Here is a 70,898-nt window from a genome sequence, read left to right on the forward strand (position 1 = left end):
TGCAAGATGTATATGCTGAAAACTACAAAATACTGATGAAAGACATCAAAGAGGATCTAAATAAATGGAGAGACATGCCCTGTGTGTGGATTAGGAGACTCAACATACTACAGATGTCAGTTCTCCCCAAGCTGATACACAGGTTTAACACAATTGCTATCAAAATCTTAGCAAGTTTTTTTAAGATATAGATAAGATTATTCTCAAATTTACGTGGCAAGGAACAGGAACAAGAATAGCTAAGTCAATTTTGAAAAAGAAGAATTAAAACAGGAGGACTCTACCTGGCTCCAAGACTTATTATGTGACCACAGTGATCACGGCAGAGTGCTCGTGGTGAAGGGGTCGGTGGAACGGAACCCAGAACCCAGGGGCAGCCTCAAACAAGTACGGCCAACTGACTTCTGACAAAGTGCGAACGCAGTTAGATGGAGGGAGGGTAGTCTTCCCAACAAATGGTGCTAGAACAATTGGTCATTGGTAGGTGAAAAAAAGTCCTTGACCTAAATCATACACTACGCAAAAATTAACTCAAGGGGCAGTCCTGTGGCCGAGTGGTTAAGTTCACATGTTCGCTTTGGTGGCCCTGGGTTCCCTGGTTCGCATCCTGGACGTGGACCTGTGCACAACTCATCAGGCCGTGCTGTGGAGGCATCCCCCATGGAGGAACTAGAATGACTTACAACTAGGATATACAACTACGCATTGCGGCTTTGGGGAGACAAAAAAAGGGAAGATTAACACAGATATTAGCTCAGGGCCATTCTTCCTCACCAAAAAATAAAAACAAAAGTAAAATAAAATTAACTCAAGATGGATTATAAATTTAAGTGTGAAATGTCAAACTACAAAATTTTTAGAAGATAACATGAAAAAATCTTCAGGACCTAGTTCTTGGTGAAGATTTCTTAGACATGACACTAAAAGTACAATCCATTAAAAAAAACTGATAAATCGGACTTCATCAAAATTAAAAACTTTGACCCATGAAAGACCCTATTAAGATGAAAGGACAAATCATAGACTAGGAGCAAATATTTGTAAACCATATACTTGACAAAGGATTTATATCTAGAATATATAAAGTACTCTCAAAATTCAACAGTGAAAAATTCAGTTAGAAAATGGGCAAAAGACATGATGAGACACTTCACCAAAGATAGCCAATAAGCACATGAAAAGATGTTCAAGATCACTAGACAATAGGGAAATGCAAATGAAGAACATGATGAGACATCACTACATATCTATTAGAATAGCTAAAATAAAAAACAGTGACGATGCCAAACGATGATGAGGACACAGAGAAATTAGATGACACACGTCGCTGGTGGGAGTGTGAAATGGTATAGCCACTCTGGAAAATAGTTTCGCAGTTTCTTGTAAAACTAAACGTGTACTTACCACATGACCTAGAAATTGCACTCCTAGGCGTGTATCCCAGAGAAATGAAAGCTTATGTTCACACAAAAACCTGTACATGATTGTTCAAACCAGTTTTATTTATAATAGCCAAATATTGGAAACAACCAAGCTGTCCCTCGGTAGGTGAATGGTTAAAGAAACCATGGTATTCCACGCCATGGAATTGACTATTTTACACAAAACAACCTGGATGGATCTCCAGGGAATTATGCTGAGCAAAAAAAACCAATCTCATCCACTGTGTGATTCCATTTACATAACATCCTCAAAATGTCAAAATTCTAGAGATTATATTGGTTTCCTAGGGCTGCCGTAACAAATTACCGCAAACTTGATGATGACAAAACGACAGACGTCTATTCTCTCAGTTCTGGAGGACAGAATCTGAAAGGAGGGCGTCGGCGGAGCTGGTTCCTCCTGAAAGCTCTGAGGGAGAATCTGCTCCCTGCCTTTCTCTTCGCTTCTGGGGGCTGTCAGCAATCTCTGGCGTTCTCTGGCTTCTAGATGCCTCACTCCAATCTCTGCCCCTTCTTGACATTGCCTTATCCTCTGTGTGTCTCTGTGTCTCAATCGTCTCTCTCTGACTTTCTCTTATAAGGACACCTGCTGTTGGATTTAGGGCTGACCTGAACTCCAGGATGATCTCATCTTGAGATCCTTAATTACAGTTGCAAAGGCCTTTTTCCCAGATAAGCTAACAGTCACAGATTCTGGGCGTCAGGATTTGGACACATGATTTGGAGGCCAGACTTCAGCTCCCTGTAGAGATGGGAACAGATTAGTGGTTGCCAGAGGTTAGGTATGTGGCGAGAGGGTGGTGGGCATGCCTGTAAAGCAGAGGCTCTAGAGCGAGGCCCTCGTGGGCATGGCTGAGTTCTGGGTCTTGACTGTGGTAGTGGTTACACAGATACGTACACGTGATAAAATGGCGCACATTGCACCAATGCTAATTTTCCTGGTTTTGATATTGAACTGTGGTTAGGTAAGATGTCATCACCGGAAGAATCTGGGTGATGGGTACAAGGGGACCTCTCTGTTCTATCCTCACAACTTCCTGTGATTAATTGTTTCAAAATAAAAAGTTAAAAAACCCTACCCACATACACACACACACACACACACACACACACACACACAAGTACACACACAAGCAAAGTCTGAAGGCAAATGATAAACTGGCAAGAATATTTCTAACTAATTTCACAAAGGGATAATCTACCTGAGGTAGATATAGAGGGATAGTCTTGAAAGATGGCTGCCAGCAGCTCTTTCCTTCCTTGTGCCCCAAAACATTTCTCGCGTCCAGAGCTAGAGTGTGTGTTTCCCGTCCATTGAATCTGGCTTGGCCTGTGACTTTCTATGACCAATAGAATGCGGAAATGATGTTCTGTGACTTCTGAGTCCTGGTCTTAAGAGGTCTGGCAGATTCTCTTTGCTCCCTCTTAAAAGGCAGCCACCATGAGAAGGCTGACCTCGTGAGATGACCGTACCGTGAAGAAGCCCAAGCTGGCCACATGAGGAGGCCACTGAGGCGGCACTGAGGCACTGCACGAGTGAGTAAAGGCTGGGACTGCCCAGCTCAGTCCAGCTGCCAGCAGAAGGCAGCTGAGTAAGCCCAGCTTGTGGCAACTGGAGAAGAACCACCCAGCTGAGCCCACTCAACCCACAGAATCCTGAGGAATAATAAATCATTGTTGTTTTAAGCCACTCAGTTTTGGAGTGGTTTGTCACATGGTAAAGAGTTCTGATCACCAATTCCAACATGGTTTTTTTTCTCACATCACCGAGCAAGCAATTCTCTGACACCAGCCGGGTGTCCTACAACCCAACTCGATTCTGACCCTATCTACCTGGAGGTAGTGTCAGATCCCGCAGGTGAAAGGCTGAGTCCCACAGGACTGCCCTGCGTGCCACCTCCCAGCTCAGACACCAATCACAACTCCAGTTTGTCACCTATGCTTCTGATTGATTGGCTACAAATTGGAGGGTCCCATAACTCTTCCACGGGTTCGATTAATTTGCTAGAGTGGCTCATAGTACTCAGAGAAATATTTTGCTTTCTAGATTACCGGTTTATGATAAAAGGATGGAACTCAGAAACAGCCAGATGGAAGAGATGCATAGGGCAAGGCATGGGGAAAGGGCCTGCAGCTTCCATGCTCTCTCCAAGCGCCACTCTCTCAGCACCTCCAGGAGGTCACCAACCTGGCAGCTCTCTGGACCCAATCTTTCTGGGTTTTTATGGAGGCTTCAGCACATATCATGATTGATTAAATCATTGAACACTGGAGATTGATTCAATCTCCCGCCCCCGCCCTTCCCACAGAGGTCAGGGGGTGGGACAGAAAGTTCCAACATTTTAGTCACTTGGTGGGGTCCCCTGGCAACCAGCCCTCATCCTTTAGGTGCTTCTCATTAACATAACAAAAGACCCCTTTGTCACTCTCAGCACTTAGGAAATTCCAAGGATTTTAGGAGCTCTGTGCCAGAAATGGGGACAAAAGCCAAATATATATATTTCTTCTTATAAATCTTAATATCACACATAGAAATAGATAATTTAAATAGAGCTTTTTCTTTTGTTTGAAAACAACCAAGAACTCAATGAAAAATGGGCAAAAGAAAGAAATGGTTCCTAGAGAGAGACAGACAAATGGTCCTTAAATATCACGAGATGCTCAATCTCACTCATGGGAGAAATGCAAATTAAACAGCACTTGGGCACCATTTCTCACAAATCAGATTGGCAAGAATCCAAAATTTGAAAGGGCGTAGTTGGTGTGGCTGGAAGGAAGCAGCTTTGGTGGTGGCAATGCAAAGTTGCACAGCCCTCTAAAGAGCAGTGGGCATTTCTTATAAAAAACTCCAATGCATTTATCCTTTGACCCAGCAATCCCAACTCTGAGAATCTATCCTGCAGATAGCCATGCATGGGCGCCACATGGCCGGGGAAGCAGACTATACTCTACGGCATTGTTCATTACGACAAAGGACTGGAGAGAAGTCCAGGGTCTGTGAAGAGGGAACTGCTTAAATAAAAATGAACCACCGCTGGAAGAAAGAAAGAGGATGTACTACAGGCTATAGTAAGTAAAAAAGGAAGGCGCAGAATCGCGTGTAAATTATGTTATCTTTCTGTAAGAAAAGGATGGAAAATAGGAATAAATGTATTTGCATTTCTTTGTATTTGCATAAGGAAATGCAGAAAAAATACACAGAAAACTAAGGAAAATGCTTACCTACAGGAGTTAGAATTCTCTGTATATTTTTTTTTTTTCATTTTTTTTTTTTTTTTTTTATTAATGTTATGATAGATTACAACCTTGTGAGATTTCAGTTGTACATTTTTGTTAGTCATGTTGTGGGTACACCACTTCCCCCTCCGTACCCTCCCCCCACCCCCCCTTTTCCCTGGTAACCACCAATCAGATCTCCTTCTCAATATACTAATTTCCACCTATGAGTGGAGTCATATAGAGTTCGTCTTTCTCTGACTGACTTATTTCGCTTAACATAATACCCTCGAGGTCCATCCACATTGTTGTGAATGGGCCAATTTCGTCTTTTTTTATGGCTGAGTAGTATTCCATGGTGTATATATACCACATCTTCTTTATCCAATCATTAGTTTCTGGGCATGTAGGCTGGTTCCACGTCTTGGCTATTGTAAATAATGCTGCAATGAACATAGGGGTGCAACGGACTCTTGAGATATCTGATATCAGGTTCTTAGGATAGATACCCAGTAATGGGATGGCTGGGTCATAGGGTATTTCTATTTTTAACTTTTTGAGAAATCTCCATACTGTTTTCCATAGTGGCTGTACCAGTTTGCATTCCCACCAACAGTGTATGAGGGTTCCTCTTTCTCCACAACCTCTCCAACATTTGTCGTTCTTGGTTTTGGATGTTTTTGCCAATCTAACGGGGGTAAGGTGATATCTTAGTGTAGTTTTGATTTGCATTTCCCTGATGATTAGCGATGATGAACATCTTTTCATGTGTCTATTGGCCATATTCATATCTTCTTTTGAGAAATGTCTGTTCATGTCCTCTGCCCATTTTTTGATCGGGTTGTTTGTTTTTTTGTTGTTAAGCTGTGTGAGTTCTTTGTATATTATGGAGATTAACCCTTTGTCGGATAAGTGGCTTGTAAATATTTTTTCCCAATTAGTGAGCTGTTTTTTTGTTTCAATCCTGTTTTCCCTTGCCTTGAAGAAGCTCTTTAGTCTGATGAAGTCCCATTTGTTTATTCTTTCTATTGTTTCCCTCAACTGAGGAGTTGCAGTGTCCGAAAAGATTCTTTTGAAACTGATGTCAAAGAGTGTACTGCCTATATTCTCTTCCAAAAGACTTATTGTCTCAGGCCTAATCTTTAGGTCTTTGATCCATTTTGAGTTTATTTTGGTGTGTGGTGAAAAAGAATGGTCAATTTTCAATCTTTTGCATGTGGCTGTCCAGTTTTCCCAGCACCATTTGTTGAAGAGACTTTCTTTTCTCCGTTGTAGGCCCTCTGCTCCTTTGTCGAAGATTAGCTGTCCATAGATGTGTGGTTTTATCTCTGGGCTTTCAATTCTGTTCCATTGATCTGTGGACCTGTTTTTGTACCAGTACCATGCTGTTTTGATCACTGTAGCTTTGTAGTATGTTTTGAAATCGGGGATTGTGATTCCGCCGGCTTTGTTTTTCTTGCTCAGGATTGCTTTAGCAATTCGCGGTCTTTTGTTGCCCCATATGAATTTTAGGATTGTTTGTTCAATTTCTGTGAAAAATGTTCTTGGGATTCTGATTGGGATAGCATTGAATCTGTATATTGCTTTAGGTAGTATGGACATTTTAACTATGTTTATTCTTCCAATCCATGTGCAAGGGATGTCTTTCCATCTCTTTATGTCATCGCCTATTTCTTTCAAGAAAGTCTTGTAGTTTTCATTGTATAGATCCTTCACTTCCTTGGTTAAGTTTATCCCAAGGTATTTTATTCTTTTCGTTGCGATTGTGAATGGGATAGAGTTCTTGAGTTCTTTTTCTGTTAGTTTATTGTTAGTGTATAGAAATGCTACTGATTTATGCACGTTAATTTTATACCCTGCTACTTTGCTGTAGTTGTTGATTATTTCTAATAGTTTTTCTGTGGATTCTTTGGGGTTTTCTATGTATAAGATCATGTCGTCTGCAAACAACGAGAGTTTTACTTCTTCGTTACCTATTTGGATTCCTTTTATTTCTTTTTCCTGCCGAATTGCTCTGGCCAGCACCTCCAGAACTATGTTGAATAGGAGTGGTGAAAGTGGGCACCCTTGTCTTGTTCCTGTCCTCAGAGGGATGGCTTTCAGCTTTTGTCCATTGAGTATGATGTTGGCTGTGGGTCTATCATATATGGCCTTTATTATGTTGAGGTACTTTCCTTCTATACCCATTTTACTGAGGGTTTTTATCATAAATGGGTGTTGGATCTTGTCGAATGCTTTCTCTGCATCTATTGAGATGATCATGTGGTTTTTGGTTTTCATTTTGTTAATGTAGTGTATCACGTTGATTGACTTGCGGATGTTGAACCATCCCTGTGTCCCTGGTATAAATCCCACTTGATCATGGTGTATAATCTTTTTGATGTATTGCTGTAATCGGTTTGCCAAAATTTTGTTGAGGATTTTTGCATCTATGTTCATCAGTGATATCGGCCTGTAGTTCTCCTTCTTTGTGTTGTCCTTGTCAGGTTTGGGGATCAGAGTGATGTTGGCTTCATAGAATGTGTTAGGGAGTTCTCCATCTTTCTCAATTTTCTGGAACAGTTTGAGGAGAATAGGTATTAAGTCTTCTTTGAATGTTTGGTAGAATTCTCCGGAGAAGCCGTCTGGTCCTGGACTCTTGTTTTTGGGGAGGTTTTTGATTACCGTTTCTATTTCCTTACTTGTGATTGGTCTATTCAGATTCTCCATTTCTTCCTGATTCAGTTTGGGGAGATTGTAGGAGTCTAGGAATTTGTCCATTTCTTCCAGGTTGTTCAATTTGTTGGCATATAGTTTTTCATAGTATTCTCTTATGATCTCTTGTATTTCATTGGTATCTGTTGTGATTTCTCCTCTGTCATTCCTGATTTTATTAATTTGCGATTTCTCTCTTCTTTTCTTGGTGAGTCTGGCTAGGGGTTTGTCAATTTTGTTAATTCTTTCGAAGAACCAACTCTTTGTTTCATTGATCCTTTCTATTGTCTTTTTTGTTTCAATATCGTTTATTTCTGCTCTTATTTTTATTATTTCCCTCCTTCTACTGACTCTGGGCCTTGTTTGTTCTTCTTTTTCTAGTTCTGTTAGGTGTCGTTTGAGGTTGCTTACGTGAGCTTTTTCTTGTTTAGTGAGGTGAGCCTGTATTGCGATGAATTTCCCTCTTAGGACTGCTTTTGCTGCATCCCAAATGATTTGGTATGTCGTGTTCTCATTTTCATTTGTCTCCAGATAATATTTGATTTCTTCTTTAATTTCTTCAATGATCCATTGTTTGTTGAGAAGCGTGTTGTTTAGTCTCCACATTTTTGCACCTTTCTCTGCTTTTTTCTTGTAGTTGATTTCTAGTTTAATAGCGTTATGATCAGAAAAGATGCTTGATATTATTTCAACTCTCTTGTATTTATTGATGTTTGCTTTGGTTCCCAAAATATGGTCAATCCTTGAGAATGTTCCATGTGCACTTGAGAAGAATGTGTAACCTGCTGTTTTTGGATGAAGTGTTCTATATATATCTATTAAGTCCATCTGGTCTAATTTTTCATTTAATTCTATTATTTCCTTGTTGATTTTCTGTCTGGATGTTCTGTCCATTGGTGTTAATGGTGTGTTGAGGTCCCCTACTATTATTGTATTGTTGTTGATGTCTTCTTTTAGTTCTATTAAGAGTTGCTTTACAAATTTTGGTGCTCCTGTGTTGGGTGCGTATATATTTATAAGTGTTATGTCTTCTTGGTGGAGAGTCCCTTTTATCATTATATACTGTCCCTCTTTGTCTTTCTTTATCTGTTTTGCTTTGAAATCTACCTTGTCTGATATTAGTATAGCGACACCTGCTTTCTTTTGTTCATTATTAGCTTGGAGTATTGTTCTCCATCCCTTCACTCTGAGTCTGTGTTTGTCTTTGGGGCTGAGGTGTGTTTCCTGGAGGCAGCATATTGTTGGATCTTGTTCTTTGATCCATCCTGCCACTCTGTGTCTTTTGATTGGGGAGTTCAATCCGTTTACATTTAGAGTGATTATTGAGACGTGGGGGCCTACCACTACCATTTTGTGTCTTGTTTTCCGGTTTTCTTCAGTTTCCTTTGTTTCTCGTCCCATGGTTTAATCTGTTCTGATGTAGAGCTGCTACTCTCTGTTGTTGTCCTTCTACTTATCTCCTCTGCTCTTGGTTTTGTAGCCCCTTTCCTTTTTTGGATTTTTCAGGAATGAGGGTTTTCCTGAGGATTTCCTGAAGAGGAGGTTTTGTGGCAATGAACTCCCTTAATTTTTGTTTATCTGGGAAAGTTTTTATTTCTCCATCGTATTTGAAGGATATTTTCGCTGGGTAGAGAATTCTCGGCTGTAGGTTTTTGTCCTTCAGATTTTTGAATATATCATTCCACTCTCTTCTAGCCTGTAAAGTTTCTGCTGAGAAATCTGCTGATAGCCTGATGGGGGTTCCTTTGTAGGTTAGTTTCTTTTGCCTGGCTGTCCTTAATATTTTCTCCTTGTCGTTGACTTTTGCTAGCTTCACTACTATATGCCGTGGAGTTGGTCTTCTTGCATTGATAAAGTTTGGAGATCTATTGGCTTCTGTCACCTGAAGATCCATCTCCCTCACCAGATTTGGGAAGTTCTCAGCCATTATTTCTTTGAATAGGTTTTCTGCCCCTTTCTCCTTCTCTTCTCCCTCTGGTATACCTATAATCCTTACGTTGCATCTCCTAATTGTGTCTGATAATTCTCGGAGAGTTTCTTCATTTCTTTTAAGTCTTGCTTCTCTCTCCTCCTCTGCCTGCAACAATTCTATATTGCCATCTTCCAAATTGCTAATTCTTTCCTCCATATTATCGGCCCTACTGTTCAGAGCATCTAGATTTTTCTTAATCTCCTCTATTGTGTTCTTCATTTCCAGTATTTCTGTTTGGTTCTTCTTTATCGTATCAAACTCTTTTGTGACATAGCTCCTGAACTCGTTGAGTTGTCGGTCAGAATTCTCTCTTAACTCAGTGAGTATTTTAATGATGGCTGTTTTGAAGTCATCATCATTTAGGTTATATATCTCATTTTCTTTGGGATTGATTTCTGTGTATTTGTTACTTTCTTTCTGTTCTGGAGATTTAATGTATTTTTTCATATTGCTTGATGATGTTGATTTGTGCCTCCGCATGGAGATAGAGTTTAGTTGCTCCTTTCACTTGTTTCAGCTGCTGCGGTGGGGGGAGCAGCTGTTTATACTTCACCAACCAGGAACCCTGTCCGTAGTTGCTAACTGGGCCTGGGCCCCTCTTCGTAGCCACAGTGGCCCTTTGGATTCCCTCCTCTGCCGTGGGGGACGTCACGGGGGGCTTCAGGCTGCAGGTGCCTACTGTTGTTGCCCACCTAGATGCGCTCTCTCCTTGGGGTCTGCAACGGTGTTATGGGCTTTTCCAGCGGCCAGGGGTGGGATCACTTTTATTTGTCGCTCGGTTGCTGTCGGCACCCACCAAATCTCACTTGTCCTCTATGGGTCGCAGGAGAGCTATTGGCATCTTCTACAGTCTGTGGTTAGTACACCTAGCTATGCTGCTTTTGCCCTGGGGTCTTCCAGCCTTGTGGCTGGCGGCTGGGTGCCTTCTACTGATGCTGTGCAGAGGCTTTCCCTAAGGCTTCTGTGAGCCTGTAGGGTTTCCCCCTAGGCTACTAAGCTGGGTCTCTGGAACTCTCTCCAGCCCCAGTCCTCTCCGAGATCTCCGGCAATCCCTAGCCTCACCGGGTGGGCAACGGCAGCTGGGGGTCGCCCCGCCCTCTGGGCTTCTCTCCGGGCCTCTGCCGGGAGCTCTGAATGCTCAGCGTGGCCCCTCTGCTACCGGCAGACAGAGAGTTTTGTCTGCTGCCTGGCGGAGCTCCGGCGCTTCCCCTCCGGGTCGCCGGACCCGCCTTTGGAAGTTCCCCCGCCCCGGTCCTCTCCGAGATCTCCGGCAATCCCTAGTCCCACGGGGCGGGCAACGGCAGCTGGGGGACGCCCCGCCCTCTGGGCTTCTGTCCGAGCCTCTGCCGGGTGCCCTGAATGCTGGGCGTGGCCCCTCTGCTACCGGCAGACAGAGAGTTTTGTCTGCTGCCTGGCGGAGCTCCGGCGCTTCCCCTCCGGGTCGCCGGACCCGCCTTTGAAAGTTCCCCCGCCCCGGTCCTCTCCGAGATCTCCGGCAATCCCTAGTCCCCCGGGGCGGGCGTCTCTCTGGGACCCTCCGGGCGCCCCGAGCACCAGGCCGGGTCTCCCCGCCAATGGCGGTGAGAGACTCTCCCCGCGGGCTCAGGTGTGCAACTCCAAAGTTTCCCTCTGCGTTTAGGAGTAATTGCGGGGGGTTTAAGTAGGGTTCTGGTCACCTGTTTCCACCGTCGCTCCTCTGTTGTGTTCTCGCTCCTGCCCTAGATGTGTGTGGATCCTCTGGGGGCGTCCGTTGGAAGAAAGCCACTTGCGGGTACTAGGCTGCCCGTCGGGGTCGGAGAGTTTTCACCTATTTCCACATCCTCCCGGAGGAAAGTCCGTCCGCCTTCCGATGTATAGTCGCGTGGGTGTCTCAGACGTCCTGAGATGCTGTCTGGATATCCTTTGTCAAGCGATAAGTGTCCAAATAATTGTAGACTCGAAGGGCGAGAGACAAAGAGGACTACTCACGGCGCCATCTTGGAATTCCCCCTTCTCTGTATATTTTTATACCTATTTTATACCTCTTAGTGTCGTTTCGACTTTTGAACCAATGTGAACATATAGCATGTTAAAACCAGTTCAGGAGGTGAGGGGGTGTGGGGACGGAGAATGACTGTTGACTGTGGATGGGGTTTCTCTTAAGGAGGCTGAAAATGTTCTAAAATTAGATGGTGGCTATGGTTGCACAACTCTGTGAATATGCTCAAAGCCACTGAACCGTACACTTTAAATGGTGAATTGTGTGGTATGAAATATATCTCGAATGTTGATTGACCATCAGCAAGTCTAGCAGTGAATTCGCCACACCACCAGGCAGAGGGAGGAAACAGTAGATGATATTCTCAATAGATGCAGAAAAATAATTTGATAAAATTCAAAAACAGTTCATGACTGGAAAATAAAACCAACCAAACTCTTGGCAAATTAGGAACAGAAGAGGGTGTACACTGACGGCCTATGGCGAATGGTACACTGGAGGGTCAAAGGCTAGAGGTAGCCCTTGGCCAATCAGCAATAAGATCAGACGCCCAGTGTGCTGTTTCCACCCACTATTGTCCCCGAGGTTCCACACAGCTCAAAGAAGAAAAAGAAATACAGTGTATAAGGATTAGAAAAAAAGGAAAGCAAATTTTAAGTACTGTCTGATGATACGATTATACAAATGGAAACCACCTCTGCCCAAATTTACAGACAGATGAACGGAATTAATTAGGTAGTTTAGTAAGTTGCTGGATATATAATCAATAAACAAAAATCAATTGCCTTTCTATGCTCCAAAAAAATAATGAAAACAAATCAATTTACGAAAGCAAGAAAAAATATGAGATTCTTAACAATTAAGCCAACAAATGTTTTGCAAGGGACTTGTAAATGTCATGATTTCAACAGCCTTGTGTTCAATGCAAACATGACAATGGAGGAGAGAGGAGACCGAGCCTGGGCTGGCGCCTCAGACCTACTGCATAGCCTTCTGCTGTGGGTCTCTGTATCAGCCTCCATGACAGAGTCAGAGTGTCTTGAGTTAAAGAGAATATTAAGTAGAGGGTATAGGAATCTCCCCACCAGGGACCTCCCTAGAAACTGGGCTTCTTCATCCTGCCTTCCCTGAGTTGTAGCTGGTGATGCTGACCTAGCCAGAGTGTCTCCAACCACACCTGGACAGGTCACCCTCACCAGCATGCCTGCTGGGTCCCAGGGCCATAACAGGTGTTGGCAGCCAGCTTAGGATGTTCCCACCTCACACTTCCACATATTTTTTTTTTGGTGAGGAAGATTGGCCCTGAGCTAACATCCATTGCCAATCTTCCTCTTTTTGCTTGAAGAAGATTGTTCCTAAATGAACATCCATGGCAATCTTCCCTTATTTTGTATGTGGGACTCTGCCACAGTGTGGCTTGATGAGCAGTGTCTATGTCCTCACCTGGGATCCAAAGCTGTGAACCCTGGACCGCCAAAGCAGAGCATGCAAACTGAACCACTATGCCACTGGCCTGCCCTCCTCCCCCACATATTTTTAGGATGAATTTTATTTTGTGAATAGCTAATAAATTTGTACTGTTAACTAAACAAAACAAAGCAAAACAAAAACCTTGGTGGCAGGTGATGACGGGACCCAAAGCACGGAGTAGGAAGCAGCATGCTTGGACTGAGGGTCACCGGTGTCTCAGGCCCCGTCCCAGCGTCCCTCTCTTTTGTGGTTATCTCCTGCCCCATCTTGGGCCTGCCCTCACTCCCCTCTTTGTCCTTTGACTCTGTCTCCTACAAAACCTCTGTTCTCTGGCAACCTCCTAGAGGCAGGAAAAAGAACAAAGACAGCATTTTTTTGAACAGCCTCGCCACCTGAAGACCACCTCAGCTCCTTGTGTCCTCTGGGCCGTATGGGGACAAGAGGCCTGTGGTGGGTCTTCCTAACCTCCAGGGAGGTTTTCCCCTTGCCTGCCATCCTGAGGCTCAGCCCTACCCCGTGAACCAACAGTGTCCTCCCTCCACGTGGGACCGCAATGGCAGACCTAGTCTGTCAGGGCTGTCTGCACCAGGGGACCCCAGAGAGGAGGGTGGGGTGCAGGGGAGAGGAGGCACTGAGAAGGGTGCAGTCCTGTTCCGGGGCAGATAGGGAGGAGTATTCTGGTCTAACAGCAGCGCCTGCAGAGGCATATTTGGGGCCCACATTTCAGACACATCCTTCAAAGCCACCATTCTCAGGAACGCATGGTCCGGCTCTGCAGATGGCACAGCCCTATGGCACTCACAGAGCATTTTGCCCGCCATGGGCGCTCTCTCCTGGGGGCCTGTGAGGCACGCGGAAGGGCTTTGAGCGCTTCCTCTTGTTTGGGTGGCTGAAAGCTCAGGGTCCTGGGATGGGGATGCCTGGCAGCAGAGATCTGGCAGCAAGCCAGGAGCCTCACCACTCGTCCCAGGCTGTTGGGTCCTGTTCAGGGACCCTTGGACCTTGGTAGAGATGGTGGCTAGTTGCTACCGTGGGCTTGGGGCCAAGCCTGGAGCAGGGCTGGAGGCTCTGCTCACCCAGCCTCCTGTCATGTGGTCCAGTGCGTATCTGAACTATATGCTATGCAGATGCCAGCTGGCCAGAGCAGCATCCCAAATTGTCCAGAGCAAAAAGGTGGCTTACTGTCATCGCAGCTCAAATTTCAGGCGTGGGCAGTGGGCTTGGGTTGATGACAGGGACAGGGAGAGGGGCTCTTCCTCTGTGGGCTGGTGGATTAGTGACAGCACTTAGGAGCTGGGGTGTCCTTGCCCTTCAGATCAAGCACCGTCATAGAATTTAGCATTTTCATCCTGATTGGAATTTGTGGCTTATTTCTGCTACCAGCACCATCCCGGCCAGGGCGGCTCAAATGTCAAGATCTATTTTTCAGGTGCATAAGACACCAAAGATCACAGCCGTCTGGAAGAGTGAATTTTAATTAGCAAAGGGATCCCATGAAAGCTCCCCAGCCCTGAGGAGACAGCCCTCCAGGCTTTGTTCAGCCCTGGGTGTCCATTACCGACTCAGATGGCTGGCGATAGCGTCCAACGGGCCTCAGGACTGCATTAGTGGGAACTGGGTTTAACTTTCAAACCTTATCTGTTAAGTCCCAAATGCCAAATACCTCTGGAGAAAGGAGGAGGCCCAGAGAAAGGCCCTTTCTGAATAGCTGGTAGTGTAGTGTTGCACCAGAGCCTTGCATGCACTGTGCTTCCTTAGTACCTAATTACACAGTCTAGGACGAATTTGTCACCCCATAGGAGGGCTTGGGGGCCCTTACCAGTTCTTACCTCCCTTTCTCTCATGCCTGCTTTCTCTGCTCCCACTTTTTGCCTCCTAGGCGCTGCCAGGGAAAGCCGAGGACGCTCCTTCTTTGTCACCAGCAAAGACTCATTCAGTTCAGTGACAGCCCAGCCAGTCCTACCCTGGTGGCTGGACACTCAGAGGTGAGCGGGGAGGTCTGGACCTTTGAAGAGCTCACAGCCTCCTGACATGTAAGCAAGCTGGCTGTGACGTGGAATGACAAGGTGATCTCTTACAGCATGACTGAGGGAGGCAGCGAACACAGACGAACACCTGAGGAAGGTGTGTGAGCGTGTGTCTTGGGAAGGTGGTGAGCTCATTAAGTAATAGGTGGATTTTAGAAGATGAGTAAGACTTTACCAGGCAAAAGAAGGGGTATTACTATCTACATTACAGAAGTGAAAGAGATTATAAAGGAATACTACGAATACCTGTTTGCAAATAAATTAGATAGTTTAGGTGAAATGAACAAATTTCTAGGAGACAAACTGCTGAAACTGACTCAAGAGGAAACAGAAAATCTGAGTAGACCTAAAGCTCATAAGCCGACTGAAACCAAGAGCACAGGCAGCAGAAGGAAAAATAGATAAATTGGACTTTGTCAAAATTAAGAACTTTTGTGTTGTGAAGGGCACCATCAAAAATGTAAACATATTTGCGTATCTGATAAGGGATTCGTAGTTAGAATATTTAAAGAACTCAGATCTCATTAAGAAAAGACAAATAATTAAAAAATGGGCAAATGATTGACATACACATTTTTTCAAAGAAGATATACAATTGGCTAATAAATACATAAAAAGATGTTCAACACCATTAGCTATCATGGAAATGTAAATTAAAACCACAACAAGAACCCCCTGGCGCTCAGTAGCATGGCTAGAATAAAAAAGTCAGGTAACAAGTGTTGGTGAGCACGTGGAGGAACTGGAACCCCCATCCACAGCTGCTGGGAGCGTGAACACGGCAGCCACTGGGAAGACAGTCTGGCAGGGCATCAAAAGGTTAAACACGGAGTTACCATCGGACCCAGCAGGTCCACTCCTGGGTTTATATCCCCCAGATAAAAACATACATTCATACAAAAACTTACACGAGTGCTCATAGCGGTGTTATTTGTAACGGCCCGGAAGTGGGAACAACTCCCACATCCATCAACTGACAAACGGAACAAAATGTGGCACATTCACGTGATAGAATATTTAGCAATGCAAAGGCATCGAGTGCCGATACACGGGGCAGCATGGACAAACCTTGGAAACATGGTGGTGAGTGAAAGAACTCAGTCATAAAAGACCAGTTATATGATTCCATTTACATGAAATGACCAGAAGAGGCAAATTTATAGAGACAAAAAGTAGACTAGTGGTTGCCTAGGGCTGGGGGGAAAGGAAGTGAAGGCTAATGGGTGTGGGGTTTTAGGGGAGGTAATGAAAATATCCTAAAATTGATTGTGGTGATGGTTGTACAACTCTGTGAATATACTAAAAGCTATTGAATTGTACACTTTAAGAAGGTGAATTTTATAGTACGTGAATTATATCTCAATAAAGTCGTTGTTAAAAAGAATTCACTAGGCAGTGGGAAGGGCAAGCTGGCTATGGAACAGCGATGTAAACGGGTGTGTTTGAAAACTTGGAATTTTTAGTGTGAGGGTGGCAGTGGCAGGGTGTGGAGGGGCACGGCGTGCAGAGACGAGAGCAGAGGGCCTGGCCTGGAGTGCACAGGCTGTGGGGCCTGGGTTTTCTTTGAAGGCTCTGGTGAGCCAGTGAAAAGCATGAACCAGAGCGCAGCAAGCAGAAGAAAGATCGCTCCAGGCCTGAGAGCGTGTGCTGAAGCCAGGGCTGAACCGTGGCAGGAGATGCTGGGCATGGGGAAGAAGTGGATTTAAGAGCCATATAGAAGCTCTGCTCAATGTTGGCGCCTGGGGAGAAGGGCCAAGGAAAGACCCTGGGGACCCTGGGGAAGGAGGAGGTCCTGCACCACCGCCCCATCCACCCCCGTTGCTATTTACCTAACCAATGAACGCAACCAGTGCGGCCTGAGCGTCCAACACAGCAGGGCCTCAGGCCTGGTGCTGGGGATGCAGAAACAAGGCTGGACTCCCACCACAGCCTTGAGCAGGGGCGGGCGGGGCACCCGGGAGGGACTGGTGAGCTCAAGGGTGGTGGGAGGGAAACTAGAGAGGGAGTAGGCGCTAATCCTTTCACAGATATCTTACTGTCTCATCGCAGTCCTCGCTGCTTCCGTGGCTGCTTTTCCCACTCCTTCGAGGGCTATGGCTCCAGTCGTGGTCAAGCTACTGACCTGGATGCTCTGTGTCGTCATTTGCAAACATACCTACATCAGGGCGACAGCAAACGTTACAGGTGGGACAGAGGAGGGCCGAGTGAGACCAGCCTGAGGTCCTGCCTTGCCCACACAAGTGGCTACTTCTTCCATGCTGGGGAGGATGAGGTAGGTCTGATCTGAGTCCTTCACTGGGTGTCACCTGTGCTTTGCATATGTGTGTGTGTATGTGACTGTTTGTTGGTACCTTGAGGAGCCTTTTTTTTTTTTTAGTGAGAAGATGCACAAAAGGGATTATGTGCTTTAAGCTTTATTTATTTACTTGTCCTTACTTTTGTCTCCCTGCACTGTCATAGAAAAGTGATGTGAACGGAAGGCTTTAATTAACGTGTCTATTATTCTCTATAACTTCTGGAATTTTTGCTTTATGAAAACTGACGCCGTTATTTGTTATATAGACATCAATATCTATGTTGAGAATTGCACCTTTGACTGGAACAAAGGGCCATTCTTCGTACTAACTAATGTTTTTTGCTGTGAGCCCAGCCTCCTCTACATTCTTTTCACTGCGCTTCCCTGATGCGCTTGTTCATGCCTCTCTGTTGCATCTTCCTAGGTCGCTCTGTTTCAACTGTACCCCTTGCACGGGGCGCGAGGGGGATGTTGCTTTTTGAAACAGTTTTGATTGCATTCATTCATGTACTAGCCCACATGACAGGGGTATTTTGTCTTAATTCTGTCATATAATTTAGTTTTTGGGGCTATAAAAAATTCCCTGTATGATCTGTTTTATTCATTTTGTCTTTTCATGTGTATTTCTTCTGATAATTAGAAAAAATTTTCATTGTTATTTTTATTGAGCTATAACTGACGTATCAGATTGTATGAGTTCTGGATGTACAACATGATGATTGCTATATGTGCTACTGAGTCTTGATATCATTTGGAGGCCACGTCCTGTTCAATCGTGCTGACGTGTCATCTGTTCTTCAGTAAATCTTGTGTGGTGAGCTGAAGATGCCGCTAATTTTGCAAACATGCTCTTGGCATCTCATGTTCAGTCCTTGCTTTAGTCAGGACGCTTTGTTTGCAAGTGACAGAGGTGACTCAAGGAGCTGACGGGGTGGCTCCCTGGGCCTCCTGGGGAAGGGCCGTGCCCAGCAGCTCTGTGTGTGTGTGTGTTTGTACACAAGTGTGCAGATTTCATTGTGCCCTTGCCAGCACCCAGCACTGTCATTTTACTTTCCTATTCTTTGCTTAATTCATGGGTACAAAACGGAACTTCAATGTTGCTTTAATTTTAATAACAAAGGGTGAGGATGTCCATGGATGTGTTTGGAGCAGGCTGTTTCCCCCTTGGCCATGACTGTTTATTCCTTAGCTCCCTGCCCACGGGGCTGCTTCCAGACTCTGCCGGAGAACGGGGACACAGGACCTGGCCTCCATGCGGTCTTCCCATTTCTCAAGTTCACACAGAGCACATCTCCAACCGTGCAGCAGAGGCCAGTGTGTTCTGTTCCCGCCCACAGGCCGGCTCTGTTTTTGCAGGCTGTGCAAGAGGGGCCGAGGAAATGATAAGTGAAAATCCATCACAGCTTCTGGACTCAACTCAAAGGACACACGAGGCTGCTGGAACACCAGCAGGACTCAGCCCGACTCGGCGATGTTGTCAGGAGAATGATTCCGTTTCATGCTGAAGCGGCCTGGCAGGGCAGGTCTTTGGAGGATAGCTTGCAAAGAGCCTAAGAACCATCTGAAAGGTATTTGTGTGGGAGGAGAAAAGGAGAAGGGAATTTGGGTTTTGCCTGAATCCAGTGTCCTTTGTTGCCTCTCTTTTGTGGGGTGTTCATGCAGTTTTCCACCCCCAATTGCTTATTTTCCTCTGGTGGACAGAGCTGTGAGACAGCACGGCAGGCGGTCCCTGGTGTGGAGGAGTACAAATCGGCGAGCTTCACTCTGGTTTACCTGGTGTCTTACACAAGGTCGTGTGTGTCCTATACATTGCTTTACTCCAGTAAAAGCCTTTGGATTTCAGGAATTCCCGATTTTGCCTCAGTTTCTAAAATCTTTGCAAACGGAGGATAGTTTAAAAGATGAATAGAAAATTTTGCCTGATCAGTAATATTTTTCCTCATTAGAATGTTGGGTTTCACCTCTGAGAGTCCTTCCCAGCGTCCCTGTGCAGGCACACGCCCCAGGGCTCGGGGACGCTTGGTGTCAGGGACTCCTTTGCAAGACGCACCAAGGAGGTTTGGTGGGAAAAATAAATTCTCCCCCCAAAACGAAACTTCCTCTGCTCTGGTTTCTCTCATACATTGGATCTTATCTGCTTTCTGTTTTCAAAAAATTCCTCAAAATATATGGTCCACCAAGAGCATCCTTCTTGTTTCTCCACACTGTTGGGAGGACTCACACACTTGAAAATGCTGTTTTCTCCTGCCATCTCTTGCTCTGTTGGGAGAAGGGGCTATGCTGTGAATACGGCTCGTCATCTTGAGCTGGACATCTCCGTTTGAACCATCGAGCTTCAGAAACGGCATCTATCAGAACTTCATTTTAGGGAAAGGCGTGCGCCTGACCTGGCATTAATGTTTGTTCATAGTATTTTTAGCTGATCAACTTTCCAGTTGTCTCAATGCCTTTTCTTTTTCTTTTTTTTTGATTGGCACCTGAGCTAACAACGGTTGCCAATCTTTTTTTAATTTCATTTTTCTCCCCAAAGCCCCCAGTACACAGTTGTGGATTCTAGCTGTGAGTGCCTCTGGTTATGCTATGTGGGACGCCACCTCAGCATGGCCTGATGAGCAGTGCCATGTTCATGTCCAGGATCCAAACCGGCGAAACCCCAGGCCGCCAAAGTGGAGCACGTAAACTTAACCACTTGGCTACGGGGCCGGCTCCTGGACATTTCTTGACCTGTGGAGGCATCGCTCCAATCTCTGCCTCCATTGTCATAGTGTTCTCCCTACATGTCTGTCTCTTGTCCTCTTCTTACAAGGACATCAGTTGTTTTAGATTAAGGACCCACCCTACTCTAGTATGACCTCATATTATCTAATGATAGCTGCAATGACCCTGTCTCCAAATAAAGTTATATTCGGAAGTATCAGGACAGACACGAATTTTTGGGGGATACTGTCAAACCCAGTAGAACATCTCTAAAGTTTGTATCAATATTATGTTCAAGAACAATGTATGTCTATTTATTCAAATCTTATTTTGTATCATTTAGTAGAATTTTATAATTTTTTCATATAGTTTATTCATAGTTAAATTTTTTTGTCCTTTTCTGAATGATATAGTTTCTTTTGTTACATAATCTAGCTGGTTTCTAGTTCCTGTAATAATTTATAGGAAATCAATTTTGTTTTGGATATAAATTTTATAACTCACTGAAATTACCTCATCATTTTTAATAACTTGCAGTCAGTTCTCTTGAGTTTTCCAGCTTTGTAATTGTATCATATACAAATGATGATACTACTGCAAACTCTTTTCGAATATTTGAAGTTTTAATTTTGTTCTCATGTCTAATTCCGTGGTCTGGTAGTTCCAGAACGATGTTATACAGTGGTGGTGATGGTGACCATCCTTGTTAGTCCCGACCTAACGGTTTCTGGTTTTAGGCGCTGGTGGAGAGTGGGGTCAGGATGACATGTAGGAAGCTGTACTGCAAATGAGGCTAGATTCTGGCGAAAGGGGATATTGTGACATCTTGGCCTTCCCACATGACTTCTCACCTGCAGGGAGTCTGGGGTGCCGAGAGGACGGCTCAGCTTTTCTGGGCGAGGCAGGCTGCTCTTCAGATCAACCACTGTCAGTGTTGGGATCAACCAGCCTGCCTGGGAGCCCCTTCTGCACCCTGGGCAGGCAGGCACCCTACAGTGGACAGCTGTTCACGCCTGCCCTGCGTCTGTGGCCCCTACTTTGGTAACAGACCTCATTCCTTCTCCACCCAAGTCCGTGCAGTTCAGGCCAAATCCAGCACTCCAGGCCTGGTCAGTCACTGGGAATGGCGGCTCGTTCAGAGTGGCGTGGGTGTGGGGCAATTTGCACCTGATTCAAGCCAGGCTCAGCAAACTAACTTTGGGACTCTTTTTAGGAGACTCTGTGCCTTGTGGACTTGGGGTATGGAGGGAGTTGGCCCGAAGCTGCTAGGGTCAGACATGGGGAACACCTGCCTGAGCTCAAGCCAGCAGTAACGAGACCAAGTCGTGACAGCATCCTCTTCTCATCTGGGTCCAGACATGCCTGCAGCTGGTTACTCTGGGATTTTTCAGTTACATAAACCAACAAAGACTGTTTGTTGTTAAGCCATCTTGAGTTAAGTTTGCCACTTTCGACTAGAGGACGCTTGAGACATAACCTACCGTGTTAATCTCCATCGCAAGTCAAGCTTGGCAAGCAGAACTGTCCTCACCTGGTGTTCATAAAAAAGGTGGTCCTGGGGCGCCACGTGTTTACTCATTCAAATACTAGGTGTGATATTGAATACTATGGGCAAGTGCTACTTAAGCACCCAGGGATCAAATCAGACTGTGACCCCTGCCCTCAAGGAGCTCCCATCTTGGGGACCAAGGCCGGTAAGGAACATGAAGCATGATTGATGAGTAAATTATCAAATGTGCTGGAATAAGCTCAGTGCTGCTGAAAGACAAAGAGGAGCAGGGCAGGGGAGGGCGAGGTAGGTTTTGGCATTAAAAAGGGTGGTCAGGTCAGGCCTCGTTGAAAGGGTAAATTTTGGGTGGGGTAGGTGGGGCGTGAGATCCACTCCCGGAACACTCCCACCACTCGGGGCAGGGGGCAGGTGCTGGAGGTGGGAGAAACAGGTGGGTTTGCTGGGGACCATTAGGAGCTGAGCTAGCAGGCCTGCATGTGGCAGGACTCCAGGGGCGAGGGGTGGGGGGTGGTTCTGAGCAGATCCCTGGTCTGGACACTTGTCAGATGGAAAAGGATGCAGCAGAAAACCCGTGTCCTGGGGCAAGAGCCAAGTGTGTTGAGTTGTGGGGTCTTGGAGACGTCCTGGAGATCTGGACAGCCCTGTCCCCCGTGGGACTGGCCCCATGGCCTGGGCCTTGGTGGTCCTTTCCCAGCCCCTTGGCTGCTGGCTGTGGCTGGCCAGCATCCATCTATATGGGGGTCACTCAAGCTGCCAGAGGTGGCCTGCACAACTGTGGGCCTCTCCTCCAGCGTGTGCAGCCCCTAGTGCCCTCCCACCCTCCTACCCTCCCTGCCTGCTTTTACCCTAGCAGTCCTCTGTGTCCCGCTGCAAGTCAGGCCAGGCCCAGCTGGTACTCTTGCGTCTGGCCTGGATGGGGCCTTGGGGCCTCAGTCTCCTTCTTGGGTGGCCTGGGCAGGCAAATCCAGAACGCTTGCGCTGAGAGAGCCCAGGGGCAGTGCTGGGCGTCTCCCTGGCCTCCTCTCTCTCCTCTCTCAGCTGGTACCTACGTAGTCTGTGCTCCTGTTCATGTTTGTTGTTCACGTCTCCCTGATGGATTTATTTGCCCTCATTTGCATAAGAAATACCACGCTCCCCATCCTAATGAGCAGGCCCATCTGGCAGTGCAGGCCTTCTCTCGGCTGAGAGCTGCATGGCCAGGAGCTGTTATAATTAGGCTGTTCCCTTCCAGGATCAAGGAAGGACTGTCCGAGCAGGCTCTCGACACAGCCCCTGCACCAGAGCTCTCCACAGCGGGCCACAGCCGGCTCCCTGGGCAACTGGCCGTCTCGTCTCTGCGTCCATCTGTGTGTGCCGTCTGGGTCGGCCCTGCCTCTCCTGGATTGTCCTCGGCCAGGCCAGGGCTTGGCCACCACTAAAGAAGGCATTTCATAGTAACACTGCAAAATCAAGCTGGGAGCAGCCTCATGGCCACTTGGTTGAGCTTGTCCCAGGCTGGAAGGACTCAAATCCTGTAACATGGTGTCATGGAAGGTGTCCTCTGGAATCTCAGCTCTGGGCAGTGCTTAGCTAGGCTACATCCAAAGTAACACCCCAGAGAATATGCCCTAAACTCTCAGTTGTCACTCTGAAGACCCCTATACTAACCCCTCACCCACCCACTGCTTCAACCCACTGTGGTTACTGCCCACTTCTCTGTGCCACGCAGCCTCCTGGGGGTGGGCTGTGGCACACAGGTGCTCCCACATGCTGATGTGGCAGCTAGAATAGGGCAGGTGTGGAGGGAGCCTAGCTGGAAGAGCATCTGTGCTGACACGAGTGGGTCCTGCCTAGGCCAGCACCGGGGCCTGTCCCCAGGTCCCCACCTGTGTGCGGAGCACCAATCAACGCTGCTCTGCCCCAGGCCACCTTTGGGCTTGGCTTAATCATGGCTGCCCCGGCTCCATTCTGACCCCCATGCTTACCCCAAGAGTAGTTCCTGTGTGCTTAGCGAGCACTTCTAGCCTCGAGAAGCCTTGTTTCTGGGAGGATCCTTTCAGGAGAGTGGAGGGGAACAGGGGAGAGCAGTGGCTGGGGAAGGAGGCAGCAGGCGGCACCCTGGAGTGCATTTTCCCTGCTGTTTGCTCTGCTGCGGGAAGGCTCAGGAGGAATAGTAAGTCAAAGCGAGAGCTAGAGGAGTCCTGCGCTGACAGCTGCAGAGACTGAAGGTGGTATGACTGTGGCAGGCTGCATCAAGGCCACGCTGCCCTGAGGCCAGACGGGCATGGAACGGTGCCTGGACTCTGGCCTGGAGTCTGGGAGTGAGGAGGAGGATGCTGTTGCCGGGAAGAGCACGAGGGGCCTGAGTGGGGACCAGTGAGAGGTTGTGAGCTCCTTTGTCGTTGTGTTTTTTCCAATAGAATTCTACATTTGTATTTTTTAAAAATGGAGGCATCACATAACAAAGTGTGTAAAGCGTGCTGATATGAAGCCAATCTTTACCGTGTGTCTTTGCACACGGATAGAGAAGCTTATCAGCACTCTGTGGCTCCTGCATTAGCCAGGTGTTTTATCTTCTGTATTTGTGATGCTTTGACGTCTTCTGAGGTTCTGCTGGCTGGGGAGAGACTGCCCCTGCAAGTGTGCCTTTCATATGCAAACCAGCGATCCAGAGCCCACCCCCTCACCGCCTCCTGCGTGGGACTCTCACACAGCAAGCCGGGCGTCCTCCAGCCCTGCATCACTCCAGGGCTGGGGACCAGACAACTGGAGACCACCTTGTCGCCAGAGCTTTCCGAAATTATTGAAATTAGCCGATCCTAAACTTGTTCAAACTTGTCTCCCCGCCTCCTCTGTTCCCACCCTTGGAAACAGCAGTATGGGCCCTGGCCACGTGTCCTTCTGCCTCCTGACTGACGCTGGTGCTTCCCCATGTGGCCCTGCATCAGGAATTCTAAGTAGTAAACTTTTCTCTCAAAGTCTCTGTGCCTGTCACCTTACCATATCTGATCAAAACAAAATCCCATTTCAAGAAGGCCTGTCTGTCCCTTGCTGGTCTACACACTCCTCCATCCCAGGAGGTAGCCGTTGTTGTGATTTCTATCATAACAGAGTGTCGCCTTGTTCTTTAAATAAATGGAGTCTTTCAGTATTTTCCCTTTCGTGTCTGGCTTCTTTCACGCAGCGTAATGAGATTCCCCCACGTTGCTGAGAACATCGTGCTCTCTCTCACTCTTCTTCTCTCTTGGGGGCAGTGAATATTCCATTATATGCACAGGCCACAATTTATTTGCCCCCTTATTTGTTGATGGGTGTTCAGGTTTTTGGCTATGTCACTGCTCAGCTGGTTTCTCCTTCTCCGTAGCTTTCTCTTGTGGTTGTGCATCTCATTGTCATTAGACTCTTTTGCATCTATGAAGCACGTTGCAGGTATCATACAAGTCACAACTGTGTGCGTCTTGTGGCTCTGTCTCTAGATCTCGTGTCCAGCATCAGGTGGTCCCCATCTATTTAGCAGATGGTTCTTGAGCCCTTACCATAGCCAAGGTGCTGTCCTGCTGCTGGACTGCCTCCCACAAGGGGCTGCATTCTGGTGGCGATGATGTTGTGGGCAAGGACAGAGTAAATAAGTAGGAAAAGAAATCATATAATTCCGAGAAATGATACACATGAGGGAGAAAATAAAGCAGAGTGACAGCATACAGTGTATGTGTGGGGTGGTTGCTGCAGGCCAGCTAGGCAGGGCAGGATCTCTGGGGAGGGGCTTTTTAAAATAGATGACTGACTGCAGTGGAGGAGGAAGCCCTCGGGGGAAAAAGCATTCCAGGCAGAAGGGAACAGCATGTGCAAAGGCTCTGAGGCAGAAACATACTCTCTTAAGGGACAGCAAGAAATGCAAAGGGACTGGAGAAGTAGGAGTGAGGGGGAGAGCAGGAGGGGTGTGATCATTTGGTTCTGGGCTAGTTATTTATCCACCTAAGTCTCAGTTTTCCCATCTGTAAAGTAGGAGCTGATAACAGCTCCTACCTAGATTGTAAAGTGGATTACAGGTCACAGTTATGTGTAGATCCCCTGGCATCTGTGAGTTCTCAGGAAAAGGAAGCTGTCATTCTCAGGCCCTTCTAGCTCTCTGTTCCCGTGGTCCTTTCGGGTCCATTAGGTAGGCATTGGTTGTAATTATTTCTGAGTCTGGCTTTCCCTATAGACCAGAAGTTGCAAACTGACACCCAGAGGCTGAATCCAGCCTGTGGATATTTTGTTTAGCTCCAAAAGGTCTTTTTTTTTTCCTAAAGAAAATTAGTTGCCACTTTTAAAATTTGGGAAGTTCTGTAGAAGAATCATCTGGGTTTCTGGCTTTTCTTGATGAATTAGAAGATCCGGCCATGCTGGGTCTGAATGTCCACATAGCCATCACTGGCTGCCCAGATTTAAGTCTGTGCTCTCCATTCTGACAGCCACTTCTCCCACTTCTGAGCTTCTTGGTCCCTGAAGGCATCTAAGGTTTCGAACACCCGTGAAGACCATGAACTCCTAGAGGGCGAAGACCGCGTCTTATTCCCTGTGCCTTCGTATTCCCAGAAGGTCTTTCTCTAACACTTACAGGGCCTGGGGCGAGGGGGGAGGGGGAGGCCGGCCTCCAGTGGTGCAGAAACAGCACTTCAGGTGTGGTCTCTGGGCCCCCGGGGTCTTGTGACCCCTTCAGAGGGTCTGTGACACTGAAGCTGTTTTCCTGTTAATAATAAGACATGATTTGCCTTTTTCATCCTGTTGGCATTTGCCCTGATGGTATGAAGCGATGGTGGGTGAAACTGCTGCCCCCATTCAGAGCAAGGTGGTGGCTCCCAGCGTACCAGCCGTCACTGTGTTCTCTGCTGCTCGACGCTCCCAGTTAAAAACAGAGTCACTTTCGCTTAAGAATGTCCTTGATGAAGCAGTAAAAATTATTAATTTTATTAATTTTTGACCTTTTGAATATGTCTTATTTACTTATTTTTATTATTTTTTATTGAAATATATTTAACATATAACATTGTGTGAACTTAAAGTGTAGGACATGTGTATTTGATATGGTTCTATGTGGTGACATGATTGCCCTTGTAGCAATAGTTCGCACCTCTATCATATCACGTAATTATAATTTCTTTTTTGTGTTGGGAATTATTAAGATCCAGCCTCTTAGCAAGTTTGATGATTCTAACACAGCCTTGCTGTCTATAATCACTACGCTGTGCACCAGATTTCCAGGACTTACTTGTTTCCTCATTGCAAGTTTGTACCTTTAAACGACATCCCTCCTGTTCCGAGTGTGGCTGTTTGGCATTCTGTGTCATGAAGGGGGAGGTACGCACACAGCACCGCCGCTGCACGCCGAAGCATCACAATCGTCTCGAGGAAAAACACTCGTGCAGTTGTTTGAGTTGTAAGTTGAACTAACCCTGCCCTCTTTTGTTCACAGAATACAATTTTTACTTAAAAGATCAACTGACAGATGAACTATGGTTATTCAGACTTGAGTATTTGGAAGAAATTCTATTGAAAATGAACAAAGTGTGCCCGTCTCGTCAAGGAAAACACCTGATAGTATTTGTGGCCAATGATAAGATTTGAACTTTTAAGAGAAAATTAGAATTTTGGAAAACGTGTAGTCCCCACTGTGAGGTTAATAGCTTCTGAATACTTGAAGACTTCTGATGCGATTAATGATGATATTAATGAATGTGACTTTTAAGTGTTGTTTAAAGAAATCTGTCGACATTTGGGAGATTTGTATGACTCCGTGAATCAATATTTTCCAAATGACCATGCACCACGTTTCTGTTGGGAAAGACAATCCTCCTCTGTGGCTCCCTCCCCTTCCTGCAGGTCTTGCTGAGTGTACTAAGAATGCAAGGCCCTGACTCTCTTTTTATCCAAGCTATTTTTTGGAAGTGTTTGTAGTGAGCAGCTTTGATGGATGAGGTTCTGTCTCCCTCTAGGACAAAGAGCAGGCTTGCTTACTGTGTGCTATAAAGGCGATGGATCCCCAAGCTCAGGGTCCTTCAGTTGCAAAACAAACCCACAGTGCATGGAGCATCTCTAGATCCCTCTGCATCATCTCTGTGGGACTTAGGGGGCAAAGCCAAGCGATGCAAACAGGCTGATGCTCACGTTGCTGCAATGGAAGCATGCTGTGAGTAATAAACTCCTTTGTCTCTGACACAGGAATCTCGTGTCTTTTGCCAGCATCCATGGAAAGTGACAAGTTAATTTATTAGATCGTAAGTAGGGTAAAATCCAATCCCAGTCCTGACGGTTACGGAGTCGCACATGGGCAAAGACCCATTCACCTTACATGACAGATGAATGGATTTTAATGGAATAGAGTACAAAAAGTTTGTCACTTTGGTTTCAGGTTTCAGTCTGCCACCAGCAGGGCTGGTGTTAGGTGAAGGGAATGAAGTGCAGGCCCCTCACCCCCTGAGAATGTGAGTGCCCCCTTGAGGGCCTTACTCACCCTAGATCCGGCCCTGGCAACTACTCTTCAAGAACCTACTGCTTGTTGAGTTCTGGTGTAGTATCAAGTAAGGTTATCTAAAATTCTCTGAAAAGGCTGTTAAAATACTCCTCCTTTTTCTAATTGCATCTCTGCAGGAGTCCAGAGTTTCTTCTGATGCTTTATCTGAACAACACGTCAGAGCAGACTGAAGGCAGGAACAGCAATGAGAACCCAGCTGTGTCTCTTAATCCAGGCAGTAAAGGAGCATGCAAAACTACCGAAGAATGGTGTGCTCTGCACTGCATTTTTTGCTTTGTCTTGGAAAATATAGTTAGTGTTTACAAAAAATGTGTTATTTATATAAGCATGCAATGGGCTTATTGTTGTTATTTATTCATTAATTTGTTTATTTTTTGGTGAGGAAGCTTGTCCCTGAGCTAAAGTCTGTTGCCAATCTTCCTCTGTTTTGTATGTGGAATGCTGCCACAGCATGGCTGCCGACAAGAGGTGAAAGTCTAAGCCTGGGAACTGAAGCAGAGCATGCGGACTTAACCACTATGCCACTGGGCTGGCCCCTTTACTGTTATTTTTAAAACAAGTCAATGAATGTTTTAAAAACGTCTCAGTTGAAAATTTTAATACGGTAAACATTGATGGATATAACTCACGCAAACAAAATCTCTTTGGGGGGGCCGGCCCGGTGGCGCAGCAGCTAAGTGCACACGTTCCGCTTCTCAGCAACCTGGGGTTAGCAGGTTCGGATCCCGGTTGCGGACATGGCACCGCTTGGCACACCATGCTGTGGTAGGCGTCCCACATATAAAGTAGAGGAAGATGGGCACGGATGTTAGCTCAGGGCCAGGCTTCCTCAGCAAAAAAGAGGAGGACTGGCAGTAGTTAACTCAGGGCTAATCCTCCTCAAAAAAACCCCCAAAAACTCTTTGGGGTTCTCAGTAGTTTTTGAGAGTGTAAAGGGGTTTTGAAATCAAAAGGTCTGAGAACTGCTGGTCCAAATATTTAACAGTTATAAATCAAGCTGACAAATTGGTAAAAATCACATGGTCTGGTTTCAACCTTGAAAAATATATCTTTAAAATGTCCTGGAAAGCGAGGTTCAAATTTAGAATTGTGGGCTCCTCAGTCCTGTGCTGGAACGTGGTGGTGAAGGGAGTCATGGCCAGGCGCCACCTCTGTCCTCCCCTGGGCACACCTGAAACAGGCTCCGAGGCCTCCCCTCAGGCCTATTGGTTGTGTGGTCCACCCTCTAGGATAGATCCATGCAAGAGGCCTGCCTTGAGTCCTGAAAGTGAGCTTGGGCGGTATGGGCAGGGACCTGGGCGTCTGGGGGACCCAGAGCATGGCTTAGAGAGTGAGAGAGTGGGCTCTGGGTGGGCTCCTCCCCTTGCCCCTGTGGACACCCCGTCCCATGAAGAGGGGCATGGCTGGAAGCAGGTCTGAGAGGAGGGCGCGGGGTACGGTTTATCCGTCACGGCATCCGCACGCAGCGTAAAGGCTTGCTGACTGAAGGGGAGGGTCCAGGTCGGCACTGGAGCCTCTGTTCCCTCCATCTGCTGGCAAGCCCCTCGGCGACTCTGGGTAGGTCACTCCCCTTCTCTTGGGCTCCATTTTCTTGAGGGTTAAGATGAGGAGATTCGATAGGAGTGCTCTCCTGGAGGTCACATTTGTTCCAAGAGTCTGTGATTTCTGAATTGTTGAGAACCTGACAACCTACATGCTGCATGGATTGAACTGATTGGTTAGAGAAAAAGTGCTTTTTCTTTTTTTGGAAAAATGAATAGAAATATTTGTGAAAATCTCTTTCTTAAACTATGTTGCTATCTATTTAGCACAGGAGCCAAGGGAGATAGATTCATACCAAATAGGAAAATAGGACTTTTCTCTCCTGCTTAAACATCTTCGATTAATGGTCAAAGATTTTATATATGTATATACATATATACAGGTTTTTAATCAGTTACATTTTCAAAGTAAAGGGTACGATTGTCTTACAGCAGCTTTCAGAAAATAGCTTGTAAATATAATTTTGGGGGGATGGCCATTCAAAATTACTCCTACTGATTTTCCCATATTTTCATAAGAATGTTACATGGTACATGTAGGATCTGAGGGCAATGTCCTGACACAGTCTGTTACAGTTAAGAAACACTTCGTGAAGCCTATTTTGTGGAATTCACTGTGGGTGAAAACAAGGAAGTGAAATGCACAGCCCTATCCTCAGAAAGCTTACTCTTTCCTAAGGGAAATCCATCTGTTTATCCATCCATCCATCCGTCCATCAATCTATCTAAATATCTATCCCAACCATCCAATTACCCATCCACTCGTCTCTCCATTCATCCACAGTCCATCCACTCATCTATTTGCTCATCCATCCATCCATCCAGCCAGCAGGCATTTGGACGTCGGCCCCTGAGAGGAGCCCAGCCTTACAGAGGTTTGTGGAGACAAGGGTGGTGGAGTGATTGGAGATGGGACCAGGGGTTGGGGGGACTGGCTCTGCCCTGGCTCCCTGCAGTGATCCTTAAGTGAAGAAATTCACTGCAGCCTAACACAGTAGGAGGAGGTATGTCAGCTCCCTTAGCTAAAGGAGCAATGTGGCTATTAGTTCACCAGGGAAAAAAAGTCAGAATCACACGACTAAGAGCAATATTAATTTCTCATTTGGATCTGATAGTGGAGAATGAATCTTCACCTTGCAACAAGCCTTCTCTTTGGATATTTTTGAAGTGAGCAATCTGCATCCCAGAGAGGAAGACCCTGTGACTCTTACCCTTTCTCCTGCCAACAGGCTCAGAACGACCCGCAACCCCGGAGCCAGCAGACCATGAGGCAAACACTTCTCTTTGTCTGCAGGTCGGCTGTGCCTCAGGGTTGCTGAGCTTGGGTCTCTGCCTCTCACAGGAGGGGGAGGGTTGACTGTAAGGGAGTGGGGTACACAAATGGGCCAAGCTTGAGACACGGCCCACCCTTTGGGCCAGGGTGGTGGGTTCTGTCCCCCCCAGATTCAAAGGCTTAAGGAGAATCCTTGTGGAATGGTAGAGTGGCCATGCAAAACGAAGGGAAGCTGGAGAGGACAGCACCTCTTCACTCCCTGGGCACTCACAGGCAGGGGTCCTATCAGCAGGACCACCATCTGGGAATCCATCCTTGGACCCAGCCCCACCTCCAGGACTCCCTGCTCCCTCCCAATTGCTAACAGGCAGACACAGCTCATTTTACCTGTTGGGTGGATTTTTGTACCAGCTGTCACCTCCCTACTTAGGTCACACTCCAGAAGCCTGGCTGTCTACCCTGTGCTGGGCCACCTCATGCAGCTGGAGAGAAGCCGTGGCTCGCTCCTCCTGTCCCAGCGGGCAGGGGTCCTGTCAGACCCTCTGTCCCCTCATCCCGGCAGCACCTTGGCCTTGGGAGGGAGGTGCGATCAGTAGGTGCAGAGCGCTGGCTGCAGTTCTCTTAGACTGGAGCTCGCACGGCTGTCCCTGGCTGCTTAGTATTTACTGAGTAAAAGTCATTGCCTTGGAGACGCAGGGTTTATTGACTGTGAGAGATGAACGCTGTCTGGACTGTGGGTCTGCAGAGAAAGCCTTCTGTGTTTCTGCAGAGTCTCAGGGAGAAGGCATCTGCAGGGGCCTAGAGGTTGGCAAAGGGGACTGGGCCCCACCCTGGCCTGGAGGGGCCCCTGGGGATGGCCGGGATGGCCTGAGCATGGAAGCAGGTGGTGCAGCATTCAAGCCCTGATGGACCAGCATCTGGGATGTGCGCCGTGACGCTGCGTGCCCTGGGTGGCTGGTCCCGGCATCAGGGGCTGTCTTCCTCCCGTTTCCCTTCCATCCGAGGCCAGCCCTGCCCTGGTTCCTTTCCCGTCACCTGTGTCAAGCTCAGCCCTAGCTCCTGGGAGTGAGGGTGTAGGGATGCCCTGGCCCCATTCCTGAGGTCTTTGCAGTCAGTATCGCTTTAGACCCGGGTGACTGGGGCTCGGCCCTGGGTCCTCTGGGCTCTCCACACTTTGGAGTGCCTTCCTTGGAATTGTCCAAGTCCCCCTTCAGTGCTTGGGACTAGCCAGGGCTGGCAGTGGTGGGGCTCTCCCAGCCTGGACAGGGACTCATGTGGGTCCTGGTCCCTTGTTTCTCTCCATTGGGCCCTGTCTGGCCCTGCACCCAGTGTGTGGAGTGGACTACACACCTCCAGGAGCTCTGGGACTCAGGCATGTTTGGTATCCCTGGACCCTGTGGCTGGGCCCTGGTTCCAGGAAGGCGGCCTAACGAGCAGGTGGTTCCCCCGGGCCAGTGTGGTCTTCCTTTCGTGGGATCTTGTGATGTTGGGCTGCCAGAATGATGCTGACATGCTGATTTTGGGTGACCCAAATAGTTGACATAGATGAAAGCCCCACAAAAGCTATTTTCCAAGGGCCTACACACCCCAGGGGTGGCCTCTTCTGCAGCGACCCGTGAGCTGTCTACTTGGTAGACGCTGACAACCCCTCTCCTTCCCCCGATACCCACCCCCTCCTCTCCAGCACATCCCCTGGGCAGACTGTTGGCTGCTTGCTCACCAGAGATTTCTCCCTCCCCGAACCTACTTCTTGCTGCCATCACCCAGATTTTGATCAGAGGAATCCTGGTGGGTTCCAGAAGGTTCACTTCGCCTGACATCCACTCCCCTGGGACACTTTCCCTGGCTGCTCTCTGCTCTTCCCTGCGTTGTGCCCAGCACAGAAGGACTGAGCTTGTCTGCCCATGTCCCTGGGTGTCTGCACCCGCTGCCTCCCTGGCCCTGGCTGCATCCTTGGAGCAGCTGCTGGGTCTGACTGTTCCCTGTCCCCATGGCCAGCCTGCCCCAGACACTGGGTGTTGTTTGTGAGGACAGGTTCCCTGTGCGCAGGGCCACAGAGTGAAAGTTTCCCAATGGTGATGGATGCTTCCTCCCAGACAGCAGCTAAAGGTCGCTCCTAAATTCCAGAGTGAAAGCATCCACTTATCTGGAAAACGTCAGAAAGAAGAACGGCTGCCCTTTGTCAGATTGAGCCCGGCAGGGTTTGACAGGGAACCGAGGAGAGCAAGACGCCTGCAACATGCGACTCAGGGGAGCCCACTCAAAGCTCATGGAAGGGAGGACAATGGAAGGCCCCCCCACGGGCCTTCCCTGAGGCCCGAGATCCTCTGGGCCTGGGCTGGGGAGGAGATGTTAGAGAAGTTGACAGTGTGGTGGGAAGAGCAGAGCTCAGGCCAGACTGAGCCCAAAGAACTGACATCACCCACGGTGATAAACTGCTAATGTCACATCAAAGCCTAGATGTTCAGAGAGCTGCCCTGGGCCAACGTCCTCCTGCTTTGTGCAGGCGCCGGGAAGAGAGGCCCTTTGGAGGGCCTGGCATGCTCCAGGTGCCCATGGCCCTGGGCCAGCCTGCCTCCCTCCCTGCTGGCTTGCCTGGCCCCAGTGGGCATCCTGGCTGGGGCCCAGTACTCAGCTGTCAGCCCTCCACTGGGCCAGGTGGGCTCCAGGGTGGCCCACCCCGTCCTCACCTCCTCGCCATTCTCTCTGGATGGCTCTCTTTCTGGACCCTCTGTTTTTTCCTCGCTGCTACCATCCTCACCATTTAACACAGCTCTGCTTGCTTCCCAGGCTGTGGGGGGTTCTTTCTTGCCCCATTGCAAGCTCCCTCTGGCATTTCTTTGTCTATGCATCCTGTCCCTGAGTCGGATTGTGCTGGAAGCTTCACCCCTTTGAGGGTCTCCCACATTGCAGCAGAATCAGGAAAACCTAAAGTGCCAAGCAGCCTCCTTCCTGCCCGCTGGGCTGAGCAGGCATTGCCCCGGGCAGCAGAGGCTCCTGAGCAGCCCCTCGGCCCAGGCGCGCCTTCCTCACAGCCCTCCCTGGAGGGTGCTGGAGCCCCCAGCCCCAGCTCTAGGAGGGCTGGGCCTGCCTGCTGTGTAAGCCCCATGCCTGGAGGAGTGTCATGGACAGCCAGGTGCCCAGCAAATGTTTGTGGGGGAACTGCCACAGAGTTCGAGGGCTGACGTCAGTCTGTTCGGGCCGGAGGCTTAAGCACTGGAAACTATTTTCTTTAGTTCTGGAGGCTGGAAGTCCAACACCAAGGTTCCTACTGAGGCCTCTCTCCTCAGCTTGCACGTGGCCGTCTTCTCCCTGTGTCTTCCCGTGGTTTTCCCTCTGTGTGTGTCCGTGTCTGACTCTCCTCTTCATGGGACACTAATGCTAGTGGATTAGGACCCACCCGTGTGACCTCATTTTATCTTAGTTACCTCTTTAAAGGCTCTCTCTCCAAACAGCGCGCATGCTGAGCTTAGGGCTTCACCATATGAATTTGGCGGGGACACAATCAACCCAGAACAGTTACTGAAAGCCAGCACTGGGGCCGCGTCATCACTTCACTTTGCAGATGAGGACGTAGAGGCTGAGAGAGGCACTCAGCTCGGCCTGGGGACGACGCACGGCGTGGATGGAGGCAAGCAGGCCACCCAAGCAGTCCTTCCTCACGCTCATCTCTGGGGTCAAGCTTTGCTGTGGACAGGGTGGCTGACCCTGAGCCCCAGCATTGGTGCTAAGTGACCCCTCCAGGCGTCTCCAAGCACGGAGCCTCGGCCCACAGCTGGGGCACGGATGTGGGGCCTGGGCGCTCATAGCAACTCTAGCACCCACCATGCCTGGAGGATTCATGGTGTCCCTGGAGCTTGCTGGAGCAGAGACCAGCGGCCATGCCGATGGGGCTGTCACATGTGGCCAGCAGCCACCACACCTGGGCTACGGTGACAGCCTAGCCGACAGACCACAGGTCTGGTAGAGATGTGCTGGGTGATTGGGGTGGACAGCTGGCTTGTTCCTGAATCCCCCATTCCCTCCGGGGAAGCTTGCTAGGGACTGGAGACGCTGCCTGAGCAGGTGGGGGCCGCCAGCATGGCCGCTGAGCTCAACTTGCTCACCAGCTCTACCAATGACCTCGCTTTGCTGAGGTCTGGACACGCCCATCAGCATTCCTGACGTGTGATTTGGCCGTACCTTATGGCTCCATCATTTGCATTTCAAAACCCATGGACCTGTGAGGACATTTGTGGAGAAAACATTAGACTCTGTTCTCTTGGAATTTTAAGTGAACATGTAGCTCTTTCTCGAGAAAGACGTATTTTTGCCATCACACAAATTAACATGTTTATGGACACATTTCACTCAGGAAGATTCGGAATGTTGAGCTGACGTGCATTCAGTGCTGGCCCGAGACGCCGCCTGTGCGCTATTTTCCTGAACGCTCAGAGCACCGGCGTGAGGCAGCTGCGTATCTATCCCATTTTACAGACAAGCCAGCCTGGCAGAGTCAGGCACCTTCCCGAGGCCACCTGCGTAAACAGTGCCCTGGCAGGCCTCAGCAGCCACGCTGTCCTCTGAAGGACGACAAGGACCAATGAGAGAGGCTGGGAGGGGGAGTGGCCATCGGAGCCACAATTCGTAGCCACCGTTCGGGACTTCATGGCGGAGCTTCCTCTGAGATGTCTCAGGGCAGATCCTGGCCCTGGACTCTCATTTCAGGCTCCCGCAGGCTCTGCTTGCGCGCTGGCCGTCATGCCAAAGTTCAAGCCGGCAGACAGAGTTGATTAGATTTGACTTATCCCTTGCTTTGAATTATTCATACCTCTCCCCTAATTTCCCCAGGAATAATTTAATAATGCACAGCAGCAGGAGGGCGCCTGGATGGGTGGTGGACGTGCAGCCCAGGCCTCCTGTGCTGTCTGCTGGGCAGAGGCTGCCCCCAGCCATCTCTCCATTAAAGCAAAGCCCCCTCTGAACACTCAGGACTTGGGAACCTTACCTGGGCTCCCCAGAGCTCCAGGAACCCCACCCTCCCACATCCCAGGCCTCGCAGCTTCTGTCCCCGAGCCCCGTGTCTTGTCTCCCACGTCATACTCCTGGACTCTGGGACTGTTTCTGTTGTTTCCTATCCAGGCCACACTCCCCACTGCCCCAGTGGGATGAACTCCTCCAGCCACAGTGCTCTCCTGTTCCAGACCCTTCCGGAGTGACCTACCTATTTCTCTTGGTCAAAGGTCCAAGTTTGTTAGCTTGGTTTGAGCCTGGTGCCCTGGCCTGCGGGGTCAGCCATGTTCCCTCCTGCTCCCCACTGTGTGACGCTGCCTGAAGGGCTAGACTAGTGCTCCCCTCCCTGTATGGGCTCCCCAGCCCGGCACGTGCTGCCCTCCCGTGGGGAAGATGGGCCCAGCACACGTGGCCCCTGGTCCCAGCTCAGTGTGGGAAGGCGTTGGGTGCCACGCTCCTGGCTCCTTGGTTGGCCACTCTGTCCTGCCAGAGTGCAGTGGGAAGGCCCAGAGGCCCCAGCCCCTGCAAACACGTGCTCTGTGTCATCCACTGGGGCTTTAGCCATGTCCCCTCCTTGGGAGGAGCACGGAGCCTGGCTGGGGCTGCTGGCCCTGATGACACAGCTGACCCCTGGCTTGGGCCAAGGAGCAGGGGGTGAGCTGGCCCAGGAACCTGCAGGACCCACCGCCTCAGGCCAGGTGAGATGCTGCCCCCGGGCCCCAGCAGCCAGGCTTCTCCTTCTCCTAGGGTTCACCTTACTGGGCCATGTGTCCCACTAGCTTGGGAACAGATGGAGGGCCAGAGCTGGATTTAATGCTTTTCTGCGGCCCTCAGAGGGAGCAGAGAAAGGCTCACGGAGTGAAGGGGACAGCAAGAGGATCAAAGATAGCGTCTTCAGAGATTCCCATTTTTTGGCAACTGTGGTGAAGGCTGTCCGTGGATTATCCCAATGACTTGACAACCTATGAGGTGGGTACTGCTACCACGCCGTTTTACAGAGGGGGAAACTGAGGCACAGAGTGGTTAAGTGACTCTCCCAGAGTCACACAGCAATGCAGCTAGAACTGTGGTGTCTCTGATTTCAAAACCCATTCTCTTGGTTGTTACCTAGAGGTGGGGCCAGGAAGGAGAGATGACTTCAGTGTTCTCACGGAAATGAAGAAGTGAAATTAGACCAAGGCTGGGCTACATGGTTTCATTCATTCCATCCATCCTTCCATCCATCTGTCCATCCATCCACTGTTCCTTCCTTCTTTCCTTCCTTCCGTCCTTCCTTCCTCTCTCTCTCCCTCTTTCCTTCTATCAACCTTTCCTTCATCCATCCATCCCTCGCATTACTGAGTGTTTACCACATGCCAGGTCCCACGATGTGTATTGGGAGCTCAGACATGAATGGGGCCCAGCCTCTGCCTGTGGGACTCTCAGGATGGGCAGACAGAGAGAACAGAGCCCCCTCAGAGCTGAGGAGTCCCGAAGGAGCGCCTGGCTCATGCTGGGCACAGTCTCTTGGAGGAGGTGCGAGAGCAGGGCTGGGTCTGATCCTTCACTCAGGGAGGCGCCCTGGCAGTGAGTGCTGGCCTGGCAGGGCCTGGCACATTGTCTTTCCTGCTGTTCAGTCCTCCTTGCTCACCCCACATGCACTCCTGTCCCTGGGTTTGTTGACGGGATGAGGTCTGCATCGGGGACACTGGTCTCTTGTCTCTTTGTTTTTCATGGCTATGTAGAGGTTCTCTAACAAGACCCCTGCCTTTCCTTCCCATGGGAACTGCCACTTGAGGTCACCCACTGTCCATCCTGGGGGCTCATTTGGAGGTGGTGCATGCTGGGCTCAGTCAAGCTCATGTCACCAGGTCACCAAGACTCCCTGGGTCAGAATGAGCTCCCTAGATGCTCTGACTGCCCTTTTGGGTCCTTGACTGCGTGGGCCGGGCCTAGTGGCTGTGGAACAGTCCAGAAGGTTTGGGGGCCCCACACGAGCCCAGAGATGCTAAGGGTCATGCCAGAGCCTTGGCACTGGGAACGGCAAGTGGTACGAAGCTCTTTGTTTTCAGGAGTCCTGGGTAAAGGGTCTGGGGACCATGGTGGCCTCCCTCATTGAGATGGCCAATGTGCCATGGCGTTCACTCTGCCAGCCTCTCTCCAACCCAGGGTGACTCCATGGGTGCCCACACCAGGCCCAGCTCCTGGGCGCTGGCAAAGGAGCTCAGTAGCTTGCAGAGGTTGGCCTGTGAGGTACCTGGAAGCCGAGCTGGCTGATGGAGAGCGTTACTGGATGATGGGTGTGGCACACAGAGCTCTCTCGAGTGGAGGAGGGTGCCTGGTGATGAGAAGCTCAAGCGGGTCACGAGGGGATCCAGGTTAGTGAGAGGTCAGCACAGGATGGGGTGGCTGCAGGGCCACGGGCCATCTGACATGGGGAAGACTGTCAGTCTTTGTAGGATGGGCTTGTCCCAGGCTGCATAAAAATGGGCACTGACAGGTGCCCTGGCATGAGGTCGGGAAGGGGATGTCAGGAACAGTGCTCCCTAAAGGGACAGGACTGGGGAGTGGTGGGGACGTCAGGGACAGACCGAAGACAGAGGCTCGGGGTGACCTTGGAGGCTGAATAATGGCCCCTCCCCAAGATGTCCATGTCCTGCTCCCTGGAACCTTTGAGTGTCACCTTATATGGCAAAGAAAGCCTTTGCAGATGGGACTGAATTAGGCACTGGGGAGGGGAGAGCATCCTGACTGTCCAGAGGGGCCCCAAGGGGAGCGGTCAAGCGCCCTTACAGGAGGGGCCGGGGGAGATGCGACCACAGGAGGAGATGTGGCGGTGGAGGCAGAGGCTGGAGGGGTGCCCTTGGAAGGTGGGGGGAGCCAAGGTGGCGTTAGAAGCTGAACAGGAAGGGAAACAGATCTTCCCTTAGGGTCTCTGGAAGGACCCAGTCTGCCCACACTTTGACTTTCGCCCAGTGAGAACGATTTCGGACTTCTGACCTCCAGAACTGTAAGAGAGAAACTTGTGTTGCTTTAAGCCACTGAATTTGTAGCAAGTTGTTACACTCGCAATAGGAAACAAGTACAGTGACCACGCTCAGGGTAAGCCACAGTGTGGCAAGGTCACGTTGTGAGAGGCAGAGAGCCAGTGGAGGGGAGGATTCTCCTCCAGGCACTCCACCGGGACCTCAGCGTTTAGGCGTCAGTTCTGGACTCCACACTCTGAGAGGGACCGAGGCAGACTGGAGGCGGATGGCCACTTTTTCAGGCCACCTTTTCAGGGTGTTTGTCGGGCCCACCTCCTCTGAGAACTGCTCTCTCTCCCTCCCAAGGATGGGCTGTGACAGCTAAGTTTACGCCACGTGGTCCTGTTGCCTTGGCCACATTCGCTGGCTCGGCCAAGTGGTGCTCTCTCCTGGGAGTCTGTAACTGATGCAGATTCTTGTTTAGTCTGTGCTGGTTGACGAACTGAGGTGAAGTGGCCGCAGGCCCCTGGGCAACTGTCCAGCCTTACACATTCCGAGAGGGGCAGAAAGAAGGGGCTGAAGGTCATGTATGGTGGGGGGCCCGTGGCCTTCAAATGGATTGGCATAAACTTATTCGTGATAATCTCTTATCTTTTTTTTTGTGCAATATTTTTAATGAGACAAAATTTGTGTAACATAAAATTCATTGTTTTAAAGCATACAATTCAGCGGTTATTAGTATATTCACAATTTTGTGCAATCATCACCACTATCTAATTCCAGAACGTTTTCATCACCCCCACAAAGAATCCCCATGCCCGTTAGCAACCACTCTGCATTTCCACCCCCTCCCCCTAGCAACCACTCTTTTACTTTCTGTCTTTACAGATTTGCCTGTTCTGACATTTTATGTGAATGGAGTCACGTAGTACGTGGGCTTTTGTGTCTGGCTTCTTGCACTCAGCATGACGTTTCCAGGTTCGCTCGCGCCGTAGCGGGTGTCAGTGCTTCACTTCTTTTTACGGCCAAATAATGTTCCACTGCATGGATGGACCACGTTTGGTTGATCCATTCGTCTGTTGGTGGACATGTGGGTTGTTTCTCCTTTTTGACCCTTGTGAATAGTGCTGCTGTGAACATCCGTGTGCAGGTTTTCTCCTGGAGGTGTTTTCCGTTCTCTTGGGTTTGTCCCTCAGAGTGGAATTGCCGGGTCCTATGGTAACTCTAGGTTTAACTTTTTGTCCTCTTCTCTTTAAATGTCTGTCAGATCCAGAGCACTAGCTCCTTTTAAATTTCTGACGTTATTTTCTTGTGGTTTCTCCATTTTTTTCTTTCTCAAGCTCTGCAGGGTTTATCAATTTTATTTTGCTTTTCAAAGAACCAACTTTTGGCTTAGCTGATCCCCTTTATTGAATGCCTTAAAAATTTAATAAACTTATGCTTCCCACCTCATGGAACTGTCACAGTGTCACTCAGGCCCCAGCTGCCTTCTGGGGAAGCAGCAGATGTATTTGTTTTCTAGGCTGTGTAACAAACTAGCACCAGTTTAGTGGCTTACAACGGTGCCTGTTTGTTAGCTCCCAGATGCGTGGGTCACAGGTCAGGCACATGGGACTGGGTTCTCCGCCCAGGATCTCACCAGGCTGGAATCCGGGTGCTGGCCAGTCTGCATCTCACCTGGAGCTCAGTGTTGGCTTTTGGGCTCATTCAGGTGGTTGGCAGAATTCATTTCCTTGCATTTGTAGGACTGAGGTCCCTGTTTCCTAGCTGGCTGTCAGCCAGGGGCCACCCTCAGCTTCTTGAGGCTGCCTGCCTTTCTTGCCATAGGTCCCTCTCCATCTTACAAGCCAGCAACAGAGAAGCTCCCCCATGCTGAATCTCTCTCACACTTTGAGTCTCCTTTGCCCAGAAGAACCTTGTCCCTTTTAAGGGCTCACCTGATTAGGTCAGGCCCACCAAGGATAATCTCCCTATCATAAGGTGAGATGATTTGGGACCTTAATCACATTTGCAAAATCTTTTCATAGAAGTGCCTAGATGCACATCTGGTTGAAGAACCTGAAGCAGGTGTGCGTACACCGGGGGCGGGGATCTTGGAGTTGACCTAGATTCTGGCTACTGCATTGTCCCAAACCCTGGCTTGGCCTCCTGGCCTTCCATCCTTCTTCAGATGCTGGCACAGGAATTCTTCATTGTCTTGTTAGCTTTCCAATGCATTCTAATAGATTTTTGGCCCAGTTTTTCTGCTTTTCCTCAGTGGGAAGTTTGGTTCAAATTATATACTGCCCATTATTGGAAGTAGAATCTCCTTTATTCCTGATTTAAAAAAACAAAAAACTAACCTAAACTCTTGGGAATAAAAGAAAACTTCCTTAACTTGATAAAGGACATCTGCCAGAAATCTAAAGCAAATATCACATTTAAAGGTGAAATATTAGGCTGATTCTTATTAGAAGTCAGGATTGAGATAAGTTCAAGTTCTCTGCCACCGGTTCTAGCTAAAAACTGGAATCTTGGCAATAAGAAAGTTAAAATTGCAAAGGAAGAGAAACAAATGTCATTATTTGTAGGTAGATATGATCGGCTACCTAGAAAATCCAAGAGACTCAACCACCTCTCAATTACTGGAGTTAATTAGAGAGCCCAGAAAGATGGCAAAATGCAAGATTACATAAAATCGAGAGCATTCCTAACTGCAGAAATAACTAAAACATAACAGAACAAGGTGACATTACGACAGCCACGGGATCCAGGAAATGCCCGGGAATGAATGTGATGAGACATGGAAGGATGCAAACGTTGGGAATCATACAACCTCACTGAAGAACGTCAAGGGAAATCTCAATCAAAGCGAAATACCACATTCAATGAAGGAGATGCCCAACATTGTGGGGAGCGCATTCTCCTTAGATTAATATAAGTTCAAAGAAAGCTCAATCAAAATCTCAGTAGGGAGGATTTTTCATAAAACTCATCAAAGTGACCTCAGAATTCATATGAAGACAACATGGGAAAGAAGAGCGGAATGGTTTTGAAAAAGAATAGCAGTGGGGCTCTGCCGGGCGTCTCTTGAATGCTGGGCTCTCCAGAACGTGAAGTGGCGCGCTGCGGGCCCCGGAAGCAGCAGCGCTGGGTGAGCAGAGGGGCTGGAACGAACCTGCACTGACGGGAACTTAGTGCAAGATAGAGGTGCCCATTTCCGACCAGTGGGCAGAACTTTTTCCTTTCCTTTTTGAATAAATAAGGTAGGACGATTGGCTCTTTGTATCAGTCAGGGCATACCCAGGGAAAGAGCGGAGTATTTAAAGCAGAGGGGACGAACGTGGAGAACTGATTACATAGGTGACGGAGAGCTGAGAAGCCAGCAGGGGCAGGAGAGGCAGCCAGGCCCAGGTGGGAGGACAAAGCAGGTTGGGGTCAGCTGGCAGGGGCTGGGCGCAGAGTGGGCTCCCCGGGGGATAGCTGGAGCATGGAGCAGGCGAGGCTCTTTCCAGAGAGGCCACCTGGGCAGAGCAGAAGGGGCAGAAAAACCCTGGTCGTCCTTTCCTTCCACCCTCCAATCTCCTGCTGATGCCCCCGCTGGCTGAGTCCAGCTAGGAGCCAGGCGGCCCAGCGGCTGGGGAATGCAGCCTGCACGGTCAGCTCCCCACGGGGCAGGCCAAGCCAGGGAGGGGCCGTGCCGGAGTCGGAGGCAAACAGGCCAGGCCTGGCGAGCTGTCCTCTCAGACAACAGAAAGTGAGATCCCTGTTTCATGGCTTTCAACAAATAAATTCCAGATCAAGCAAAGACCTAAACGTAAGAAACAAAAGAATTACAGTGTTAAAGGAAGTATAGGAGAATACAGTTGTAACTTGGGAGGACATAGTGCTTTAAGAACATACAAGTGAAAAATAAGCCATAAAAGAGAGGATTGATACAGTTTGTAACACGAAACTGAGAATCTTCTTTATGACAAAGGATGCCATAAACAAATGAGGAAAATGACAGACAAGGAGAAAATATTTGCAACATATAAAAAAAGATAAAGGATTAACACTAGAATATGTTATATATGTTTTATAAGCAATTCTACAAATTGATTATAAAAAGACAAACCAACCCAAAAGGAAAACTGGCAATTCCAAATGAGAAAATTCAGGAAATTCTAAGCTGGGAAACTATAAACAGACAATACAAATGAAATGATAGCCAACTTCACTAGTTAATGGGAAAATGCAAATGAAAACACCAGCGAGATACCGTTTTCAGGAAACAGAAAGGATCAAGTAGTAATTGCCGGCCGGGGTGTGTGATGGAGGCCGAAACAGATGTCCGTTGCCCTTGTCTCTTTAGTCACTAGTGACCAGACCCCGCATGTTCAGCTGGGCACAGGGCTGCCGAGAATAAAGTTGCATTTCACAGTCTCCTTTGCAACTAGGTGAGACCGTGTGACTAGGTGTGGGCAATGACATGTGAGGAGAAGGGTAGAGGGGCAATTTCTGGAATCTTCTTGGAAAGAGAGCCAGTGGGTGCCTTTGCCCCTTCTTCTTTGTCCTTTTCTCCTTCCTAATGCTGGGAATGCAGCTGTGAGGGCTGGAACTGGAGCATCAATCGGGAAACACAAGGAAGGGAGGCTAGGTGTGGTGGAACCACAAGCCGGGCCCCTGGGAGCTTTGGGGAGCAGAGCTGCGTGGCAGCCCTGCCTGCCCACCTTTGGGCTTTAATGTGAGAGAGGCCTCCATTCCATCTTGTTTGTTTTCTGTTCCTCTTACTCATAGCCATTGATTCCTTGGCAGGGCAGAGAGGAGCAAGGGCACAGTTAGGGGCTGACTTGTGTGCCCCCGAATTCGCACTTTGAAGTCTTAACCCCCAGCACCTCAGAACGGGACTATCCAGTAAACAAGGTCATCCAAGTGGGCCTTAATCCACTCTGACCCGTGTCCTTACGGGAGGACACAGACGTGCAGAGAAGGGAGACCACGTGAGGACACAGCGGGAAGTCGGCCGTCTACAAGCAGGGAGAGAGGCCTCAGGAGGAACCCCCTGACTCAAGTGGACCTGGAGCTTTATCTGTAGTGTTTCAAATGTTTTGAACATCAAATAACTAAGCAGACTGAGACCTCTCTCTTGCCACTCAGGAGCAGCCGCCTCGCCTGTGGGCAGTGGCACAGCCCAGCCTGTCTGCGGCTCGCACTTTCCCCTGACGTCCTGAGCTGAGTTTGCAGCTCTGGCTGCTCGGCCAGGACTCAGGCGCCAGTTCTCCGTTGGGTCCACATGCTTCAAAGGGCCGGGTGCCTTCTGATTGGTGCCCAGAGCGGGGAGTTGGATCCTCAGGGCACGGGCAGTTGGTTTGCCCACTGTACTGGCCAGGGAGCTGCCACCCTGCTTTGCTGCTTGTATGCCCCGTTGGCCCCATCATCCCCAGGTCTGGCCTCTTTATTGGCCTGCTTGCCTCTCCCAGTCGTGGAGTCTGTTCCTCCTGGCTTCTGTCAGACTCTTCCATTCTGCGCTTGGTGGGCCTGTCTCTGAGCCACCTGCCTGCCCCTCTGGCCTGGAGCAGCTGGGTTTTTGCCCAGTGACATAGATGTATGTCTCCTAAAGTCCATGGCTGGATTCCGGCCCAGAGAGGGCAGCAGCAACATCACAGCAGCCCGCTGAGGTCCAAGGGCCAAGCTGCAGCTGCAAGGAGGGGCCGGGGCCGCACACGGGGCTTCAAAGGGGCTTTCTCAAGCCCCAAGTCTTCCCTACGCACACTGGTGCCAACCTTCAGGAGTCCGTGGCAAATGCTCGCTCAGATTCAAACTCTGAAGATGAGAATTAGAGCAGACAGATCACTTCCCAGGCCTAGTCCCGCCATGGTTCAGGGGACTGTGCCCATGGACGCCCCTGCCAGCTACAGGGCAAATGAGTGGGGCGGGAGGGAATGTTCCCCGTGCGGATGGGGTTGGTGCTCCCAGTGTGGACAGCTGGTGAGGACAGGTGCCTGTCACAGGCAGGGTGTTGCCGCCGTCTCTGCCTGGCTTACTTCAGCGGGAACTTAAATTACTCTCAGCAACTCACTCACACCAAGAAAGTGGAAACAACCCCGAATCCCCCGCCAGCCACGAAAAAGAAATTAAGTAGAAAACAACAAATGGAGCCATCATTTCCTTCTCCTGCAGGCCTAGGGGTCTGGAGGACGCGAAGGGAAGTGAACTGCTGGCTCCCTTTGTCCAGAAGTCCCTTTTGTCTGGGAGCCCCGTCTGCCCCTCAAGCCCCAAAGCCGCAGGGAAGGAGAGAAGCCATTGGCTCAAGGGCCGCTGTGCTCCGCTCTCCCCTCGAGCGTGAAGGCACGGCCAGCCTCTGCTCTTTTCCCCAGAACCCCTGGGGTCCCCCAGGACCTGGGCTGCCACCAGCCTGAGGGCGAGGGTGTCAGCTGGCAGAGCAGCCCCAGCTGTGTGGGGGGCTGAACCCTGTGTGTCTGTGATGCCAGCATCCTGGCCACCCCAGATGGGCAGGGAGCTTGGCCCAGCCCATGGGCTCTGTCCACACGACCGCCTGCCACCTTGGTCACTCATGTTCTGATGGCCTGTGGTTTATGCGATGCCGTGCTCGCTCGACCGGCCCTCCTCTGATGAGTCACCAGGGCACCTCCCAGCCCTGATGGTCCCCCACCGGTCCCACAGCCTCCTCAGATCAAGCCAATGACTCCGTTTTGTCTGAGACACTGGGCCAGGGGCTCCTCCCCTCACTAGCCCGAGCAGCCCTTTTGGCCGGATCCTGTGTGGCTGCCCCCTCTCATCCCCGCCAGCTGGAAGGGGCTGCACCTGGGCACATGCCCTTCAGCCCAGGTGAGCTCTCATGGAGGGGTGTGGGGCCAGGCACTGGCCAGTGGTAGCCCAGCTCTGGCTTGCAGCCTCCTTGCATCCAGACAAGGCTGGGAGTGGGGGCGCTGCCCTCCATGGGGTGAGAGGGGCAGCAGCCCGCAGGCTCGGAAGAGCGCTGGTCCCACACATGGTGAGGTGAGGGCCAGGGCCCTGGTGGGCCAAGCCGAGGACCAGTGGCTGAAGCTGGATCCCTGTGCTGACCGGGGGGGCCCAGAAAGGCTCGGGGGTCTGGGAAGGCCAGGCGCGCTGGGCCGCACTTCTGATGGGTGCCCCGGGATCTGAGTTGGGGGCTGTGCACAGATGGCCTGCCGTAGCCAGGGAGGCGGCCTGGGTTTCCCCAGCCTCTCCTGTCCCGCCTGCTGCAAGCACGGTAACATTCAACTCAAGCTGGTGCCAGACTTCAGTAAACTAAGGGCTGTAAGGTGCCCAGCAGGTCCTGGGAGAGCAGAGAAGGCGGGCGGAGGGCAGGGAATGGGTGGGGGATGAACTCCTCACAAGGACACTCGGGTAGCACTCAGGCAGGTCCGTCCTGTCGTCTCCGCCTCCCGGTGAGAAACACTAGCTGTGTGCAGCATGGGTGCCCTGCAGGGCACCTACCCACAGCATCTCAGCCACTCCTCTTTGCCCTGAGAAGCGGGCTGGGGCGCTCTCCCTTAAAGGATGAGGCCCGACCCCCTGCCCTGATCGCGCCCCGGGAACGTGGAGGCCGGCCCAGCCCCCAGCTCACAGCAAGGGTACTACGGCCTGGCAGCCCGGGAAGAGCCCCCCGGCGGGGCTGGGCTCCACCCCAGTCCTGGGGGAGAGGGGAGGGGGAGGGAACGCACGTCTGCCTGCAAGCCCTGCAGAGAGGCCCCTGCTGGGGCTCCAGAGGTAACACGTGCGCTGTTCTGAAACGTCTCTCCTCTCAGGGTCCTCCGAGAGGCTCAGGGACTGAAAGTGACTTTTTTCCCTTGAGACTACTACTGGAAGATTCAGTGATTCGGGGTCATAGGAATGCTAGAGTTGCTGGGAACAGAGTCCCGGCGACCCTCCTCTCCCTGCTTGGCTCTTGTCTGGAGACTGCACGGGGAACCCTTCCCACTTCCCTTGAGGGCCGCTACCTTCCCGAGCCAGGGCAGGGGGCTGACTCAGGGGAGCCCCACATCGGGGGTACCAGGTGCCCAGTGGGGACTGGTGCCCACGAGGAGGCCAGAGTCCTGTTGGGGGAGCAGGGCGGGCTTGCGAATAAAAGGGCAGACAGGAAAGTCCTGCCTCTGCTCTGCCCGGCCCTGATAAAGGGGTCCTGCTGGGGTTCCCGATGGGCACACACGCAGCAGCTCTCAGGTCTCCCTCTCTCTCCAGCTTCCTCCATCACAGGTAACTACTCTGTACGCTGATTTAACGTGCCCTGGAAGTCTTCCCAGGTCAGTACTTAGAACGCGTCCTCGTCCTTTTTATAAACAGCCGCTGTGTCAGTCAGGGGCCTGGCAGGAAGCAGATGGCTCACTCAAAGTGGGCAAGTTGAGGAGCGTTTACCAAAAGGGACTCTTTGCAGAGCTGTGGGCAGGCCGGAAGTCATGAGGGGTGGCCGGCATCCTTATCGCTGGAGGCTTGAAGGGTCAGGGGAGACGAGTAGAGACGGGCCAACAGGGCTGCCTGGCAGGAACCGTGACCTTTGGTCAAGGGTGCAGCCAGCCTTGGGTGACCCTGCAGGAGGGAATGAATACCCCTGCCTCTCTCTCCTCCTGCCCCCTCTCTGACGGCTGAACCAGACCTAAAATCAGAGGGCAAGGGAGCTGTTGTCCCAGCCGCACAGCAGCCTCCAGGGGCCCCGAGCAGGGTGAAGGGTGGACAGTGCATCTACAGGCGAGTGGGAAGATCTCCAGGTATTTGCAGGTCCTTCCAGGTATTGCTGTGCCATACACATTTTTTTTCTTAAACAAGTGGCTTCACTTAGATTTCTAAAGGATGCATTTCCAGAAGTGAAATTGCGAGGTCAAAGGGTAAATGTATTCGCTGTGTTCGCTGTTTCAATAGCCATTGCAGAATGGCCTTCCCTGGGGAGGTACCTCTTCCCACGTGGTTTCTTGGCAAAGGATGCCGTCAGATTTGCACTTCTGCCAGCACAGTGAGAACCGCTGCAGGGCTCATTTGCATTTCTCTTGTGATGAGTGAGTTGCAGATTTCTACACAGGTCTGCAGGCCCTTTGTAATTCGCTTCCTGTTCATGTCCTTCATCATGTTTTTCGTGTTGAGGTATTGATCTTTTTCTTATTAGTTTCTAAGAGCTCTTTATATATCAGGGATATTAGCCCTCTGACAGTGATCTGAGTTGCAAATATTTTTTCCCAGTTGGTCTCTTGACTTTGTTTACGGTGGTTTTTGCTCTGCCAAAGTTTTGGGTTTTTGTGTAGTCTATCAATATTTTATGGTTGTTAAATTTTGAGTCATAGCTTAAAAAGCTTTCCTCGATTCAGCTTGTAATGCTTGCTTCTCCTCTCACTTCTATGGTCTCATCTACACATTAAAACTTGATCCTTTTAGAGATTATCCTGATGTACAGTGTGAGATATGGATCCAACCTGATCTTTTTCCAGAAGGTTGACAATTTATCCCAACATCATTTATTAAAAAATTCATCTTTACTAAATGAGACACTGTCTTTATCTTTGACTAAGCCCTCTCTGTGTTCCAGTCCTCGTCTGCTCTATTGGCCTCTCTCAACCGTCTGCACAGTGCCACGCTGATTTGATATCCAGGGTTTATGGGGTTTTACCACCTGGTTGGGTGATTTCCCCTCACTGCTTCTTTTCAGTGTTTTAGGTACTTTTCAAACGTGCATTTGCAAACGGCAGGTTGATTTGGCATGTAATTTCCACTTTCCTCGTTTCCCTGGGCTGTGCCTCCCTTCCCCTCCTCCAGGTGAACATGCCTTTAATTGGCAAGTTTACGTTACTTTTCAGCTGCTGTGTTCAGAATTGGATAAGGAAGAAGAAAGTAATGTCTGTGGACACCAGTATTTGTGATGTAAGATGTGGGCTAGCCGCATCGTCTCTGGCCCAGCTCTTCCTGCTGCCTCTCCTCGCTCAGCCTGGCTCTCCTCGGGAGCTGCGGACGCCCCTGGCACCTTGCCACACGGGGCCTGCTGTTCCTGTGGCCTCCCCCAGCAGGCCTCACCTTCTCCCAGAGATCACTGTCCTTTGTCCACGTGATTATTAGACAAACGTCTGTCTCCCTGACTGTGGGTGCCCAGGGGCAGGTCCACGTCTCCGGCCCCGGGAGTGGCTAGGAGCCGCATGCAGCAGGCCTGGGATGCATTCTGTGCTCGAATGAACCCATCTTGCCTGTTGGATGTCTCCACGGTCCGCAGGCATCTGAAACTCAACGTGCACATACCGAGCCCCTTTCCTTTCTTCCCATACCCTGTGGCCAACCCCCACCGACTGCTCTTCAGTGGCCCTCATTTCCCGAGCATCCCCTCTGTCCCCTGGCGGCTCACATGGCCTACACACTGCCCTCTCATTGCCCTCCTGCCTATTGCTCATTCCCTGCTCAGTGCTCTCAGTTCCACCCTCAAATGCATCTCCCTTTACCTGCACAGCGCTTCCCCCAGCTGGCCACATCCTCCTCTTCCTGAATTGCAGTAATGCTCTTTCCTGCTAGGGATCCTTCTGGTCTGCTGTCCAGAGCCCTTCAACACGATCTTTCTAGAATGCAAATCTGTTGGTGTCATTTCCCTGACTAATGCTGCTCAAGGTCTCCCCATGGCTCTCAGGACGAAGTTCAAACTCAGTAGCTGGACATCCTGGGCTTTTGTGGCCTGGCCTCAGTTTACCTCATCAGCACCCCAGCCCATCCTTATGAGGCTTACTTCCCCCTCCCCTGACCTGTAGCCCCTCAGCCTTCTGGTCTCAGGGTCTGTGTTACGTTCTCTAGGAAGATCTTCCTGGCCTACAGGTCTGGGTGGGGGGCCTGCAGGTCCCCCAAGTGTGCAGCACAACCATGGCTGGGCACGCAGGTCCATGCTGGACATGCTGGATCCCAGTGCCTGGCACGTGGGAGAGCTTATTCTTGTCTAAATTAAGAAATTAAAGCCCAGAAATCAGGACAGCAGCAGTTGATAGAGGAATATAGTGTTTTTCAGGAACATCCCTGAATCTGTCCCTTGGCACTGAAATGCTCTTAGTCTCCGAAGGGCTGAAGGAAGAGTGGAGCCAGCCCTGGAGACAAGTGAAAGCTTCCATAATGCATGTGCCGTGCCACTGGTCCCCAGAGAGCCGCGAAAGGATGGATTATGTTTTCAGCAGGAAGAAATTTGTCATCTCCTCCAGTGCTGGGAGCCAAGGTCACCTCGACTGCGGAATTGCCTTCTTGATGACACCAGGAATGTCCTTTGGGTGTCTGGAGAGGCTGGGGCTGGGCTCGGGTCTCTGAGGCCATTGCTGCCTGTGGGGGCTGGGGTGGGGCACTTCCAGAGGGTCCCCAGCACGATTGAGAAAGGGCCCAGGGTGGCCCCTCAGTTCCTCCTGCCTCCTCCCATGGGGGCCTCCCCCATGTGCATGCCCCTCGCTGTGGTGGTGGGATCTCCAGAGGACTGTGGCTCCCACCCACTTCAGCTCTTGGTGCTGCCGGGGTCTCCATCATCCTCGTTAGGAACCACGCTCCCATCTGCCCTATGGGGAGAGCCCTCCACTGTGGGCCAAAACACAGTGACCAGAGATCATGGCCTGAAACGGCCAATGCTGGGCAGTCACTGAACATGGTCAGAAAACACTGGGATCCATTCTCAAAGCCCCAGCACTGTCGTCTGCTTAACTCCCTGTCGCTCTCCTTCCACCTCGTCTGCCGTCTTCAGCAGCTTCGCCCTCCTCCCCACTCAGGCTCAGCTTCTTACAGGGAGCACTTGCACTGGGAGTTCCATCTTCTCCTGCAGCCCGGGGAAGATGCCGCTCTGCCTCTGAGGCTCAGTTTCCCCACGAGAGCTGACAGCAATGGGGGGACAAGCCTGGCCGAGGGCCAGTCCCTCGGAGCAGCTGGCTGAGGCGAGGAGCTTTCAGGCAGGGATGGAATCCGGTTTGGCCTGGGAGTCCTAACTGGGCAGTGGGTGCCCAATAAACGTGGTTGACCGGGGGTCCTTAGGTAGGGGACAGTGGCGGAGCCTTGGGCCTGAGAGATAAAGCGAGCAGCTGGAGCGGACGGCGGGGTACAGGCATGCAGATGGTGACTGCGAGCAGGACCAAAGCAGCAAGAGCCCCGAGCCAAGAGCGTGGGAAGTCAGGAACGGCTGCCTGGCGGGAGGGCTGGGGCAGGGCATCGACCTTGCAGGATGCGTAGGACCTTGACAGCTGTGGGTGGGCAAGGAGGGACCTTCAGGCCTGAGCGAAACAGGGGAGCAGGAAGGGGCTGGGTGTGTTCGAAATGCAAACAAGCAATAATCCCATGAAAAAGGCTCAACCCAGATAGTAATCAAAGGACGCAAATTAAAGCAAACAGGATGCTTTCCTCCCAAGTATTAAGTAGGCAACGATAAAGCCACATGGGAATCCAGGCTTGGGAGGGAGTTGGGAGATGGACCCTCTCACTGGTGTGGACTGGGTCAGTGTGGCGACGTGCACAGAAAGCTAGACAGTGTGTGTCTGTGCTTTAAACTGAAGGCCAGCATATCTTCCTAAGGATGTAATTAAGGCCGGGCACCAGAATTGAGCTGTACTGATTTTCATCAAAGTACTGTTTATGACAACAAAAAACCCTCAATGTTTAACAGAGGATCAGTTGAGTAAACTTTGGTCATTAAAAATCTTGCAGTAAGAGAGCACTTACCGACGTGAGGAAATGTCCCCAATAAGCTGGTCAGGGGAATAGGCAGGCGGTTCGGCAGCGTGAGCAGGAGGCAAGTTCTATAGAAACGGCCGGAGGGCTGTGTGTGGTGAGCTCTTCTCCTGCTGCGGAGTCCCGTCACCAGGCCAAGGGGCCTCCTCCCTCTGCGCAGAGGGCGCGGGAGCCTTGCTCCCTTCTTTCTCTCGAGTGGCCGAGGCCCCAGCCTGCAGGCCTGCCTCCGTGACCGCCCCGCCTCGCCTTGCCGGGGGGAACTGGGCACACACCCGGCTAGTAAGAAAAGGGACGCTTTGATTTGCCACTTGCCGCTGTCCCCTCCCCTTCCTCTAGCTTCCTTGAAAACCTTGTGGGCAGAGGGGTGGCTGGAGTCAGGTAAGGTTTTTGCATTCTCCAATCCCACCGTAATTCTTGCTTATATTTTTGAATATTTACTTTCAGTTTAAAGTTCAAAAGGCACAAAAGGGTGTAGAGTGAAAAATATGATTTCTAACCATATATTCTAGCCCGTAAGAGCCACCCAGTGTTACCACTCTCCTGTGTAGCCTTCCAGAGATGTTTTGTTTTAGAAGTTTTATGAATATTCAATTGCATGTATGTAATCTCCCCCAGATGCTTTCACACAACTGGGAGTGATGGTACGTGCCAGTCTGCATCTTACTCTTCACTTAATAACATGACGATGATAACTGCATACCAGTCCACAGAGAGTGTCCTTTTCCATGGCTGCATAATATTCCACTATACAAAAGCACTACTATTTATTTAAGAATGGATGTTCAGGTGCTAGCCACGTGGCCGAGTGGTTAAGTTCGCGAGCCCCACTTCGGTGGCCTGGGGTTTCACTGGTTCGGATCCTGGGCATGGACATGGCACTGCTCATCAGGCCATGTTGAGTCGGCGTCCCACATGCCACAACTAGAAGGACCTGCAACTAAGATATACAACTATGTACCAGGGGGGTTTGGGGAGACAAAGCAGAAAAAAAAAAAGATTGGCGACAGTTGTTAGCTCAGGTGCCAATCTTTAAAAAAAAAAAAGAATGGATGTTTAGGTTGGTTCATTTGCTATCGCAATGAAGAAGGTTTTGCTCAAATAGGTTTGCACACGTGTGTCAATATCTGCAGAATAAGATCCTAGGAGCGGACAAAGCTTTGTATCCTGGAAATTTGGGTCAAAATTGCCAAAGTATCCTCCACAGCGGAGGCACCAACTTAGCCCCGACTGCACAGGGGCACCCGTTTCTGCACCCCCTTCCCAACACAGTGAGCCCTCAGACCTTTTGATCTTTGAAAAACAGTTAAAAGTTTTTTCCCTTATCTTATTATGAATGGGGTTGGGCATCTTTTAATATTCTTTTTTAAAAATGTGACATACAGCACAAATACCAAGAATTCTAGAAAACATATTTGTACAGTAAAGTGAATAATTATAAATGAGACTCTCAGAGAACCAACAAGAAGCTCAGTAATTAAGGCACGCCCTGCCCCAGGACCCCACCACAGCCCCTCTCCTCTCCTGAGTCCTTCTCCCGGAGCTCTGTGACCCGCCTATTCTTTCAGTGGTCACCCTAGGAGTCACTCAGGTCCTTAACTTGTCAAAGCCTGTGGTTAGTCACTACCCTCATCTTCCTCCCAGATGACACGACCATCGAACACTTGAACGTCACTTACCCCCACCCCAAACTTGTGTGTTATTGCTGTTGTATATTTAACCCTACCTCCTTCCTAATGACTTCCAGGATCTTTTATGTATCAGGAAATTAACTCAGTTGGTGATATGAGTTGCAAATATTTTCCCCAGTTCATCTTTCAAAATTTTTATTTTGGCCATAGTGGTTTCACCATGCAGAATTTTCCAAAATATATATAAATGTATTAATTAAATAGACTAGCAGCTTGCACACCAGAACAACGGCAGCCTTAACCACAATGGACGTGGAATTTTGGCTCATTTTTGTGTTTTCCCTTTACTTTTTTAAAGCTGCTTTTTGTATTGAGGATGTGTTACTTTTGCAGCCAGAAAGAACCAGCAAACGCTGTGAAAGTGGGGTTGTTCACCCAGTAGCTGCCCAGGCCTCTGGCCTGGCTGCAGATGAGGCCACTTTGTGTGAAGGCCTGGGTGGGCTTGGCTCTTGCCTCCCTCGCACCCTGGCCACCGCAGACTCCGGGGCTCAGCCTCCTGTACCCCGGCTGTTTCGGGGAGACCTGATTGGCGCTCCCAGGGCTCTTTGCCTGTCGGTCCATGGTGCGCCGTGCTGCAGGCCTCTTGACCGTGTTACCCTTGAGCTGTGCCACCAGCCCTGTCCTCAGGGGCCTTCTGAGACTCAGGTCACCAGAGCTGGGTGGCCCTTCAACTCTGCGGCACCTCCTGAAGGGCTGAAATAGCTGCAGGCGGCTTTCGTTGGAACTTTTCTCTTTTCCTCTATAATCTGCACCCCCAGGCTCACCCAGCAGTTGCTCAGTGAACGCTTGCGGACTGAAGGCACGAGGGAGGAAAGACTGGGGGCCCAGAGCGGCCGTGGAGGGGACTGGCAGTGTCCGGGGAAGCCCTGAGGGGGCCAGCAGGTGCTCCACTCCACCGAGCAGGAGTGGCTCCTGGGACATAGTCATGGGGGGCTCTCCCTGAGGGCGGAGCGCCATTCCGAGGCCGTGGGCAGGAGCAGGAGAGGCTAGGGTGCCATTGCTCAGGGGCGGTGGCTATGGAGTCTGCTGGTCCAGGTGCGGGGAGCAGGGGTCTGGAACCGTCCCTGTCCCTGCACTCGCCTGCCACCCCTGCTTCCAAGCCGGCAGCCTGGCAGGAACGCCTATCCATCCCCACCCTCCATTGTCCTTGCCTAGTGGTCCCTTGGGAGGCATTCCTGGGATGCACACCTGGGATGTCTACTGGGGAGTGTGTGTACCTTTTAATGTAACCAACCCGGGAGCTGCCAGCAGACGGGTTCGCTTTTTCCAGTGAGCTGCTAGAAAGCTTTGGGACACATCTGTGGCTCACTCGTAGCAACCTTCGAGCTCCCGTGGCCGTTGTTTTCAGGGTAGCCTCCTCCTGTGCTTCGCTTTATCTCCCTACCCTTGTTTTTCTTTCTTTGTTGGCTCCCACATTTAATTTATGCATTCTTGTTATATATGTGTATCCTTGTAAGCACCTTAAATCCTTTCCAGAAACCTTGGGTGGAAATCATAAATGCTGTTTCTATCTTCATCTGGAGTCTGGAGGTGGGTAAACACCTCAGTGACAGCCAGTCTTATTAACCCTTCCCTGGGCAGGCAGGGCCGCAGCTCCTGAGCAGAGTGGGCCTGTGGGGTCCGGAAGCTTCCCCGCAAGCCGTCGGCGAGGCTCTGAGGAGGGGACCTTGACTGAGAGTGGCGTATGGGAGGGGGTGGGCGCCAGGCCTGAGCGCCACAGGGAACCGCTGGCAACCTGGGTTTCCATGGGGTGGCTCTCCAGCAGCCTCAGCCCCCTGGGTATTTGAGAAAAGGCACGTTTTCTCTGATCTGGGACAGAGTTTTTTCCAGGTTTGTTTGGCAGAGGATGGAAGCAAAATGTTACTGTGGGTGCTGGCGGGAGAGTTGTTGAGGGGCTCGACCACTGGGCCCAGGCTTAGCAGGGCAGGAAGAGAGGCTGGAGTGTTGACAAGATCGAGGCTGGGGGAGGGCAGCTCATGGGGCCAGGGAGCCTAGGTGGGCTGGGGTGCAAAGTGCAAGGTTGCTCCTCAGAGGACGTGCTGTTCTGGGTGATGAGAAGGTCTCAGATTGGCCACAGGGGAGGCCGGCTGAAGTGATGTGGTGGGAAGGCCACTGGCCGTGTGGATGGGTCACCCTCTGGATGCTGACCCCTCCTTGGGGCTAGCAGTGACAGGACAGGCCAGTGAGAAAGTGGAGAGGGTGATAGAGCCGGGTGGGACGGCCCTGCACTGTTGAAGGGCACTGTGGTCAGGTGTGTGGACTTTGCCTATCCAACAGCCATGCCCCCTTCTCCCAGGGACAGTGCTCAGATGCCTTTGGGAACCTGCCTCCCCTCTCGCCTCCATTCTCAGACCGCATGGCTTCAGGAGGGCTCCACCCCTTCTCCACAGCTGTAGTGTGAGACTAGATCTGACCACTGTCCTGGTTCACGGTAGGCCTGTCCACCAAGTTGGTTCCATTGGACTGAATCCTGGGGCTTATGTGGGAACTCCTGGGAAGAGATATTTTCTTTTTTTTTGAACTTGAATCTGGGAAGATGAAGGCCTTGGAACTACTGGCAGCCGTAACGCCACCATGAGGAGGCCGAAAGCAAAACCATCTGGAGTAGATTAGAGAAAAGGAATAGACAGAGATTAGGGACTGGAAATGTTTTGAGCTTTTAAATCCCGCTGCACTTGAAGATAATTTATATTTTGATTCATATATTCAAAATCTCCAGGAGTAGTGTGGACTTCAGGAAAGTCTCGATCAAGTCTTCAGTGGTATCATGAGGGCCATGTATCTCTTCTGCTTCTCATCTCCCATGGTGTTGGCTCACCCTCAGGCTCTCCTCTTGGTGGCACAGTGGCTGCCAGCAGCAAGTGGGGTTAGGCTCTTGCTCACTGAGAGAGAACTTTTTTTCCAGAAGCTCCTACAGATTAAGGAAGCATCTTTCCTGGAAGACCCCAGCAAACCTTTCATCCTGTCTCATTGGCCTGACTTGGATAGTGTGCCTACCCCTAGACCAATCCCTGTGTCAGGGGGCTGAGGTGCCCTGATTGACCAGCACCATAGGGCCCAACTTGAAGCTGGAAATTTTGGGGTCCTGTTAGGAAGGGTAAGATAAGTGCTGGGGAGGCAGCCTACACCTATGTACCTCAGTCAGCCTTGAAATGCTCAGCCCAGAGCAGACCTGGCTTCCTGTGGGGCTGAGTGGCCACTTGTCTGGTCGCTGGGCCGTCAGCCTCTGTTGCCAGGTCGGGCTCGCGCCTGCAGAGCTGGCAGGTTCTGGGCTCTTCTTGGACTCCTGCCTCTGCCTCAGTGTCTTGGCGTCTGACTCTAGTTATAGGGGACTGTGGGGGCAGTGTTGGTGCTGGCAGGGATCTGGAGGGGCCCCCATTCGGAGTGAGGCTTAGGGAAGTGGTCGGGGTGAGCGAGACGACAGGGCTCCACCACATCTGCCTTCCTCGAGGACTTTGTTCAGAGTCACGAGCTGCCTCCACGCTGGCTCAGGAGCTGCGATTGCTGCCTTCTTTACTCGGCGAGCCCATCCCCACCCTCTGTGCCACGCACGTTGCTGACCTCCTCTGCTGAAACGTGAATGCCTTCTTTCACGGAGCTTTACGCTGCCTGTTCTGATATGATGAAATTAGCAACCGTGGCTTAATTGATATGGATCAAAGTGTTTCATCTGTCAAAGGTCCCTCAGCCCCACCAACTCTGGAGTCATTGTGGGTCATTGGCCACAGCTAGGGAGGGTGGCTCTGAGACTCAGCTTCAGCGGCCGTCTCCCCCCAGAGCTGGCCTCCCCGATGGCCAGTGCTGAGCCGCTTTCCGGGAAAGACGCCCTCGAACCCTGTGCACATTTGAAAGTGAGTTGTGTCTGAGGCCAGGCAGCAGGGAGGGAGGATGGGGATGCTGGGGGTGAGCCCGAGGGAGGAGGAAGGTGATCCTGCCCTCAGGGTCACAGCCGTGTTGTTCGTGTGCCTCAGGCGTGCAGAGTAAGAGGCAGGGCCATTGCACCCCGGGAGGCCCTGCTCCAGGGTGGCGCGTGCCTGCACTCCACCCCACCCCACCTTACCCCAGGTAGGGCTTTGCAATAGGACGTTGCTGCCTACCTGGCTGGCCCTCCCATCCCTGCTTCCCACCCAGTCCCTGCTCTGGCCCCCCAGCCAGGGCACCACTGCTTGGAAGGGCTTCTGCTTCCTTCGCTATGACTTCTCCTGTTAACGTCCTGCCTTCTTTCCCTGGACGCTCCTGGGGCCCTAGAGCCCCAGACCTGGCCTCAGCCTCTTTGGTGCCAGGCATGGGATGGGGTGGTCCACAGGGGGGATGTGGTGCCTGCTTCCCGGAGCTGACCCTCCGAGGGGACGGAGACAGCATGACTGTCGGAGAGATACTCTGAAGGGGACTAAAGCAGCCTGCCATGTTGCCAGGGAGGTGAGGGGGCTGTGCTGAGGGGGCACACTGAGAAGGGCTGGGACCACGCAGCTCCGGGAAGCATATTCTGGAAGTGCCTTGCGGGCATGGGAGGTGGGAGGTGGGGGGTGGGGAGCTGGAGGAGAGCCGGGCAGGCCCACAGGCAGGCACACAAATTCATCTGTGTTTTCACGTGCTTTTTAAAATTATTGAGTAGTATCCCAATTTATGAATAAACCACCATTATCCTGTTATGGACGTTTAGGTATTTCCAGTTTTGGGCTTTATAAATAAGGCTGCATTAACCATTCTTATGCAAGCCTTTTTTGTGGACGTGTTTTCATTTCTCTTGGGTAGCTAGCTGAGTGGAATTCTTGGCTTATAGGACGGGCATATGTTATGTAACGAAATGCCCAACAGTTGTCCAGAGTGTGGGCACGGTTGGTACCACCATGAGAAATGCATGAGAGTTCGCGTTGCCCCACAGCCTCACCAACGCTTGGTGCTGCCAGACTTGTAAATTGTAGCCAGTGCACTGAATATGAGAGGGCACTTCCTTGTGGTTTAAATTTGCATTTCCAGGGAGGGCTGTAAACTCGGGCGTGGCGTGCTCTGACAGGACCCTGGCCCAGTCTCGACGCCAACGCTCTCCTGGGGCAGACTGAACTGGTGCCCCTGCTCTTTCTCTTGAGATCCGGCTTCTCAACTCCCAGCATCTCTCCTCTCCCTTCACCCCCACCTCCCAGCGCCTTTCAGAAGGAAGTGCAGCTGCCAGCACCTGCAAGTTGGCCTACGGGGTCTGGTGAGAAATAGGGGCTGAGGCCTGGCCAGAAAATTCTCAGGGACACAGCACAGGGGTCCCAGAGACTCAGGGTAGCCAACGTCAGCAGCGCCAGCTGTCAGGCCCCTGACCTTGGCGGGGGGAGCTGGGGCTTGTTTCCGGAGACAGCTGCTCAGGGAGGCTCCTGCTGCTGCGTGCCCTCCACAGTAAGACCACCATGATCCCTGTGGGGCCTGGAGCCCCCCGGCCTCCGGATGTCACGCCCTCTCCTTGCCTGCTGCCTTCTTCTCTTGGAGGGACCCCAGGATCCTCACGCCCCTCGTGATCCAGATGCTTCTCTCCTTTCTCGGGCCACTGTCCTTGGTGGTCTCAGCTCAAGCTCTTGAGTTCAGAAGGCTGGAGGGAGCCGGCAAGTCCTGGCCCCATCAGTTGGTAACCGGGGTCACTGGGCAATGTGCTTGGCCTCTGGGCCTCAGTTTCCTTGCCCATAAACTGGAAAAACAACATGTCTTCCTCATGGATTGGTGTGAGGATTAGCAGAGGCCCTTACGACATGGAGAATGCACCCTGCTGGGACGGCTCTCCTAAAGCACAACCTGCCCGCACAAGGGTGCCTCATGGGCTGAGAGGCGGAGGTCAAGGACCTGAGCCTGCTCTCAAGGTGTCTCCACACTGTGGGCTGTGAGAGGGGCCCTGGTTTGGCCACTCCTGGTGAGCTGCCTGTCTCCATCTCCATCCTGTGGTGTCCTCTGCACTCTCACCTCCCCAGTGTCCACTTCACTCACTCTCACTTCCCGACTTTTGCCTGTGTTCTTCCTTCTGCTTCCTCTTTTTCTCTCCTTTCCCACCTGTCACACCTGACCCACCTGTCTCACCTGACCCACCTGTCTCACCTGACCCACCTGTCTCACCTGACCCATCTGTCTCACCTGACCCACCTCTCACACCTGACCCACCTGTCTCATCTGACCCATCTGCAACACCTCACCCACCTGTCTCACCTGACTGACCTGTCTCACCTGACCCACCTGTCTCACCTGACCCATCTGCAACACCTCACCCACCTGTCTCACCTGACTGACCTGTCTCACCTGACCCACCTGTCTCACCTGACCCATCTGTCTCACCTGACCCACCTGTCTCACCTGACTGATCTGTCTCACCTGACCCACCTGTCACACCTGACCCACCTGTCTCACCTGACTGATCTGTCTCACCTGACCCACCTGTCTCACCTGACCCACCTGTCTCACCTGACCCACCTGTCACACCTGACCCACCTGTCTCACTTGACCCATCTGCCACACCTGACCCAGCTCAACTGTGAAATTTCCCCCTCCAGGGCTCCCAGGCTGAGCTCAGCCCGCTGTGGTCATGAGGGGCACCAATATCTGGTGTGTGGGTGGGGCCTAGTCTGAGTGGGTGCCCTCCCACAACTGAAGGGTGGCCTCTCTCCTGCCCACCCTCGGGTCCTAGTTCGGTGACAGTCAGAAGGTGTGCAGGGAGGCATCTGTGGCCCCTGGAGAGGAGGGGTGTGGAGGGCAGTGCAGGGCCACAATGCACCCACTTTTAATAATTCGTGTCTTCTCTTCTGTCCTTTCACAGAGCCTCAGAGGACAGGGACCATGGCAGAGAGCGGGTGCTTTATTTCTTGGAGAATGGCCTGGAACGTGCTAGAGGGAGCAGATCATCAGGCTCCTCCCATGCCCCCGCCGGACACGCAGATGGGGCAGCGCTGCTCTGCTGCCCCTCGTGGGCCTCTGGGTTGGGCGTGGAGCTGGACCCCCTCACTCTGCTCTTCTGGGTCTTCAGGGCAGAGGCCTCGGCAGCTGGGGTGGAGTGGGATCGGGTGGGGGTGGGGATGGGATGGTGTGGGGCGGGGGTGGGAGTGGGGCCGGGCCCTTTATTTACTTGGATTTCTATTTTGAAATCATGTTTCAGGCCTCCTTAAGAAGGCCGGCAGGGCCAGCGTCCACTGTAGAATTGCTTTGCTGACCTGACTCTGAGTCCCACCCCCACGCCTGGGGCTGCAGAGACCAGAAACCTGGACAGTGGGAACCAGGGCTGTGGGCCACAGGAGGGAGTGCTGCAGACCTCGCTGGAGGTGGCTGCCCCTGGGGAGGACAGTGCTGAGGAGGTGGGCAGTGTGCGGCCTGGTCTCAGGCACTGTTGTCCTGTTGGAGATACAGCTGTGCAGACCAACAGGCGAACAGGGCCTGCCTGTGTGCCGTTGCTGTCCAGCAGGGAGAGCAGACACTGTCTGGCCCACTCGATGGCCAGCATTCGAAGGCCACTGAGTGCACGGTGGGGGCAGGAATCCTGGTGGCTCTGCCCGAGGATGGGCACAAGAACCGGGATAGGGATGGGCACAGCCTTTGGAGAGCAAATGGGCTCCAGCCAGATGGAGCGCAGCGAGTGTCCCACAGTGCCGCTCCTGGTGCCGCCTGTCCTGGCTCGTGTGGCATCCTCTGGGGGTGTGTTGGGGCCTTTGGAGCTCGGCCGCAGAGAGAAGTGGGGAGTCCTGGGACATGCGGTGCTGTGCTGGGCCTTCGCTCAGGGCCGAGTGGAGAGTCAGAGAGGGGAGGTTGTTCCATAATGTAGGGTCAACGAGAGGCCCCCGTAGGGCGCTCCTGGCTCACGGGCTACGCAAAGTGCAGAGCCACACAGAAAAGGCACCAAGTGCTGGCCGCGCATGCGAGGGGCGGTCAGCGGGATGGGGGTGGGGATGCAAGGGGACAGAGGGATCCACAGAACAGGGCTCGGGCCTGTTTGGCATGAAGGCCACGTTCTGAGGAATCTGAACTCAATCCCTTCCCCCTAAAGCCCAGACATGGTAAGCCGACAAGCCAGTCGTTGCAGATCTCCTGAGCGCCTGGTGGAGACCAATGGTGGGAGAAAGGGCCGGGACAGGGGCATGCGACTCGAGGCCGGGTCAGTGGGTGGTCAGGGAGCCACTGGGCCTCCGGTCGGTGGAGGTGGAAGGCTTGGTGTTGGAGGCCCAGGAGAAGGCGGGGGGCTGGAGGGAAGTGTGTGCGGTGGCAGCCATGGCTGGTTGGGCCAGGCTGGCACGGGGGCCACTGACGCTGTGTGGACTTGAGCCGGGTGGTGGCAGGCACCCAGGGCCTTCTGTTTGGAGCCTCCGTGGGTCACAGCAGCCGGGACGGCTGGCTTCTCCCCTTCCTGTGTGTACCTGCTGTTTCTCCGACTCGGGCTCCATAATTGTCAGAATTGTCGTTTAATTCTCCCCGGCTCCATAAACAGGGCGTGGGCCCAACACTAATGCCCTTTGAATGTTTGGGTCCCAGGGGGCTGTTTTCTGTCAAGTTAGTGCCAGGGCTCAGGCTTGGATTCAGCACCCAGGAGGTGACCGCGTGCTGCGACTCCGCTCCTCGGAGCTGAGGAGCCCTCCCTCAGCTCGGGGCTGGCCTGGCTGCTTTCCCAGAGCCGCCCTCCTCTCTGCTCCTGTGGTGTCCTTGGGTTTCAAGGTCATCAGGTGGGTCGAGGCCTCAGAGCTGTGCCAGGCAGTAGCTTTGGGGGTTGCCATAGCTTCTGATAACACCAGCAAGCAAATACCACTTCCAGGAGTGCTTCCGTTCGTGCCGCTGCATTTGCTGCTCACAACAGCCCGTGCTTAAAGTCCCCCTTTTGCAGATGGGGGAGCCGAGGCTCAGAGGTGGAGGTCACTTGGGTGTTCAGACTAGGTGTGAGGCTCCCGCTGGTTCCCTCACCGAGGCTTGTCTGTCCCAGGCTCCAGGCGTGGGGCCGGCGGGAAGGCTGTCAGGCTGCCAGCATCCTGGGAGTGGTGATGAAGCTGTGCGGAGCCGCGTCCCAGGCCCACTGTGCCCAGAGCCTCTAACTGCTGGGAGCCGGCCAACCCAAAGGACAGGACGGTTATTGCAGACCTGGCGGAGAGTCCTGTTCCTTTGGGTGTTGTTTTTTTCCACTGCAATTGAAATAACTTCCCTCCTTCTCGCAGGGCTGCAGCCCATCTCTCCTGGCCTCGAGCAGCTGAGCCGGCCCCGGGAAACTCTGACTTGCTTGGGCTGCTGGGAGGTGTGGTGCTGTCATATCTTCAGCAGCTGGCCCTGCCCCTGACAGTGACCTCAGGGGCCAGCTCCGTCCAAGCCCTGAGCCCTGGGCAAGGGTTTGGGTCTGGCTCCCTGGTCCTGAATCTCCTGCCAGGGCCAGCTTTGGTCCCCACCTACGCCCTAGGTCACGCAGGGGGAATGCCCAGCCTCTGGTGTCAACCTGACCTGGACTCCCACCCTGGCCAGGGGCCTGGCCCCAGGATGCTTCAGCCAGGGTCTGACTGAGGCTGCTGGACCTGCCTGCCCTCTGCCCCTTTTCCTGTCCATCCCGGCTTTCATCAGCCTGAGCAGGAGGCAGCACCCAACCCGGCAGGTGGGGAGAGGGAGGGGCTCTGGCCCAGTCCGGTCCATTCTGTGTGGAGCAGTGTCAGGCTGGTCTCCTGCTCCTGGATGTGGGACAGGCGGCATGGGGGCATGAGCTCTCACTGCTGCCTGCACAGATCAGTGGGGCTTTCTTGGCACTAACCAGGATCTGACCACCCACTTGCTCTTGGGTGCCACCTTAGAAGGCTCAATCCTTGCGCTCCCTGCAGAAAGCAGAGCTGTGCCCCACATTGGCCACTGCAGGGCCCAGGAGTCTGGGGGATGATGGGGAGGGGACGTCCACCTGGCCTGCCTGTCTGGAGCTCTGCCACCCAGAGCCCTGGGGGAACCTGCAAGGACCACATCACACCTCTGAGCCTGCCTCTACTGTCTCTGAGACGTTCCAAACCAGCGACCTCTCCGGCCTCCACTAGGGCCTGTTTGGAGTGGTCAGAGTTCACTCAGATGGAGCAAATGGAGGGAGGGGAATGAGGGCAATCACGGGGCAGAGGGACTCGGGGCCACAACATCTGGAGCCGTGGTGACCACCTGGGCTAGCAGGGCTGAGAGGAAGCAGTGTTGGCCGGGCAACTGGTAACGAAATTCACTTCTGGCAAGTTTGTATGGACAGTTTCTAAGTGGTACGGCAGAGAAGCAGCAAATTTGGTGTGAGTGTGTCCGTCCGGGCAGTCTCCCCTGCTCCTACTTCTACCACTAGCACAAGGCCTTGAAGACTTGGCTCCCCGTCCTAGGCGGTGCCCGCGTCCATCTGCCACCCCCTTAGTGTTGGATTCAGGGGCTGGTCCTGGGTCCTTTGACTTCCCAGGGACCCTGCATACAGTGCCTCATCTGTAAATATCTGTGGAGTAAATGATTCAATGAGTAAATACATTAACAATTGCAGTAAAGCGGGGAAAGTGTCAATTTGATGTGTAAGGGAGAAGATAAAAGGAATAAATGCATTAAAAGCAGATGAAAGAGATACAAGGGCATTGTAACGCAATGTGGGGCTAGCCAGAACAGGAGCCAAGTATCCAACACAGCTCCGAGGACCTCCGACGGCCTCATTCACCACCGGCTCACAGTCAGGTTGAAGCCTAGGTCCAGCTCCCTCTCCTCTGCCCCTGCTACCCCTCCATTCTAGTTCCCAGACATGTCTACGTCTTCCCTTGGTCTCCACATGCCCGTGGTTTCACGTCACCTGGTGCTTGCTCGTGCTGTTTCCTCTATGCGGACTATGCTGCCTCTGACCTTATAAATTTTCTGTCTCCAAGATCAATCAAATACCCTCTCCTCTGTAAAATCCCCTCCCCGCAGCCCGTTCCTCCTCCCCGTGGGATCCTGCCGTGTGCTAGCTACTCCCACCGCAGCAGCTCACACGCACTGCAGGCGCCCACCAGCACTCGTTACCATTGTCTGATTTTGTGTCCTCCCCTCCCGTGAGTTCCTCTGGGGCCAGGCTGCTGTCTCATTCTTCTTGTAGAAACTCAACCAGTTTGTCGAATTAAATTGAAGCTTGGGTTTTTAAAGTCTCAGGTCTTCCAAAAACTTGGCTAGTGTGGGTATTCTGCCCCAAGGGTCTGATATATTTGAAGCTTCTTTCAAAGGTTGAAGACAAAAGACACATAAAGGAGGGAAGTGGCTTAGCTCAGTTCAGAGGACTTTGTCCAACGTTAGACCAAGATGCCTTACAGGAAAGAATTATTTTTCAACAGTAGAAACTTCTTGACTGTTAAGTCAGACATGTTGGAAGCCTAAGGCTACTCATGTCAGTTTTTCTTTCTTCTTCTCTCATTCCTTTGCTTTAAAAAGAGTCATCCGTTGTCATTTAGTTAAAATGCTTTCCAGCCGTCACAGGGTTGAGTTCAGCCGGTATTCGTGGAGCCTGTGCCCTGAGTCAGGCCCACCCCGGGGGCTGGGCTCTGGGTGTGCGAGGCCCACTTCCTGTGACCAGCTGCTCATCCTCAGGTAGGGGAGGTGGGTCTGCGGTAGGAGGGGATGCGTGAGCACAGAGGCGGGTCCAGGGTGGCCCCCAAAGGCCAGGGTGCCTGGGCCAAGCCTGGGAGGCCAAGGATGCTTGCTGGCTGAAGGAGGCAGTGCAGGCGTGCACATGGCACAGGGCTCTGGACTCGGGGGGACCAGAGCTCAATCCTAGTTCCTGCGTGCTGGCTGGTTGAGATGGCTGCTCTCCTCTCTGTGCCTTGATGGTGTCATCTGTAAAAAGGGTGAACGTGGTGGAGTGTTTAGCAGGGGGCCCGGCACCAGGCAGGACTCAGAACGTGGGGCTGTGCTTGTTATGAAGTTGTCTGGGATTATGTCACTGTCAAGAGGGAGGCTCGGGGGCCTGAAGGTGGAGGTCACGTGTGCAGCCTGACTTCACGACCCTGCTCAGTACCTCCTGTTCCACCATCAAGCCTGCCTCCCACCTCCAAGCCTAGCCCCTCTGCCTGGGCTCTGGGGCGGGGGCGAGCCTGGTGGGATCCAGAGTGTCGCCCCAAGGTGAAGGGCCGTCTCTGCAACACGTCCATCTTTTGGACTCTCCAGTGCTCGGCTTCAAGGGAGGCTGTGAGGGAATCCAAACAGGCCTTTGGGGAGAGTGAGGAAGAGGCCAGAGCTGGGGGAGTTTCCCGAGCCAGACCAGGTGCCTGCCCCTAGTGTGGCAAGGGGTGCGAGCAAGATGGACCCTGCCGAGGAGCCACGTGGAGCCTGGAGCTCCTGCCTCATCCATGACCACATCCACTCACAGGCCCTGCCTGTCCTCTCTCCTCCCCAGAATCCACTCAGAGCTTGGGCCCACTGGGGGCCCTGCTGTCTCCTGCTGCTTCAGGGTCCCAGAATTCCAATGGGTGGACCCTTGGTTGGGTGGCAACAAGGGCTGGGATTCTTGGATGCAGCTGCCATCCATGCTGGGGCTTTGGGGACCATGGCCTTCCCAAGATAGGCCTCTGAGGGCGGCTGTTAGTGAGGAAGAAACTTTTTTACAGATGGAAGCGCTAATTAAGACATTTGAATGTCTTCCATATTCCTGATTCTTTGTTCTTTTCCTTTATGTAATAGTGAAGATCCTGCCTAGCTCATTACCAGCTGGTCTAGTAAACATCTAGAGACTATAAAGATATTTTATTTTAATTGCCTAAGCCTTAGGATTATGGAAACAAGATGGCAGGGGGAAGGGCTCAGAAACCAGACTGGAGAGAAATGCTCTTGGAGAAGTGGGCACTTGGAAGCGAGTGGTCTGGCACTTTCATTGTCTGAGTGGTTTAGGGTTTTTGACTCAGACCCAGGAAAGATTGAGACAAATTTGGAGGAACAGATGGGCGGAGCCTGAGTCGCCGCCCGGTTGACAGGAAGGCAGGTTTGAGCCAGTCAATTAAACACATTTCCCCTTAATAAACATGGCAAAACTGCATTGAAATATGTCCTATTTTCTAAGTTACATGAATCAAAGGCTGGCAAGAGGCCAGAGAGGCAAGCGCAATTTGCTCTGTGATGCTCTGTGACAGACTTCTCATGCCAGCTCGGGGTTAACGCGCAAAGGCAACGTGGCCTGCTTTCCAGAACAGGGCTCCAGGGCCAGCCCGGGGCTGCAGGCTAGCAGGAGAAGGGCTGGCGGACGGGTTGGGGCCACCCACTGGGAGGAGCTGCAGATGAAGAGGGGCGGGCAGGGGTGGTCCCATCTCAGCAGCGTGGCCCCCACCACGGTGAGGCCTTGCGAGTGCCTGCCTGTGCCCAGGGCTTGCCCCACAAATGAGCCTGAGGACCCCAGCTTTTCCAGAGCAGGCTGAGGGGGGCGCACAGGGTCTCAGGGAGAAGACTGAAGCCCAGCAGCTTCATCTGTGACCTCCTAGAGGCCACTTCCAGGCCTGCCTCTGGGCTGGAGGAGCAGCTCCTACTGGTAGCCACTCCACCAACACCCAAGGGGCTGGGTGCATGAGGCCGTCCATCTTTCCCGGGTCCAGCAGCAGGGTCCACCCTATGACCTGGCTCTTTGAAGGTTCTAGTGCTTCCACCAGCAAGCCTGGTATGTTGTCCTGAAAGTGAGTGCCCCTGGGGATGTCACTGCCCAGAGGGGGAGCAGCACCAGTGTCTCCGGGGCCTCCGTGGCATCCCCAACCACCTGCTTTGAGCGTTCCCTGGAGACGTCCTCGGGTCCCTGACCCTCTGCGCCCAGCCCTGCAGCTCTGGGCGGGAGGGCTGGCTGGGGCTTCTACCCACATAGCCCCCGGGGTGGGGCTGGCTGCCCTGGGAGCCAGGCTGGGAGCAGGGGCTGTATGTGATGGGTGGGCTGAGACAGAGACAATGCTGCCCGTGAGGGAGAAGCCAGAGCTGCAGTGTCCTGTCCCGCTCAACCTCTACCCCCCACAGGTGTCGTTTCTCTCGACTCAGCTGGAAGAGAGCTGGCTTGGCCTCATTAAAAACTGGGATCTACCGTAAATGCTAATTTCCTGCTCCTAACCCACAGGGTGTGCATTTACGGTGGAGGAACGCTCATCTGGGCGGTGCGCCCCCGCTCAGGAAGCACCGGGCTCGCTAGGGAGGGCGCGTCCGTCTGTGCTGGCAGCTCCAGTGACCTGTGCAAACCCCTCAGGACTGGGAGAGTTAGCAGAGAGGGGTCTTCAATTCCCAGAGGAGCGTTTCCCGCCTAATTTCGGAGCCGCAGGCCAAGGCATTTCATGGGAAGGGGGCTGACAAACTGGGTCTTGTCTTTTTCGAATCTAAATTGAGTCTTGGAGACAAAATTCTCTCACAGAGGAGGTGCCGCTGTTCTGAGTCTCCTTGACTTTTGGTTGGGGAAGGGAGATGAGGTGGGTGGGTTTGGGGGCCAGGCTGGGGGGCCGCCAGGTCCTCAGAACAAGGTGGGGCGCTCGAGGGTTGAGTCCACCACACTTGTGTGGGGACATGGACAGTGGCCACCAGGAGTCCAGACGGGGCCTGGCTGGTCAGACTGGGGCTCTGGCCAGCTCCTGGGTCGAGGTGGCGGGCTCGACAGGGAGAGAGGTCCTGATTGGAAGGGTGTGAGGCCCATGTCAGTTTATTCTCAGAGACCCATCCTTAATAGGCTTAAGGGGGAAAAATGGACCGGTAATGGCAGAGCCTGGTGCAGCTGGGCCGGGGCTCCCCACCGTCAGCAGGGGGTCCCCCACACTTCTCAGCCCCCTGTCCTCTCTGCGGCTTCTTCCACAGGAACATGCTCCCCATTCGAGACCTCTGGGCTCTGCCTCCTTCTCCTGGCTTACCTGCCTCAGTGGGTGGAGAGGGCTTCTGGCCAGCACTTCCAGGAAATCGGGACTCATGTCCTAACTGGGGCCACAGGCCATGCCCACCCTGAGCTGGGGCTGGGTTCAGTCACACCGGTGATTCTCATGTGGAAGTCCAGGGGCTGCGGGCACTGCCACACCCACCCAGAATGGTCCTTGAGCAGAGACACTCAGAGCTCTCCAGAGCATGTGGCCCCCACCAAAACTCACTGCAGGTGGCGGCCCAGGGAGTGCACAGGGTAACCAGCCATGCAGGGGGAGGGTCCCCTTTCTGGAAGGCAGGCAGCCGCTTTCCAAATCCTGGTGGCCCCCTCCCCCAAGGACAATGGTCCATGCCCTTGGCCCAGGTCAGCGTGGTCAGGTGTCCACGGATCTGGTGGCCAAAATGCCTTGTGCTCCCCTGTGTACATGTGTAATAAGTGATGGCAGGTCTCCAACTCACAGACACATCTGTACTCTTGTTTCTAAGCTCATAGACCCTCTCTGGAATTTCTCTGCTCACAGACTCTACTCTATTCTTGGCACCCTTTATCGTCCCGGCGGCCCTGACACAGAGTTCTGTGTGTATCTTTCTACACTGTTGACTGCTCCCTCTCTGTCTCCCTTTTTGCCTCTTCCTCCTTTATACTGTCTTTGAACTGAGCCTCAGTCCTCAGCTCTCTTTCCCTTCTCACTTTAAACCATCCCCAGGCAAAGCTATCAAGGCGCTACTGTAAGATCATCTGTAGACTAATGACCCTTCACTCTGTATCTCCAGCCTTGAGCTTTGGACTTGCCCAGTTAACATTTCAGGTGATCCCAAACTTGAACATGCTTTCTTCTGTCTCAACTGCCTCTCCTCTTGTCTTCCTTGTGCAAATAAGTCCCCCAGTTGCTCCATCTGGAGACCTAAGATGGGCCCATGCCAGTCATTCCTGTGAGCTGGATGGGGCTGCCAGCCCGGAGCTCATGCCGCAGTGTTCCCAGGCTTTGCATAGGCATGGCTCAAAGTCGACTCACTCTGGCTTGGGGCTTTCCAGGGGAGTCCTGCCTGGCTCCTATTGTCTCTACCAGTACCTCCAGCAGGCCACCATGCAGGAGGATTTGGAGTACACATGGCTGGAACAGGAGAAAGCAGTCTACAGAGGGTGAGGCTTCTCAGTGCTCAAGCAAGAAAATCTGCATCCGGAGGTGCTGGGCCTTGGTGCAGAGGCATACACCGTGAGGGTTCGGGCTCCACAGCTGCTCACCCCAAACAGCCCCCAAGCCCTGTTCATCTTGCCTCTCAGATGGATCTCAAATCCACCCTCTGTCCTCCTCTCCAGTCTCAGCTTCTGGGCCACGTCATCACTTTCTCTCTCCTGGACTCTCCCCGTGTCTTCTTCAGTCTGTTCCCCACTCAGCAGCGGCAGAGTCTTGGCACCCAGTAGGTGGTCAGTTAGCGTGTACACCGTGGAGCGTGCTCTCCGTGCTCCAGCAGAATGCGGTGGACGAGCTTTGCTTCTAAAGGCAAATTGCATGGCCCTGGATGGTGGGGATTATTGCTGCTATTTTTGGCTTACTGGGAAGAAAAAGAACAACTTCCCCTTGTGATTAGAACCAGAGAAGAGCTACTGGTGTGCCAGAGCAGGTAGGAACCACAATGGGAACACTTGGTGTGTCACCCACGTCTACCAAGTACATGGTTGATAGTTGGAATGATCTCTGCCTGTGTTTTATCCTGTGCTTTTTTCCTTTTTAACATTTAATTTTGAAATAATTCACAAGAAGTTTCAAAAATTGTACATATAGTCCATTATGGGCTTGTCTCAGCTCCCCCAATGGTGACATCCTGCATAACTGCAGTACAATATCAAAACCAGGAAAGTGACATCAGCACATTACTGCTCACTAGACCACAGACCTGATTCAGTGCTCACCATTTTCTAACTTGTAATCATCTGTGTGAGTGTGTGTGTGTGTGTGTAGTTCTATGCAATTTTATCCCATGTATAGATTTCATAACCACCACCACAATTAAGACACAGAACTATGAGACGCCAGTGCCTGTAATCTTGGGCATACAAAATAAGTCACCAGGAGGGATTTTCTCCATGTTTTCATTACCAGGAAAAGACCACAGGGTACAGAGTTCACGCCATTGAAGACAATTTCCATGGAAGAGATTCCTGTGTTAAACTAATTGCCAAGTTTGCCTAAGAATGAAACAGTCATGTCCATGTTGTTTTCCAGATAATATTCTCTTCCTTTAGTTACAATTCATGCATTTCTAGAAGATGTATACGAAAGAGAAAAAATACATGTTAAAAATAGCTTTCTTGTAATTCTTGTGGGGGAAAATACCCTATAAAAGAAATGATAATAGCAAATACTTAGTAGTGTTTACCATACGTTCAGGCACAGTAAAACTCAAAAAAATCCTTTGTCACAAGTAAACTTCCTGTGTCCCCTCTTTATTTTTGTACCCCTGCATCCCCCTCCCCATCTCTGTCCCGTAGCACCTACTGATCCGTCCCCCATCTCTATGGTTCTGTCATTTTGAGAATTTTATATAAATGGGGTCATACGGTCTTTGAGATTGACTTTTTTTCCACTTAGCATAGTTCCCTTGAGATCCATCAGGCTGTTGCATGTGTTAATAATTTACCTTTTTTTTAAACTACTGAATAGTGCTCTATTGTATGGATATATCAGAGTTTGTTCAACCTTTACAAATAAGAGTTCTATGAATATTCATGTATAGGTCTTTGTGCGAACATCAGTTTTCATTTCTTTGGGATGGAAGTCCAAGAGTGTGAGGGCTGGGTTGTGTATGTTTAGTTACGTGAGAAACTGACAAACAATGTTCTAGGGTGGCTGTACCATTTTATATTTTCAGCAGCAATGGATGAGAGATCCAATTTCTCTGCATTCTTGCTAGATTTTGATATAATCACTATTTTTTATTATAGTTGTTTTAACAGGTGCGTAGTGATATCTTATTCTGGTTTTTAACTTGTTTTCTTTTTGGAGGAAGTTTAGCCCTGAGCTAACATCCGTGCCCATCCTCCTCTATTTTTTTTTTTTATATATATGGGATCCCACCACAGCATGGCTTGATAAGCGATGCATGGGTCTGCGCTCAGGATCCGAACTGGCAAACCCAGGTGACCAAAGCCAAGTGCACAAACTTAACTGCTGTGCCACTGGGCTGGCCCCTCTTA

At 51.4% G+C, this 70,898-nt stretch overlaps 1 long non-coding RNA gene across 1 annotated transcript; it reads left to right on the forward strand.

Moving 5' to 3' along the window:
• The first annotated feature begins 4,349 nt into the window (after positions 1-4,349).
• LOC139075233 (uncharacterized) lies at positions 4,350-17,059 on the forward strand. Its single transcript, XR_011525396.1, has 3 exons — positions 4,350-4,511; positions 14,652-14,757; positions 16,849-17,059. It is a non-coding gene; the product is annotated as an uncharacterized lncRNA (long non-coding RNA).
• The last annotated feature ends 53,839 nt before the right edge of the window (positions 17,060-70,898 follow it).

This window comes from Equus przewalskii, chromosome 13 (genome assembly GCF_037783145.1).
Source record: "Equus przewalskii isolate Varuska chromosome 13, EquPr2, whole genome shotgun sequence".
In the NCBI taxonomy this organism is placed as follows: Eukaryota; Metazoa; Chordata; class Mammalia; order Perissodactyla; family Equidae; genus Equus; species Equus przewalskii.